The sequence below is a fragment of the Diadema antillarum genome, unplaced genomic scaffold (assembly GCF_040938485.1).
Source record: "Diadema antillarum isolate AM-2024a unplaced genomic scaffold, OU_Dant_1.0 seq00000201_RagTag, whole genome shotgun sequence".
Taxonomy (NCBI): domain Eukaryota; kingdom Metazoa; phylum Echinodermata; class Echinoidea; order Diadematoida; family Diadematidae; genus Diadema; species Diadema antillarum.
This window is the reverse complement of record NW_027271261.1, coordinates 485,913-557,121: the sequence shown is the minus strand read 5'-3', so window position 1 is coordinate 557,121 and position 71,209 is coordinate 485,913. Positions and strand designations below refer to the sequence as shown.

At 38.5% G+C, this 71,209-nt stretch overlaps 1 protein-coding gene across 1 annotated transcript; it reads left to right on the top strand.

Annotated features, from left to right (window-relative positions):
* The first annotated feature begins 18,364 nt into the window (after positions 1-18,364).
* Positions 18,365-53,987, top strand: LOC139728802 (hexokinase-2-like). The gene is made up of 9 exons (XM_071639738.1): positions 18,365-18,490; positions 23,988-24,153; positions 26,632-26,771; positions 35,899-36,019; positions 45,009-45,100; positions 46,116-46,215; positions 47,349-47,541; positions 49,680-49,835; positions 52,940-53,987. The coding sequence occupies exons 1-9, from the start codon at positions 18,467-18,469 to the stop codon at positions 53,334-53,336; spliced, it is 1,389 nt and encodes a 462-aa protein (XP_071495839.1). The 5' UTR covers positions 18,365-18,466; the 3' UTR covers positions 53,337-53,987.
* Positions 53,988-71,209: the final 17,222 nt, after the last annotated feature.

Genomic DNA, 71,209 nt, shown 5'->3' with positions numbered 1-71,209 from the left:
GGAAATAGGAAGCGATGAATCCCCATTGTTTGATATCTGCTCCATTCTAAGCACACTCAGAGCTTTCATACATGAACATTATGGTCAAACGTAGTATATTGATTTGTAAGGGGGTTGTGCATATCCTCCGTGCGTCTTCGATATTACCTACAAAGCATTCAACAGCTGCTGTCGTCATCAATCTAGTATTCTAAACAAATTATGCAAGTATGGTAAATAGGGTGGTTTGTTGGTTCTTGTTTACACAGGTATTTGTAGTTTATTCAGTGAGATTTGGCGTAACTGATTGAGGTTTGCATTGATTCAGTGTAACTGAACAAATAACACGGAGTGTGCCTCATCGGTGTTCCTAGTGTTGCATCATGTCGCAAAGTCCAAACAGAAACACTGCGGCCAAGACGTGTTTTGGGAGTGACTATGATTTTTGTTTGCCATGAATAGGTTGAGTATTGAGGTAGCAGCCATCATATTTCAGTTCATTGTTGGGGCTCGGGAACAAGGAATAAAAGATTTGCTCCTGGAGAGGAACTTATTTCAACAACCTGTCGTATCATGTAACCAGTGACCATTATGTTCTATAAAGGCCCTGTACATAGTTTGGAGGAGGAAAGGGTTTTTGGAGGACGGTGTGTTTTTATTTGTTGCATACAGATGTTTTTTACACGTACAGTCAACTCCGCGTAAATCAATTGTGTCAGGACTGAGGTAAACGTATCAACTTAAGCGACATTTGACTTCTGCAGAGGAATAGGACACGTAAGGCTAAGAATGTAAATTAGGACTTTCCTTTTTCAGCGACTTCTAGCTGATTACTCAATTTGTGCACCATTGACTTTCACAGAGTTGACTGTACTCAAAGGATCTTAACATAGCAAGGAACTGAAAGTAAGAACGCAGAGAGCCGGCACAGGCATGTTGAAGGTCTTGCTCGGTCACAGATGGTGTTAATTGGTAGTTTTGACTATTACTAATTGCCAATATTCTCATCATAGAGAATGCTGCTTGCCTAAATCTTCCTTCAGAACCTGCTTTGTCTTCTTTTGTAGAAAATGATAGAGGAGTGAAGTTTTTTTTTCAGCTCACGTCAAGCTGGTTACTTCTAACTTGGCCGTTTGCATGCTGGAGCTTTTGAAATTATATGCATTTATTGTCATCATCATCATCTTGCATGCTGCAATTATTCAACGCAAAAAAAAAAAAAGAAGAAAAAATTGAAGAAACTTTGCATGACCTCGTACCGTTACTGAATGCCGTAGCCTATTCGTTTCAAAGTAGCCGCAGACTAATCTGATGGGGAGTCAAAAGGTACAACTTGGATTTTTACTAAAATGCATAGAGTGCTTCTTCTGTAGGTGTGATTCACTCAATACACAAACTTCTCTGAAGGTGTAAATGGATTAAGCCGTAGAGGTCTTGTGCCGTTTAAAATGATTTTGTCTGGTTCGACAGTGTCATTACATCACTTGGTAGAGATTCTTTCATGTGCTATGCACACATGAAAACAACTGAAAAACAACAGTGTTTAGCCATGACATGCTCCATGAGATATATTTCAAGCTAGAATCATTCAAATGATTCATGGGAATTATCCCTGGTGGCTTGACAGATCATGCTGTCAGCCTAGGGGCTGTTACCTAGAGATAAATGAAAATTTGCTGACACTCTGGTTTGGATGTTTTCCTCTCACGCACAGGTATTTACAAAACTCCAGAGTAAGGAGCTTTTGTGGGGCTACTTTGACTCGGTAGTGTTTTGATGAGTTTTAAAGAGATGGTGGTGATAACGAGGGCTGATCAGAATTACGCCTCGTAGTTTGGTGTGATGTGACACTGCCTATGCTAGTGTGTCTAAAAAGAGAATTTACTGTGGTTTTAACTTGTGACCGCCCGCCTCAAAAGCCACAAAAAGTTGCAGATTAAGACTCTGTATTAGACCAAAAGTGTCATTTGGGGTGACCAACTCAAATTGTACAAGTTTGTCATACCTGGGAGAGTAATTTTTTTCCACCTACTGTCAACATTAGGCGGCTTAAAATGAAAATGACATCGGGACCATAGTTTTTCGGACAGGTGCTGCTTTTTGCCGCGAAATAGAATATGTTTTCATCGACATTTCTGCACAACATGCCTGAATAACCCTTCGCTGAAAATCCCCTTTTCTCCCTTTGTATGAAACTGCACCTCCTAACACTCTTATTTCAATCAATCTTTGGAATGGGTTAGAATGGTCCAGTTTCAAGTTATAGATCATTAAAAGCTTAGAGCCTACTCTGTTAAACTAGTAGAAATGTGGAAATTCTTCTTGGCCTACTTTTTGTGGGTTTTTAGCCGGGCAGTCACGTATTGTTATCGTTAAAGCTGTAGCGAAGCTCATGTACTAACCAACTCTGCCATCATCACTTGCTTTAGTCACATTTCCCGACAAACATTCAAGTATTCTCTTGGTTCTGTAGATGGGGCCCCTCAGCATCATGTTGTGTTTCAAAACTTCGCTTCCTCTGTGCATCAAACAAATGCCGAGTAACGATGCAGCCTCTTCCCTGTTAAAGGGAGACACTTGAACTTTCCTCACCAAAATATGTTGTCAGTAATGGAAGAGAAGGCATGAAGATTTTAACTGGAATCAAAAAGCAGGGATAATGATTCATGTCTCTTCATGTGTAGCAGTATCAGAATTGTGTTTCTCATTTCATTTAGTAGATTGGATTCAGACTTACATGCCACCAGGTTGATTCCCATTGCTTTTAAAGGGAGGGGTGCGTTTTTGACTTCAGAACATCAAAATTCCAATCTTGAAAGAGGTTTACAGGCATCTTGCACAAGTTGAACTTTGTGGGGAAAGAAGTGAAAGCCTTAATTGAAGCAATGTGAAACTATTGGGCAAATCTGTAACAGATCAGAGGGTACAGAGGGCTGTTCCAGTTTTGACATGATCTACTCTATAAGCTAGACCAGATGAAAATGTTCAATTTTGACACTACATGTGATGAAAATTTAATTCAGAGAAAATTAGTTTTATGCATACTTATGTCCTGCAATTGCACATCGAAATCTTGTTTGCCATTCTAATGGCCAGCCCCAACTAAAAGGAGTCAAGAGAGGAAAGAGTAAGTCGAAAGAAATCAGGATGAAAGTCAAAATAAATCATGTCGTGTCCAGTTATGTCACGGTAAGAATGATACAGTAAAATGCCAAGATCGCCGTACCTTTTCCAGCATGTCAGTGTCACTACAACACTTTGACATTGAACACCAATGTGTTTGTTTATGCATGTGTGTGTAGCAGTTGTCCAGAATATCAGTTCGTGATTGGCCCTCTAAATTTTGAACACCAGTGGTGTATGTGTAACATTCTTATTCTCAGTGGGTCCTTCTTGTGATAGGGGTTAAAGGTGAAGACCGATCCTGTAGCCAAGTCTGATATGCAGTGTTCATCAGTCTTGCAGGGCAGCCCTGCTGGTATTTTTTAAGAATCCGAACCACATGGCGTATAAGGTGTCTCACTAGATGTTTTAGTTACCATGAGCTCAGAAAGCAGAGAAAAACATCCATGGATGCTTTCTGTTGTACATTATTCTGTGATTTACTTCCAAACTTTGTAGAAAACACTACTATGAGAGAAATAAATTTAGACTGAAAACACACAGGGCCTCTGAGTAAAATGGAAAGACCCATGGTAACAATGAAAACAAAACAAAACAACTGAAGGCCACGTAAGCTAAGATTACCACCTCTGGCATAGGTGTCTCAATATGCCCTGAACAGAATATGCATGTGGCTTGAAGATCAGGACATGTTTTCTTTTCTTTTTTTCTTTTTTTTTAAAGTGGTGTGAACTTTGCAGCCTTAATACTTGGCATACAAGGTGTACAATGTACTTTTTAGAAAGGGAAAGTTAGCAGGTTTTCTTTGTCACCAGAAGATACATGTATGTTTGAGGCTTGTAACCACACGATAACAGCTGACGCAGTGTAATGAGGGCCTGGATTATTTCAGCTGAAAAAGAGGAGAGCATTTTGTCCACTCTCACAGCCAATATTGGGTCATATGTGTGTCATGACTGAAAGGGGGGTGGGGGGGGGGGGTGATTCATGAAGGACTCATTTTCTGTAATACATGTAAAATCAAACTCTCTCACGCACACACACACACACACACACGCACACACACACACTCACACACAACATTAACACAATCTTGCATGAAGGGAGGGAGGGGTTGGTGTCTCCCCACTCCTCCCCCCCCCCCCCCATCTCTGTGGTCATTAACCTCTTCTGAAAAGAAGAATGCAGATTGGTGTCATATCTTCATTTTAATCAAAATGTGATCTTGCTCATAAAAACATTTCACTCTCAATACTTAATCTTTGGTGTAGAGGGCAAGTTTTTGAATCAGAATGATGTAATCTGTGACATAAGCGTATCACTGAAAAACCAACATGTTAGCCTCTTTTTGCCAATGATCATTATTTCTGGTTCAATCCGATTGTAGGCGGTTTTTTCTTGCGATGAATGACATTTGATTGCGGAGAGTAACAAGTAATTGAAGATCGACTGGAATGATGTTGTGTAAGAAGGAATGAAGAAGAGAAAAATGGCTGTATTGCTTGTATATGTTCATTTTCCACTACATCTTTGTTGACTGCTTCTGTGTGACCGTGTGAGGGATATCTTCTGATAGCAGAGCGGTTATCATTTCTATCACGGTAAGTCTCTTTGTACAGAAAACTAGAAAAGGAGTAATAATGCAATGTGTTGTTTACTTATCATGCAGGATTCAAACCATGTCTTAATCGCTCTCATGGAAAAATAAAGCTAGAGGGACATTGGTAAGGAGTTTGATACTTTGATTTGTAGGAATATTTGTACAAATATTTGTGAAAAGAATATGAATAAAATATGGAGGAACAGTTGCCTTTTGCAGAAAATGTTTCTGGTGCTGATTCTTAGAGCGTGTTTTGTGAAAATAGAGCATGCTATTTTTCAACTTATCGAATGAGTGGGTTTGTGTGTGTGTGTGTGTGTGTGTGTGTGCATGTGTGTGTGTTTGTGTGTGCAGGGGCGAATCCAGGAATTCCGTAAAGGGGAGGCGCCTTTACAAAATTAAAGGGGGTTGCACGCCCCCTTGATTTTTCTTTTTATTTCTTTGTAAAAACAAAAAATATGGACGGGGCGCGTGCCCAGTGTACCTCCCTCTGGATTCGCCACTGGTGTGTGTGTGTGTATGTTGTAGCAGGTCATACCAAGGTCTTTCATACCTCCTCAGTCATACCGATTCCTTTGTTTTCATCCATGAGTTCTACCATTTGAAAATGATATGATAGGCCTGCAAGAGTAAAAAATTGTATGATTAAGCCCCCCTCCCCCCACACACACAAAAAAAGTCCCCACGCATTTATTACGTACAAACGTTTTGGCTCAGTCAAGTTGCTGAGTCGATGGAAAAAAAAATCCAGTCCCTTTCACATGTGATACAGAAGAATTTCATCGCCTGAGTCAAAGAAGTTGCTGAGTCTTCCTGCAAATTTCCTGCAAATCTATGGCTGGCGTCACACTGTCTCAAGTTTAGCAAAGATGGGCACACGATAAAGGAAATGTTCCAATTTGGCTCTAATTGTGTAAACATCGGGTTATTCGTGAGGGCATCTTCAAACCATCGGGTAACTGCGGGTAGAGTTTCTCAGGCTGCTAACAATAGATCGTACTTGCTTTTCGCTTTTGATCGGCTTGTAATCAAATTCGGGGCCAACTTTGCGCAAAAGTGAAAATTCCATCTTCGTATAGCCATCTTGTGTCAACTTCGGGACAGTATAATGCCAGCCTTTACTCCAGGCGTCACAATGTCCCGAAATTGAGTAAAGATGGACACACGATGATAGACCGGGGGCCCAGAAGATTTATTCAGCTGAAAAGGGTCACACTTTTTAATGGTCTCATCATATAAGGATGTGTCCAAGGGTCAATGAAATGAATTGCTGGCAAGTCACATCCTGTACCGTAAGCCTAGGGACCACAAAAAGGGACCCCGAAAAATGGATCTATTCAGCCGAAAGGGGTCACGGACAAAAGTTGGTGGATATTGTTCCTTTGGGTGTACTTATCATGAAAACAGCAATGCCAGCTATTTTATCCTGTACGGGGCCCAGACAGTAGCCCCAAAGGGCCCCACAAATATGGTGTTATTCAGCTGAAAAGGGTCACGGCTAATTTCTTTTGCAATGGAAGTAGTTCCCATCAGAGATATCCAAAACACCAAAGCCAGCTATTTTATCCTGTACGGGGCCCCAGACAGTAGCCCCAAAGGGCCCCACCCCCCATAGGCCTACGTACAAGCACACACAAACATTGATTTTATTCAGTTGAAAAGAGTTACGGCTAATTTCTTTTGCAATTGAAGTAGTTCCCATCAGAGATATAAAAAAAAAAACAACACCAGCTACTTTATCCTGTACGGGGCCCCAGACAGTAGCCCCAAAGTGCCCCCCCCCCCCCATAGGTCATACGTACAAACACACACAAACATTGATTTCATTCGTGCAGCTGAGAAGAGTCACGGCTAATTTCATTTGCAATGGAAGGAGTACCCATCAGAGATACCAAGAACACCAAAGCCAGCTATGTTATCCAGTACGGGGCCCCGGACAGTAGCCCCAAAGGAGCTCCCCCCCCCCCCCCACACACACACACATTAGTTTCATTCAGCTGAAAAGAGTCACGGCTATTCTTTTGCAATGGAAGTAGTACCCATCAGAGATATCCAAAACACCAAAGCCAGCTATTTTATCCTGCACGGGGCCCCAGTCAGTAGCCCCAAATTGCCCCCCCCCCCCACACACACACACATTGATTTTATTCAGCTGAAAAGGATCATGGCTACTTTCTTTTGCAATTGGAAGTAGTAGGCATACTCATCAGAGATATCCAAAACACTAAAGCCAGTTATTTTATCCTGTACGGGGTCCCAGACAGTAGCCCCGAAGTGCACCCCCCTCCCCCCCCCCCAAACACACACACACACACACACACACACACACACACACACACACACACACACACACACACACACACACACACACACACACACACACACACACACACACACACACACACACATTAGTTTCATTCAGCCAAAATGGGTCACGGCTAATTTCTTTTGCAATGGAAGTATACCCATCAGAGATATCCAAAGCACCAAAGCCAGTTATTTTATCCTGTACGGGGCCCCAGACAGTAGCCCCAAAGTGCCCCCCCCCCCCTCTCCACATACACACACATACACACACACACACACACACACACACACACACGCACACACACACACATTAGTTTCATTCAGCTGAAAAGGGTCACGGCTAATTTCTTTTGCAATGGGAGTAGTACCCATCAGAGATATCTAAAATACCAAAGCCAGTTATTTCATCCTGTACGGGGCCCCGCACAGTATAGCCCCAAACATGGGTAATTTCTTTTGCACTGGAAGAAGTACATGTACCTATCAGAGATATTCAACACACCAAGGCTAGTTATTTTATCCTGCACAGAGCCCCAGACAGTAGCTCCACAGTGTCCCATCCATTATACATGTACTGTGAATCAGCTGAAAATGGTCTTACAAATTCTTTTGTAGCGTTAATATCAGGGCCTACTGAACAGGGATATCACAAACACTAAAGCAAGTCATCTTATCCTGTATACGGGGTCCCATAGGTTACAGTAGCAAAACACTCAAGAAATTTGCAAAAGAAGCATACTTCTGTATAGTGCACAACTAAGATGACCATATTACGAAAACCAGTCATTTCATCTTGTACTGGGCCCAGGTTACAGTAGCCATACAGTGCCCCTCCCCCACATAATTATTATGACATCATTTAGCTGAAAAGAGTCATAGTTGTTTTTCTTTTACAATCGAAGTAGGCCTTAGTTTACATCATAGATACCCAAAACATCAAAGCCAGTTAGGTTTTCCCAGCCAATTTCGCAAATTCAAATCATGCTATTTCTTTGTTTCAGATCATTTTGACATGTCTTTCTATGTGTATTTTCGTTTCATCTATGAATTACTGTTATAAAGCAGTAAAAGTATCATATTTCTTATCTAGTATAACTGGATTTGGTTGTTCTGTAACCAGACTGGTAACGCTCCTTCTCTTTCATATACATGTCATTATAGGCCTATACGTGTACCAGTAATGCAGATTAACTTCATTTTTTTATAGTCATGGCAGCACAATAGATACAGACGGATATCTCTAGAAGACATAGAAAGAATTATTAAAAAAAAAAAAAAAAACATTTGAGGATCATAACCTTGACTTCTTGGAACTGGCCAACCGCTCGTAATAAAGCGCTCGTAACGGCCAGATAATTTGTGGCTTCTTACTTCTTTGGATTCAAAAAGCACGTTAAAAAAAATGGTGTCAAAGTCACTTAAACGAATACGAAAACATGAAATGCTATGATGCTTACAAAACAATAACTACGATGAAAGATAATAAGGAAAGAGGCCAAGCATGAACATATCTGTTTAATTGACTGCAGAACATGTTAAATTAGATGGCCAGAAATCAATTTGAATGAACGAGCGCAGCATGTAATCACGTGACTATATCATTATGAATTTATGAATGAACGGATAGTGGAATGGTACTTGTCTTATATATGGATTTCAGTTGAAAAAGTGTTATTTAGAATAAGGTTAGAGGTAATGTGAATGTTTCAAAATAAATTTGAATGGAGAGATTAATATGACATTGAACTACCATGTCATCTAGGCGAAATTTTTGCTAAATTTAATTCAACATTAAAGAATTCGATTAAAAGAGGTGCGATATTGGCCCGGATGCAGGGCCCTTGACAGGTATAGCCCCAAGGTATTCCCATCCCATGTGAATTAAGTGTTTTTAGGTGAAAAGAGTCATGTATGCCTATTTTCCTTGGCAGCTAGTGGAATTAACAGCTGAGATACGTAAAACACAAACCCATCCAGTTAAGGGGCCCCCAGCCAATAGCTGGAAAGGGCTCCCGTATTATTTTATTCTAAGTGAAAAGAATCACTGCTATAATTTCTTTTGCAATGGAAGTAGTACTCAACGAGGTATCAAAAACACCGAAACCAGTTATATAGCTGTACGGGGCCCCACGGAGTGTTCCTAAAGTGTCCCCACATGTAATTCCACTATCAAGATCTGCATCCCGATCTATTCAATCTGTCAGATCGGGAGAGAGCGGCAAAAGTGTACGGGGACCGGGAGCATCGTAACAGCAGCGTTTGGGTGATGGGGTTGGATCTGGCAATTTTACAGATCGGGAAGAAATTTTGAACTGGTTCAAAATTTCTTCCTCATCTCCCCATCAAGATTGACCTATTTTGAATCGTAGCTCAAACGGGGAGAGAGCAGTGACAGTGTAAAGCCCCCGTTACATTAGAGCGGATCGAGCCAACGAATGCCCAGCGGATCCGAAAATTTGCAGATACGCTCACATCCGTTGCTCGTCGTTCTTGACCCGCTTGACGTTCGTTGTATCCGCTGGCTGTTCGCAGAGATTCGCAAAGATCCGCCGGAGCCAAATTTTGATTTTGGATATGTCCAAAATCTTGAGCGGATGACGACCGGAATGACGATCCGCTCTGTGTTCGCTTAGCATCCGCTGATTGAAAGTTTTGGTCGCTCTGCATTCGTTTCTCATTCGTCCGCCGTTCGTCCAAATTCGCCCAGCAAATCTGCTCAGCAACACACGTTAATCAAACGTAGATAAAAAATAGATATTCATATATAGCACACATAATAATAAAAATGATAATCATAATAATAAGGAAAAAAAAGTCTTATTAGCCCAGGGTAGTCTCTTCAGTGTCGTCACTGCTCTACCAGAGGGCCCTGCCATTATTATTACCCCAGCGTTGCCAGGTACCCATTTATACACCTGGGTCGAGAAGGACATCGTGGGTAAAAAAAACAAAAAAACAAATCTTGTCCAAGGGTAAGCACTGGGCGGGATTCGAATCCGGGTCCTCGGTTTGGGTCAGTCGGATCCACTATGCCACAACCCCCCCCCCCCCACATGACATTTTATTATGCGTATTCTGACATTAAGTAATAAGAAAACTTTCTTCTAAACCACTGCTATAAAAGTCAACCTGTAGTAAATGGGAATCTCTGAATGGAAATTGGGAATTGGGAAAGTTCGACTCCAGTTGGCATTATTATTACCCCAGCGTTGCCAGGTACCCATTTATACACCTGGGTCGAGAAGGACATCGTGGGTAAAAAAATCTTGTCCAAGGATGTAAGCACTAGGCGGGATTCGAACCCGGGTCCTCGGTTCGGGAGTCGGATCCACTATGCCACAGCCCCCACATGACATTTCATTATAGATTACGTATTCTGACATTAAGTAATAAGAGAACATTGTTCTAAACCACTGCTATAAAAGTCAACCTGTAAAAATGGGAATCTCTGAATGGAAATTGGGAATTGTGAAAGTTCGACTCCAGTTGGAGGCACCAGACGCAATGGAGGATGTTGGACTACCAACATCATCGTCACGTGATCATCAGAAGGAAGTACACTTTTAGGGGAATCTTGAATGAGTGACATCAGGAGTACTTGGTGGTTACTTCGGCTTCCTTCTTTTTGGGGCCATTTTCACAGTCACAACTATCTAAAAAAAGAAGATCACTCCAAAATCTTCGAGTGATCCCTGAGGTCACTCCAAAATTAGTGAAAATGAACATTTTCACTCCAAAGTCACTCCAATTTCACTCGAAACTCACTCTTTTTTGTTATTTACTCCTTCATGAGTGAACAATTTCACTCTTCCTTTTTTAGAGAGACAACATTACTTGACACTGTCACTGCTCAAAATGATTTGGTAAAGTGTGCGTCATCCGAGATCCGTCACGTAATTGCCGCAGTATCGCTCTGCATATGTTGGGCATTCGCTGCTCATTCGCTTTGTCCGCTCAGCATCCGTTGGATGGACTGTACGCATTCGCTTTCATTTGTTACTTTATCCGCTCGTTACACGGTCAGCATATGCTCATCATTCGTCAGGCGAACGTTCGAAAACCACATTTTGCTTGCGAATTCGAGCGGATACGAGCGTATCTGGACTTTGCCAAATTTTGCCCATCCGCTAGGCATTCGCTGATTTATACGCTGTAGTGTGACGGGGCCTTTGGTTCTCTACTCTGGTATAAAATCAAGGCCTGTTCCTACGACGCTTCATTCCTGCTTCGATAACGCTGTTGGCCGCTTTAGCTACGCTGTTCCTACGCTTTCCCAGACTTAATTATGCATGCAATTATGCGATACGCTGGAAAATGTTTGCCAGAACAGCAAAACTGATGATGATCAGGAGGACGCGTTGTCGTTGTCGCGAATATGAAGACGAAGGAGCGCATATTTAAGAAGAAGAAGAGATGCAAACAATAAAGAGAATAAAGCAAAACACTTTGGAGTTACTGTCTGGGGCCCCGTGCAGGATAAAATATCTGACTTTGGTATTTTGATATCCGATGGATACTACTTCCATTGCGAAAGAAATTAGCCGTGACCCTTTTCGGCTGAATGAAACCAATATATATGTGTGTGTGTGTGTGTGTGTGTGTGTGTGTGTGTGTGTGTGTGTGTGTGTAGGCCTATGGGGGGTGGGGCCCTTTGGGGCTACTGTCTGGGGCCCCGTACAGGATAAAATAGCTGGCTTTGGTGTTTTGGATATCTCTGATGGGAACTACTTCCATTGCAAAAGAAATTAGCCGTGACCCTTTTCAGCTGAATAACACCATATATGTGGGGCCCTTTGGGGCTACTGTCTGGGGCCCCGTACAGGATAAAATAGCTGGCATTGCTGTTTTCATGATAGTACACCCAAAGGAACAATATCCACCAACGTTTGTCCGTGACCCCCTTCGGCTGAATAAATCCATTTTTCGGGGTCCCTTTTTGTGGCCCCTAGGCTTACGGTACAGGATGTGACTTGCCAGCAATTCATTTTATTGATCCTTGGCCACATCCTTACATGATGAGACCATCAAAAAGTGTGACCCTTTTCAGCTGAATAAATGCTCTGGGCCCCCGGTCTATGAAGGAAATTTCCAAATTCGACTCTGATCATATACTAGTAACTTCCTATAAATCGTGAGTGCACCTTAATCCATCGTGAGATTCTCAGGCTCCGGCAGCTAGTTCATGATCGGCGGAAAAATCTTAGCAAGACAACGACGACGACAACAACTACAACTACAACTACAACTACAACTACAACTACAACTACAACTACAACTACAACTACAACTACAACTACAACTACAACTACAACTACAACTACAACTACAACTACAACTACAACTACAACTACAACTACAACAGCAACAGCAGCAGCAATAACAACAACCACCCAAAGATCTTGCAAAGGTTCATTTTATACCCGGGATTTACAGGCCGGCCTAATGAAGAATTAGATCTTCATGCAGCCTTCTAGTGTGGTTTGGGTGCCATCGTCTGACCTTCTGTAGGAATCGTATTTGCTTCGTCTCTTGATTAACTGTAACCATGTCCGGGACAAACTTCGTGTGAAATTGAAAATTCCATATTCGTATGACCATCATGTGTCAATTTCGGGACAGTGTGACCAGTGGTGACGCCAGCTCAACAACGCAACGCGCAGGAAATGGAGCGCCGCAGACACAAATAACACTCAGATGCGCTCTCTTTCGTTTTCTGCACGTGCACATCAGTCCCGACGGCAGCTAAAGGAGTTTTAATGTGATGTGTGTCGTGTGCCTCGATGTAAATAAATGATGCTTATAGAATGAATCCATAACATAACTGGTGAATCTGTGTTTCTTTGCACGGTGTCTGCATGTGTCATTCTCTGATTATAATCATGAAAACGACGAACTCGTTGATGGTGGCTGCATTGTGGGTTATGAATACTGGAAACCTCTTTGGGTCCTAAGGCCCACGGTCGAAACTAGCAGCACAGCAATGATTGATTGTCTTATATTTTCATCCTAACATCACCAGTCCCTGCATTTTGTGTGAAATGATTTTCTTGAAAGACAGGGCCCCATGGAACACCAGGGCCATGTTGCATAAAACCTTATCAGAAGTTTTGTTTTGTTTTGTTTTTGTTTTTGTTTTGTTTTTTGTTTTTCAAGAGAAATGACAATCATTGCCACTACTGACAATAAGCTTCCCTCCGTTTTATATATTTTTCATGAGCTTTATGTTATGTAAAACAGTCATTGTATGGAATATGTTGATGTTTTACAGCGGAAATGAAACAAAATGAGAACAAACGTACGCGCGCAGATGAAGGTACATCTGCGTTAGCTGGTATTTGTATAGTGGGCCTATGTTAGTTCACTACATGTCGTAGTTTATTTCTGTCTAACGACCAATCAATGTAACCTTGTGGGAAGTATAAACAATTTCAGAACAAAATCGATATTCAATTTACATCAACAAGAACATATGAAACATGCCCAAACAGCCGTTGACGCCTACATTGCTTGCTAGTGAGTCCGGTGCGAATAAGTCAGAAAAAAGTACAAGAGTGTATAAAAAAAAACTAGAAATGTCGCTATGGTGACTGCTATGCCTCCGCCATGATGCATGATTCTCCTAATAGGTTTATAGCACTTGTGGAGAATGTCTGATGACAGTTTCACATAACTGGCAAAATATTAAAATGACATGTTTGTCACAAATGTGTTAAATGTACCCCTTCCTTGACCTACAATGTAGGTTTAATTGGATGAATGAGAGAGCATGTATTTGAGGATTTGAGGACATCTACTTGACTTTGACCCTTTTATAAGTTTATGCATAGAGTAATTTTCAAGGTATGGAGAAGAAGTGCAAGTTCTATATTGAATAGTAAATTGTTACTATTTTCACATGGCCCTTGACCCTTGACCTTTGACCATAAGACCCTAAAATTCATAAGAGAGTCACTGTCAGGCAGAATATGCATAAAGATGTACTAAGTTGCAAGACAACTTGAGCTACTTCCGAGATATCGAGGAAGAAGAAAAGTTCAGCACCTTCACTTGATCTTTGACCTTTGACCTTTTTGGCAAAAAGACTTCCCAGAGAAGCTCTATTAGGTAATACATGATACAACAATTTAAAAAAATCCTGCAGGTATTGCATGAATATGAGGGGAAAAGTCAAAGTTGGAAGAGTTGATCTTAATCTTGACCTTTGACCCCCTGATCTTTGACCTAATGACCCCCAAATTCCCTATATAATCACTGCCAGTCAGTTCGTGCATGTACATTATGTTCCATGAAGATACCTTGAACAATTTCCAAGATATGGAGAAAAAAAGTAAAATTTCAACATTTTCACTTGACCTTTCACCTTCGACCTTTGACCTCGTGACCTGAAACTCTCACCGGAGAATCTTAATTGGGTAGTACATACATGTATATAAACTAAGTTTCAATGAAATATCTTCAGGCATTGCACAGATACGGGGGAAATGGTGAAACTTTGAGCATTTGACCTTGACCTTTGACCTTTGACCTTGAGCATGTAAACCCAAAAGTTGATGGGCACAACTTCACTCCATTATACACATGCATGCCAAGTTTCATTAGGATACCTCAGAAGGTTTTTTAGTTACTCTGTCCACAAAATTGATTACGGACGGACGGATACCCCCAAAACAATGCCTCCGGCACCACTACGTGGCGGAGGCATAAAAATGGAACATATCACTGCGCTTTAGATTCTCGCGAGGGAGGGGGGGGGGGGGGGTGTATCGCTTGAGTCGAAGAACTTTCCCACAGTCCCAGGGCTCCTATTCTTGCGGAGTTTACTGTATATCAGTAAAACCAAGGGAGGCGCAACCGGCGCACGCCCCCTTTATTTATCATTAAAAACAAAAGAAATAAAAAGAAAAAATGAAGTGAGACCAGGAAGTGGCACCAGAAATATTGGTTGCGCCCCCCCCCCTTTACAGAATTCCTGGTTCCGCCCCTCTCATTGGTGCAGGAGCATACACTTTTGATATTTCCAATCTGTGTCAGGGATATAGGAAAATCTACACACCAAGACAGTCTTAAGAAGATAGAGCTGGCTTATACAGATTGAAGACTCAAACGACAACACAAGTCATCAACGATAGATTTCAGAGGTTCGGCGCAACACCATTACCTTCAAGTGTTTGCAATGACGTCTTTCTAAACGCACTAATCAATCTAAAAAAAAAAAAAGGAAGATATCATTCTCAGAATTTTCAACCGAGCGTTAATGGAAAACTATTATAACGATGATCTGAAAAATAAAATGTAGCCTTCGGTATTGGTGAGGGGGAAATGCCTAACTTTCCGAGATGTTGTCATACCGCATGATATGCTAAAATTCTGATCACTCTTATCATTACTATCAGTCAGGCCTGTACTAGTCCTTTCTTAACCAAGGAGGTACACCTCCTTGTCTTAACTAAGAAAAAATTCTTACACAAATCTATATACACACCAATCTGAAAGTTGTGAGCTGATGATATTGTAATTGTTATCACAATATCACTGTTTCAATAAAACAAGTTTCTTTCTAGACATGGCAACTGATTTTAGTTAAATCTTACCAATCTATATTTACTGAATAAATGATACGCTGTAAGTCAACGTGGGGACTTGGTGGAGTTTCCCTTTAAAAATATCTCCGCACTCTCAGAAGTCGCTATGGGTATCTACGGGTATGATCTTACGGCAGGGAGGGCGACTGAGCATTCTGCAACTTGGTATATAATATGCAAGGGATGTTCTATTTGCGTATTTGGTGTAAGTGATCACACCGACGTTTTGTATTCGACATTGATAACATTGGCAGTGAGTATTTAGTGTGCAGGGAAATAGAGGACAATCATACCCTGATAACGTAAAATAAAAACTTGACAAGCTTATATTTATGAATCAGAACTTTGAACCTTGGACAAGACATGTCATTTTCCATGCATATAGTTATGAATTAAACAAGATAGACGATGTTCAGAATGACCACGTATAGTGTAGAAGTTTTTTTTTTTTTTTTTAATGTCAGACCTATCGGACAATTAATCACTTAGGCGATTAAGGAATTTTCATCTCATTTCTCCATCATAAAAATGAAGTCCATATGACAAATCAATAACAACATTTTCATCAAAATATAGATGAGAGTGCTAAAGGGAATTCAATTACCTGTGTACAAGAACATAGACTGTAAACTATACTCTAAGGTACTACATTAATAAGCAGGTTTTTTTTAACAACCTCGAGCGATATTACTTACATGACTTGTATCTTGCAATTCATTTTTTTAATAAACTGAAGGAACAAGACACACACACACACACACACACACACACACATACACACACACACACACACACACACACACACACACACACACACACACACACATACGCACAAAGGAATAGCTTCCACCTCGAGTACATACCATAATGCATGGCATCGAGCCAACGAGGATAACTCACTTACATGTTATGAGAGGAGGGGCACTTATTGGCGTACATGAGAGTCAACATTCTTGCGGCACGGAACATTTTTATAGCCACGCGTTTGCTGACGTTTATCGAGAAGGTATCTCTCCTCGTGTTGATGGAGTTTCCTCATCCGCTATTTTGGCACATCACGTTGGGATGAAATTGGAACGGAGTTACGGTTTAGGATGAGCTCTCAAACCTTTGAATGAATTCACATAGAGACGGAGAGGGAGAGAATGAAACAAAGAAACAGAGAGAGGGAGAAAAGTACATGTATCTTTTCGGGATTTGGATCTGGATGGTTTTGTCACTAAAACGAGCTCAAGAGACACATCTACGCTACTATTTACAAACACAACGAAAAAATGTTGAATTGACGCCAGGTGACATTCATTGTTTACACTGTCGTAGTACACCATTACACAAAATAAATCCCGACGCGGGAAGACAATGTTGTAAACATACATTACTCTAATTTATCGTGGCAAAATGTTGAATGCTCTGCCATGTACCATTCCAGGGGGGTGTTTCATAAAGCTGTTCGTAAAGTTACGAACGACTTACAAGCGACTGGTAATCAGTTCTTATGCTGAATCATGGAAATTCTGATAAGTATAGCACATCAGAACTGATCACCAGTCGCTCGTAAGTTGTTCGTAACTTTACGAACAGCTTTATGAAACGGGGCCCAGGCTAAACACACTTCGATGTTTGCGTTGCGCTCGTACAATTCTTTTTTCAATTTCTACACCACGTGTTACGCTTCGCCGCACACCCTCTTTTCTCTGTTAATTGCCGGCTTGTGATTGGACAAAAGTTTACGGAGGAGTCGGTCTTCACGCGCGTTCCGCGAGCTGGAAACCTGACGAGCCCACCGACCCGCCCTTAGCTGCTCCCTATCATTGCCCGTTTCCACCTGTCCACGAATTAATCAATGATCGTTAACCACTGAACGTTGACAAATTGTCCAACATCGACGTAAATAAGCTCTGAATGGATAGTGTTTTAGTATAGTAGCCACGACAGAAGAAGAACAATTCGACAAAAGAATTCCGTTAGTTTGAATAAGCACGAATGTGATCTTGCGTGGAAAATCCGGGATTTATAGTGCTTGGATTATCAACTTGATGCGTGCTCTTTGTTTTTTCGTTTGTTTCTGTACATACACAACAAAGGGGTACAGAGGAGGAAATGAGATGGAGGGTATGTGTGTGTGTGCATGGACAAAAATAACAATGCCAATAGTAATAATTGATTTTCTTCGTAATAACAGTTATTCCTACATGATCTCTCCCTTGTCGTTTTACTACATCATAATTTCTTCATCTTTACTTTTTTTTTTTTTCGCTTCAAAAGAACGAAACTTGATCAGCTCAAAATAGATGGTGGAATGAACGAGTAGGCTCCCCACTGTAAGACTAACCCTTTCACACCTGGGAATTGGGGTATATGTCATGAAGTCATCACACAAAATTTCAGAGTGGCCAAAGTCGCCCTATATGCAGCTATAAAGAGAGACTTTCAAAGAGAAATAAAATCAATTTTATAAAGTTTCTTACAAATGTGTCTTATGAGCGAAAAGTCTCTTTTAGACTTTCATGAAACCAGCGAGTTTACCTCCCAGATGAAACTGACCCCAGATATAGGCTACAGTAAAGCTTTGAGGGCTCAAACACTCGCCTATCAGAAACGCCCCTCATGTCCCTCTCTGCTGCCTACACGAACTATTGACAGTCGCGATCAAGTAGTGATCAAGATAACCGGAGCTGGAATCGGAGTTCGAGCGGAGCTAGGCTGAGGTGGGTGGCATCTTGAGCACCAATGCGCAACGGGCTGGAGTTCCATTCATTGTTTCCCTGCCGTGATCGCGTGATAAACACCTCACTGGAGCTCCCTCGGCCGACTCTGTTTTGCATACTGTGTGACCGGTAGTATTCTTATCTGCCTGCCTAGAAATCTGCACATCATGCCTGGCGAGTGTTTTTCAAAGGTAAGGATAACTGGTTTTAAAGTTCACTCAAGACCAAAAAGAACCGCAAATCTCGTTTCTGTATTCTGACTTTGAACAGTGTTGATGTGCCATTTGCATTGCACTGTCCAGCGCGGTGTGTACGTGTTCAATCAGTATTGTACAATTCATGCTGTTTCTTCTTTCCTTTTAGGACTTTGGACGCAACCTTGTTTACACTCGCCCCTCGGTGTAAATTATGCACACGTGGTCGTTCCCTACAGCTGGACAGAATGTCAGATTGATTTACCCAGCTATGATTTTCTTCTGTCTTGTTCTCTATAGAATCTCTTCAGAATTAGCTAAAGAAAAACATCTCTAAAGTCTTCTAGTGACTTAGTGTGATGTTGCTTTTCCTCTTGTTTGAATTAAACCAGCTTTCTGTGAGTCCTGTTTTTTATTTCCTTACTAGTTTTGTTTTCAACCCTAACAATCACGAGTATACATGGATGGGCTTTTTTTTTCTTACGGTACTAGGTCTAGTATTCATTTATTTATTTTCTTTAGCCAGCCTCATAACGGTGAATTCTCTAATAAATACCTGTGGTACATCATCACTTTTTTCCTGGTCATTGGAATCAAAACATCCACACAGTCAAATTCAAGGCACATTTTCCATGTCTTGGAGAGTAAATTTGGCATGATATTTGTGTGCCTATTTTTACAACCTTGCTTTATAATTTTCAGAAATGTCAACACATTTAGTTAATGCTATGTGTATGCTGTTGATCTAGTTATTTTATTTTATGATTGATTGATCGTATTATCAAAAGATTTGTGTAAGGGAGGGTTGATCCATACAATTATGAAAAACTGCATGTGGCACAATTACAAATTTTCATGCAACACACACAAGACACTGGTGTTTTAACATCAATCAGATCAGCTCTTTTGAATATGCAGAAGCTGTAAATAAATGAACAACTTTGTGCCCCACTGATGTTTGATTATTGCAGTACCTGTTTTAAAAGGTCTTTAGTACTCCCCTTTCCTCTGACGTGTTTTCCCGTATGAGGTCGACTCTGTGTATAGGCCTATTTGAAGAAATTCACAAGACTCATACTACAATACATATATTTTGCAATCAGATTCTGATTACCTAACCCCAAAGCATTTGATGTTGAGCAAAGTGAGTGAGCTTTCCATTTTTTTCCCCTCTGTAAAGTGAGGGGGGGGGGGGGGGGGGGGAAGACTAATGCCCAAGGGTATCTTTGACAACTATAGCTCATAACTCATTCAAACGAGGTTTGGCTAGGCCTGCTCACAATTATGCTCTTCATATTGCCTCTTGCTGAAGTGGGATATTATTTGCAAATGTTAATGTTTGTAGTGAGGTGCTGACGCATGAATTCAGAGCAATCAAGCATGCGAAAATTTTTTGTTATTGTTTGTCTATTTGTGTTATTTTGGTGGGGGGGGGGGGGGGGCTTGGGGCTGGGATGGGAAGGGCATATTGTGCTTGTGTTTAGTAGTGTTTTCTTTCATGATGCTACATACCGTTGAACATTACACAAGGTAGGATTTCTTTCATACTATGTGCCAACTTGGCTAGGGCTACAAAATGTCAATCAACATCAGGGAATTAGATAAGGGCACACTTGCCCTGGCTGGCATTTGATATTCATACCATGGTCTACTAGGCTCACTTTAGCAATGAGCAAGGAAAATTGAACTCATTTGATTTATTCAGAAATCACCTACGGGAATCACTGCTGCATGCAGTAGAATTTGAATAGATATCACATATATATTGAGAAGTATTGAGACTTTTGATAGGAATGACTGTGTGTTTAATCTCTCAATAAAGACATAAAATTGCACTGTCCTTCACACGATCAGAATTTGCTATGAACCTTTACATTTCTAGTAGAACCTTGATCACTTGCAGGGGCTTTTAGATCAATTAATATTGTGTGTAAAACTTCTTTTATTCAATTTTCTTTTTTTTGTCACAGTTCATATAAAATTTTTTTCTAGAGCTTGAAGGAATACAGTAACTGCCATTCACTGATTTGTTCAGAAGATTTCTAGTATGTAAACCACCTCTTTGTGAGTGTGTGTGTGTGTGTGTGTGTGTGTTTGTGTGTACTGGTTCTTGTTTTAAGTGAGTAGACATTTAAAGTGAAGTTGATGTCATTTACTACAAGTGGAATCCTTGAATATGTGTAACACACACAAGTGAAGGTTTTAATCAGATGATCTCTTCAAAAGTTAAATGGATGGTATAGTTTTGGTCGAGATGGGGCTTCAGGTTTTCTATTTTTTGTGAGATAATATGAGAAACGTTTAATGAAATTTATAGGAAGAGCTTGTAATTCTAAGAGGTATCCAAAGTTTATTCGATGAAAAGTGGTTTTGAAATGTCTGAGATGTCCAAACCAAAAGGGTCCTGATAAAAGATGGGACCCATCTTTCAGTAGGATTGCTTAGAATGCTTTCCTTTGTTTATGGATATCTCAGCTACATGTCATAAACTAATTTTTACCCCATAAACTTTGAATAGCTCATAGAATTGTGAGCTCTGTAACATTCCATAAGTGGTTTCTTAGTGTCTCGCAAAACTAATACTCATCTCAACGAATACTATATCATCCCTTTAAACTTATATTTATTTTTTGCCAAAAAGAATGTATCATTCGAATTGTTACTTACATGATGTTATGTATGATATCATTTCCCCTGCCTTGTGAAAGAGTAAGTCAATGCTTATTTATTGCTCTGCAAAATGGAAATATGTTGAATCATCTTCATATTTCTCTTTGTATGTTATGAATATCTACCCTACTGTAACATCCTGATTTTTTTGTTTTGTTTTAGTGTTCTTTAATATCCAGTGATGATGGCACATGGGGTGTCAACCTAAACTTTCAAAATTCATAACTTTTGGATGGAATGTTAAATTTCCTCAAAGCTTCACTATTGTGTGCTATGCTCTGAATATTTCGATCATATTCACGGAATCCACATATATTTGGGGATAATCAGACTAAGGAGCAATCCTGAATGAGCATTTCCACTGAGTGGTGACAGCCATGACTCAGAGGAAACATAGCTCAGAAACAGACAGAGATAAATGTTTGTTTGTTATGCAAATACATGTACTGTAAAAGTAATTTTTACAGTGTTGAAATTTCAGAAACTTGTGCAAAAATAAAAGCATGTGTAATGATAATAATTGATAGCATGTATTGACAGTGATATGTCACACTAGAATGTTTTGACAGTGCAGAAACAAAAACATGTGAAAATCATCATACCCTGCCGAGCGTGAAAAATTACATGCAAATAACGACTTTTACAGTAGTATCATGATTTGAATCTCAAAGTGATAAATGAATTTAAAGACATGCTCAGGACAGCTGATCATTTAGCTTGTTTTTAAACTCAGTATGTGAGTAATTAAGTAACAACAACATGCATAATGAAGGCACTAAATATAGAGTGATTACTTGGCGAATAATTTTATAAGACACAGTGCTCTACATATTACACAATTGTATTCTGATTCCATTATCAAAACCAGATTTTCCAGAGCAGGGAAACTTGATTTCTGTGCATTCTTGCTTATCAGCTTTTAGCCAAGGCGGCTTATATTAATTATTAACTACTCTGGTCGGATTAGTTATATAAGACCAAAATCCCAGTACCGGTGTAGTTCAGTGCCAAGAAAGATTTCAAACTCTGTTGGCCCTTTCACACCTGAAAAAAATGTCAGTGGGTATGGTACATCATGTCTTTGGTCTGAAAGGTCTCTTTCTAGATTAAAGGAAACCAAAACCCAAAGAGAAATGTTGATTGAGTGAAAGCAGAAACATAACACATCAGTGAAAGTTTCAGGAAAATCGGACAATCGATGCAAAAGTTATGAATTTTTAAAGTTTTGGTGTTGGATCTGCTGGATGAGGAGACTACCTGAGGTTATGATTTACGCATGGATATTAATCCATATAAAGAAAATATAAAGGGATTCCACAAAAATTAATCTTTCATGAGAATTACACATTCCATCAACTTGATATAAAGGACATATGGATAAGAGTAGCAATTATTCCCCCTACTTTCTGAAAGTGGTTAGTCAAGTGCTCTTTCATTATGCTAGAAAAGTAAATTTTTTATGGAATGTTTAATTTATTTTTTTCTTTATATAATCAAAGTGAGATTGCAAAACCAAGTCAATCCAAAACTTCAGAGATTGTGGAACTTTGAAATCTTCCATTAGCCTTGTACTCTGAAGGAGTGCATCTCATTCATTAAATGTCTGCTGTATGCTTATAAATCTTCTTTTTGATTTGTTCTTTAATCTTACAAATGAAGATAAATTCCTCCCACTTTATATTACCATCAACCTGTATTGTGCTTTGTTTTATTAAAATCTTCTCATTGATTTGCTCTTCACAAATGAAGATAAATTCCTCCCATTTTATATTACCATCAACCTGTATTGTGCTTTGTTTTATTGGCATAAATATCCTGAAATTAATTGTACATGAACAGAGATTACCATACTACCCTAATCCTTATGGTGTAAACATGGCATTCATGTTGGAATTAGGCATGTTGACTACACGTGAGTAGGCTGGCTTACTTGACAACTGAATGAAGTTCGGATAGATTACTGAGTGATGATTAAAAGCTTGGCAAGATTCTGTAAGCTTCGTTGTAAGTGCCTTGGCATATAAAGAGTTAAGACATCTACCGCTATGTTTTAAATGGAACCAAAACCACAATTTAAATGTGGCTTGAGTAAAAATGGCAATATCATTAGAATACATCAGTGAAAGTTTGAGGAAAATCAGATAATCTATTCAAAAGATACAAACCTTTCTGTTTCGGTGTAGTCATTGCTGGATGTGGATATTACTACAGTTCATGATGTCATCATTGACTACAATAAAATATCTAAGGAAAATTCCACATAATTTCATTATTCATGAAAAGAATATTTTTCATTGACTTGTTACTGATATAAGATGTTAAGGATGATGTTTCGTCTTCTTCCTGAAAAGAAAGTAAGTGCTCTTTTATTGTGCTAAAATAATAAAAATATGTTGGATTTCCATGATTTTTCTTCATATTGTTATCTTTAATGATGTCATATGAACTGTAGTAGTCTCCTTTTCCACTGATGACGGCACCAAAACTTTGAAAATTCATAACTTTTGAGGTGATTGTCTGATTTTCTACAAACTTTCACTGATGCCTTCTGCCACTATCAATATTGCTGCTGTCAATCAATTCACATTTGTATAAGGGTCTTGATTCCTTCAAAAAGTTCAGGCACTCCTATTGACAAGCCTGTTTTCAGGCAGGGTACGATATGGCCAACCCTTCATAAAGTTTGCTGACGAGAGAATTCTCACATGGATGTTTAACTCTTTCACTCCAGTTAGCAGCAGGTTGATATACCTAGTCAGTGGGGTTTCATTCTGGTGGTCCTGAACGGCTTAATGTGGGTATCATCATCACATTTCACAATCAGGAGGTCGAGTCTCTCTTGAGGAGGTTCCACTTGAGTCGAGAGCTTCAGTATGACCTGATGCAGAGGTTGGAAGGGGAGATGAACAAGGGTCTGAAGAGGAGCACAAACGAAGAAGCCAAGATCAAGATGCTGCCGACGTACGTCACCTCCTTGCCAGATGGCACCGGTTAGTTTCTCTCCATCTCCTCCATCTTTCCCCCTCCCCTTCTGATTGATTTTAAAGTGACATAGCTTTAATAGAGTTGATATTAGTTATGTTATTCAGACGGTGATCTGTAACTTCAAGGATAAGGTCTATGGGGCGCCAAGTGTCACATATTTGATTTCATGTATGGAATGTCCATTTCTTCAAAAAAAGCTGTCATTTCACTGACGAAATGATCAATTCATTGACAAAATTTCGTCAACGAAATTATTGATTTCAAATTGATCATTTCATTGACAAAATGAGGGATTTTGTAATGAAATTGACCATGCTACACTTGCCGCCCCATAGAACTTATCTTCAAGGTAAGCTATGCTTCAGATTAAGGATCGCTGTCTTAACTATTGTGACGGGTCTAGGGCAATTACCCCCTGGGCAATATCCCTGGACCCTCCCCGTGGCCCTAATCCTAATCCTGAACCTATTCATAACCTTAACCCAAACTCCTAACCCTAAACCTAACCCTAACCCTAATCTTTACTTTAACCTGACGATTAACCAGTATTTAGCTAGGGGTGTTATTGCCATTGGGGGATAATTGCGCAGATACGATTGTGTCACAGTCTTTCAATTCTTCATGGTGCGAGCGCAGGAAAGAAGAACTCATGTTATGATTCACATTAAATGACAAAGTCTACAGAAATAAATTTTATGAGAGATCCATTGGTTAATGGCATATCTTATCTCATGTTTATTAACAATAAATTACAGTGCTGTAGGGGGCTATGATAGCAATTTTATCTCCCTGATCACCTAATATCATGGTTGATTGATTTTTTTTTCCTTAGCTCATCCTAGCCAAAGACTGAAAAGAAACCATTGTGAGCCATTCTTTAAATGATACATGGGCGGCAATAATCCCAATCTCTGTAAATTGCTGATATTATTTTTTTTCTCTGGAATTTTGATGTTGTGCAGATGAAGATTTAATTATGTTGTTTACAGTGACAGTGGCATGTGAGACCAAAATTGCACACCTGAATTGATGACAAGATTGGATTGGGCTCAATAATTATGACTGTACCCCCAGGGGGCAAGAGCAATGAAAACATTACACATCTTCTCAAGATCTGGAAGTAGTAAAGCCACATCATTTTGTATGAATTAATTTTCATATATTCTGGTTCCTAAAGAGATAGAGAATGCAAGTTGTTTTCTAGAGTGGGACGTGAAGGTAAGGAAAATAGCAGGGTCATGATATTAAGGAATAGATAAGAAAATACATTTCTTTATAGATTTCTCTTTCTCTTTTTGTTTGCCTCAACTTTTCTGAACTGAAGCCTTGCGTATCTGTAGAGAGATGTAATGATAGATACATTTATTTGAATTAATGAATTGAATGAGATATATGTAAGATGTACTATGAATGTAGCGGTTGTTATTTCTATTTTCATGTTATCTGTAATCTGTGATGCATAATATGTTGTTCATTGAACAATTGTTATCTGTTTGGATCTCTTGTAGGTAACGCTGGTGGAAGGCGCATTTCCACATTCGCATTGTGGACAATAAAACAATCAATTCAATTCACTATACTTTGAATGAAGATTTAAAATAATTTGTGAACCCTGTCAAGAAGAAAATGAATAACCTTTGCCATTTTTGTTTTGATGCATCTCCCTAAACTTGCTTTGAATGACATCGTGACATTTGAGAAATCAGTACAGGCAAACAGCAGACAGTCTGGTAATTTGTTGACTTAAAGAGATATTCCCCTTCAGAGCTTACTGGGCACCCGCAGACACTGGGGTTGCTGATTCGAATTGGATGAAAGGTATGGAGGTCTGCACAAGATGTAAATCTGCAGATGACTGTACAACTCACGTCCTTGTGGAGCTGAAAGTCACTTGATACAAAATCAGCAGGCTACATTTTGCTTGCCATAGAGTACCAAAGTGTGATGTCATAACCATTCATCGCCATGGAAACCAGTTTAAAATGACCTCCCCTAGCCCGGTCTGTGAATACCAAAGTTGCTTCATGCTCACACGTGGTTCTTAAGCAGCCTATAACAAAAGACTGTAATATCATCACTTTGGCACTCTATGATTGCTGTAGCGCCCTGGGACTCCTTTTTACTTCAATCTCAGCTTGTAGAAGGGAGTCGACGATTTCACATAATTTTCTGAGGGTTGAGACAAATTGATTATGTTTCCATGGAGATTCAAAATTGCAGAGTAGGCTGTAATGAAAATGATATGAGCCAGTCAAAGAAACATGATGTACACGAGTTTTCACACACTGGACCCCAGCACACATACTCACACACTCTCACAGTGTGTACATATTGAACTGTGGATGTGGGTAGTTCAGGGGATGTATCATGGTTAAAGGGAAATTCTAAAACCCATTTCTTTTCATTTTCCTTGTATACTGCTACCTGCTGTACAGTTATTGATATTTTCTGTTCTTGTGTGTTGACAAAATCATTGCTTTCAGAAAATGGGAACTTCCTTGCCTTAGACCTTGGGGGCTCAAACTTCAGAGTTCTCTTGGTCACAATAAACAACGGGAAAAGCGAAACGTGCATGGATGTCTATACTATACCAAACGAAGTCATGACCGGACCTGGAGATCAGGTAAACTCAGAGTTCACCCTTCCAGCTCATTGGTGTCATTTTTTTCTTTTTTTTATTTGGTCAAAGTCCACTGATAATTGCATTTAATTCTGCATGCTCCAAAGCTAACTGTGTTGTGTGTCATAGATTAGCGAGTGTGTTATTAAGCAAATAATCAACGTTGGTTAAGGTGATGGGACAAACTACCAGTGTAAAACATGATATATTCGTGGCATGAATTTTTCGCGAATTGGAGCCGACGGCCTTTTTTGCGGCATGAAATTTTCGTGAACTGCCACTGGCATTCAATGCATATAGTGCAGTCAAGAACTTTCGCGTGCATTTTAATTTCACGAATCTTGGCACTCGCGAAATTCGCGAAATTAAAGTGCACGCAAAAATTCCTTGTTTTACAGTATTACTTCCCAGGCCATCTGGATGTAGCTATCTTTCCGAAGCGCAGCTGAGGAAAGATAGCATACACATTCAGATCGCCGAGGAAGTGATAGTTTGTCTCATTGCCTGAAACTAAAAGTTGATTATTGCTTTATATTCCACATCTAGGGTCCTAGATATTCCCATTTTATTCCACATCTGAAACTGTTTTAGCTGTCTTAGGGTATCCTCAGGGCTTAGGTTACGTAGTTTACTTTAAACGTATGCGCATAAATGACAAAACAACGAATTTGCTCTCTGCCCCGCACGTGGCACCGAAATAAAAGTGCGTTGCACTGTGGTCTATCCCTTGACCCAGGTCAAATGATAGACCACAGTGCAACGCACTTTTATATCGCGCGTACTCAAAATTGTAAGTTTATATCACACATTAGGACTGTGTGGACTAAGAGATCAGAGAAACAAAATGACTATCATCATAGAGTGTAACGAACTTTTCTTCTCGGGTGAGGTGATAGGCAAAACTACGCTTTATCACGTGATCAGCTCTTGACCAATCCTATAGCAAGATTCTTAGTATATGGAATTTAACAAGGAATATAGCATTAGTAACATAGCATAACGTTACATAACATAACATAACATAACCTAACATAACATAACATGTAACATAACACTGTACCTATAAGCACACAACACAGCACCATGCCACAAGATACCACCGCAATTCACCACACCCAATGCCATCCATACCACATCCCACCCCACCACACCCCACACCACATCCCACCCAACCTCATCACCCCGCACCACACTACACAGCACTCCACACCACACTCCACACCACATCCTACCCAACCACACCACACTACACAACACTCCATACCACATCCCACCCCACCACGCCACATCCCACCCAACCACATCACCCCAACCACATCACCCCACACCACACTACACAGCACCCCGTACCACCCCACGCCATATCCCACTCCACCACACCACACCACCCCATACCACACTATACAATATCCCATCCCACACCACACTCCACATCACCAAACACAACACATATCTCACACCACTTCCTGCACCCCACCACACATCACACCACTCCTCACCAAACCACACAACTAAATACAGCATGACGTGAGCAGCCTTGTCATCTTTTTCGTCATTATTATCAAATGCTTGAATGTGCCAAGGGCTGATGTTTACTCAAGACTTTACAGATCTGTTACCATTGTTACACTGATGTCATTCATTCTAACTCACCCTTTGGGGTAAAAGCTCATGAACTATATTCAGGTACATGAAAATGAAAATTTAGTCCCTGCCTTTTCTCATAGGTATTCGCTGTGTCGAGGAGCAATATTTGTGCATAATTTCTTCTGCAAACCTTTGCCTATTTGCTCACAACTGCATTACTCAATATTGGTTGGAATGAATTTGCACTGATGTGTACGCTGCTGGTCAATACTTTGACATTTATTCAATCTCCGGCAAACCTAATGCTGAGGACATGCATACTTCACAAGGCAGTCAGGCAGGAACACACACACACACACACACACACACACACACACACACACACACACACACACACACACATATACTCACAAGAAAATTTTGTTTTCACCAAAATATATGTGACGGTGCATCACAAAACGAAGAAAAAGTCGCACCACTGATTTTGTGTGAGGATTGAAAAGAGGTGAAATGGATCCACCCAGCCAATATTGAGATTTTTATATTTTCTGAAAGAGCAAGTCTTCTTCTACATCACACTTAAGTTTGGGATCATAATGTGACAAGGAAATTGTTTTTTTTTTAGCAGTTTTTTCTCGAACAATTTTTGGTAGAATATAGTGCGATGAGTTGTCTCTTTAGAATCCCCTTTTCATTTCTTAAAAACCATGTCCATACTCTTCACTTTCAACTCTACTAACTTTGGAAAGGATGATGCTACTGCTTTGAAAGTTGGCACTTAGCATCTACAGAATGTGTTGAGAAAGCATGTTCAATTTCAGCTTAATCTGATAATCCCTTCATTTTTGTTGCTACAGTGGCTTACATCCTGTTTTCTGTTCCATTCATCGCACAGCTACCACAGCTTGGTGAAAATTAAGCGCTTGAATATAAATCTGGACTTCAAAGCCTCTTTTCTCAGTTCACACTTTTTTCCGGCATGTGTGCTTTCTTTCCAACATTAGGATAGGTTAGGGGAGTCCATTTGAATTGAGTTATACATCATTTTGAAGCTTAAAGTCTGCTCTTCCAGAATCTGCTCTTAACTGAAAATCCATGTCTGATGACTTTTTATTGGTTTTGTGATGCAGGGTCACATATAGTATCAAAGTCAGATTGTGCATGTAATGAAACAGATATACTCCTTACATTATAGCCTTTCTTTCTCCTTTTCTAAAAGATGTTGAGTATCAAATGTCTATGAGCTAGATGAGTGGGTCACTTATTGTGCTGGTACCTGTGAATTTGTGCACTTGTAACTTTGCAATTTTACACTGGTTTGCAATATTTCCTTCGATTAAAAACAGAAGACGATCAGTGTGGACGGGTCTGACACACCTACCTACCATGTTCTACTAAGAGCTGTTTCCACTTATTAAAAAAGTGAACAGTCATTATGGAATTTTCTTTCAATATCTAAATAGCCCTGAATAAAACAAATCAAAGTCAAATGAACATGAAAAATGCAATATCAATTATTTCATTAATAATTTATTTCTTAATGTTATCATAATTAGTCCATCTATTTTGCACTAATGTTTGTGGCCTGTATCATGGCATCTCTCTAGTGAGTCCAGAATTCCACAACTTTCATTTATTCTATCCAGGCAGCATTTCTGAATAAATTGGACATTCATCTTTTTTCTTTTTAATTTGACTTGAACAGTATTTCGTATCAGGCAGTTTGAACAGAATTTTGTCACATCACTTGTTTGTTTGTTTGTTTGTTTTTTTCTGTGAGAGTTTTTACTCAGTATTGTACGTATGCAGAAAGTATTGTACAGGTTGATAATGCCGCCTTCTTTTTCTTTTGTCATTTGTAATTTTACCATGGGCTTTGAGAGACTATAGTGCAGAACAATTTGCAAATTTTAATGATGTCAGTCATTTCCTAACATAACTAACACCAATTTAGCAGTAACAACTTGATTTCAGCATAGAATGGGAAACATGTGATGCATTTTGGTTGTTGTGTTTACTTTTAATATTGATTTATGGATTTTTTTTCTTGCTTTACAACTCCCAGCCCCAATGAAAAAAAAATGAAAGTCATGGTTTTATTTCAACACATTTGAGTGTTTCATGCAGATGCTATTGAATATCATTTTATGGATTACAGCATACTCCCATGTATGATAATGCAAATCTCAATGATGGAAAAAAAAAGAAAAAAATAATGTAGAAGGGTCATTTTACATTCAAAGTGTGGGGGAAATCATATTGTTGTGCAAAGAGTCATCTTGTTTGCACCTCTTAAAACTGTGACGACCAGATAAAGTTCAGTCAGGGTTTATTCAGTGGGTTCAGTCTCCCAGCCATTGTAGAGTCACCAGACGGACCAGTTCACTGGCCTGATCGAAGGAGAAGGCTAGAGGCAAAGTTCACATTTAACACTGAGTGCGGGAGGCCTCTCAAATCTATGATTCTAAGTCTGCCTTTGTTCTTCATTTTACGACATGCCACTCTGTTGGCCCGCAACATGCAAAGGCTGAAAATTTTACATTCATTCTTCCGTTGATGCCTTTTGATAATGTGTGCAAGTGTTTGTCCATTATAAATCATGTCCAACGTAACTATTCAAAGATATTTGTTTGATACGAGTATTCTGAATTGATGGAGTAAACATTGTGTTGGCATCATGCGCATAATTCATTTCCTGTTTGTGTTTGAGTGAAAGTTGGCTGATGCATCAATGATCTTTTAAATTGAGCTAGCTAAAATGCAATCTTGAGGTATGTGTAGTGTGTTTTGTCAAACTGTTGATACATCATCTGATTGCAAATATATGAATCCACTAATTGATGAATTCATTTCATGAAAAAAATTTTTAATCAATAAAACATCACTCAAAATCAGAGTGCATTGAAGGATATACACCAATGAAATGTAGCTTTTAGTAAATGCCGCAGGTCACATATGCAGTGAATAGGTAATTCCTTATTTTGCATGATTTATACTGGAGTGCGTGGACAGAATCAGTTTGCACTAAACTTTACATTTAATCATAACAAATCAGTATAAAATACTGTATTTTGGCTAACTTTTGACATGATTCACAAATTCACTGTGGATCGACTGGCAGAGTAAAGTAAATACCAATATGCTTCTGTGCTTTGACGATGACTGGGGTTAACGTGTAGGGGCCAAAATGATACCAGTCCTGCGTGGTTGGTATGAGTGATTGTGGCATGGACCTGGCACGCACGGTCAAATTCCAGGCGTGATCTTGGTATGCTTATTTGCACAGCTAGGCAGCCCGTCAGGGTATTAACCCCATATCATATTTGGCATTATCGTAGAAATGCTGATATTTTGGGGGCTATCTCCATTTCATCTGTTAGCATATTGATTATTAAAAGTCGGGTGAATCTCCACCTGACCCACCCTGTCTGGTTTCTCTGTTAAAAATTATCAGAAGTGAAGTCAATGTCCTGATGTTCCAGATTCTCTGTCAAAAATTATCTGAAGTAAAGTCAGTGTCCTGGTGTTCCAGATTCCACTGTCTGAGCTTTAAAGGAAACAATCATGCGGGAGTATGTGACAAAGGAATCTGATCTTAATGCTGTGTTCATATACACTGGTCATACACTATATAGCCAAAGAATGTTGGAATTTTGCTGCACAGTCATAATCATTTCTAGTTTGTTTGTTTTCTTTTATACATGACATGTTTAACCGTTTTGATAATTTATTGACAATGACCAGAAGAATCTGCATCATGATTGTACATTTGTCGTGTAATATGCAACCTCACATTACATTCTGAGCACAGATAGTATCAGAACAAACAAAGTCACTCATACTTGTAAAAATTCAAGTGAACTGAATGTTAATGTTTAAACTTTAAATTTGCTTCCCCAAAATCTGTTGAAGGAAGGGGAGGTAATTTTGTGACAATTTCCAAGTTTGTGAAGGGTTACCAGAAATGCCCATGGCTTTACTATGCCATACACAGTGTCAAAAGAGAAATAAGATGTGGTATATGAGCCTCCAAACGTAGTGTCGACAAAGTTGGCTCACTGCTGGTACAAACCTGTATCCCTTGATATACCAGGTTCATTGCTTGAGCTGATGATAAGAGTGAAGAGTTGGCCTGTTTGGCTACATTGTCCTGGCAAACTGACGGCATCTCCTGTTCTGGAAACATATTTTGATGACTTGGGCAAGCACACCTCCTTGAGGAGTTGCCCTTTACACCTACAGAGCACATGTGGGAACCGATTTTCCTTGTTTGATTGTCATCCAAAACCAGTGGAAACACTTCTGATTATCTTCATGCTATAGTGATGATTCAGAGGCAGCCATAATGGCTGCAGCAAGGGCACAGGATTCTGTCTTTTGGAGGAGTCCTGTAGACCTCATCCTCTGCAGTTGACCTCGGCCAGTAACCCAGTACAAATCCCTCACCCAAATGATACCCCTGACCTTAAATGAGGGGAGGAAAGGAGAACAATCCCGAAACTTTTCCAGGCACTTTGAATTCTAGGAGTTACTGCTGCCACCTCGTCTACTCTGGCAGCTAGCATATGTCTCCAATAGAGTAAAATTCACTCACAGTTTCATATTTTTTACCATGGGGATCCAGGCCTGTTACATTCCTCTCTAATGTGAGATTATGTATTAGGATCTCTTGCAGATGAAAAATATCCATGCTGTCAGAGATGACTATACATGTACATACATCTGCAATTGGCCCAGTTCAGGCAGTTGTTGCATCAGGACCCCATTTCATATGGAAAGTCGATATGATCGCAACTCGCTTGCTGGAATGGCAATTGTCATGGTAATGACAAGAATCCCAGCTTCCTGATTGGCTGTTGCTATGGGAAGTTACCATTCCAGCAAGAGTTGCTGTCCTAACATCTTTTATGAAATGGGGCCCAGATCATCGAGGGAGTTAGGGCCTGCTGCCACTCTTCCAACTTATAAAACAACAACAAATAAACATGAATTTCAGGAGGTTGGGTATCATTAACCTTGACCCTCACCCTGAAAAATGTACCACGGCCCCTTCTGGTGGAGTGTCGGTTTGCTCCTTCACCTGTGTAACAAACTCCACAGGGGTATTCTCCTTCTTTATCTATCTCACTTGCACCTGTGCAAGATGCTTTAGTCTTGGACGCTTCAGCATTCACTTTCAATCCATTTCCCTCTATTGCTGCTTGGGCATCTTGATCATCAGTTCTTACCCTCTCTCTGCCATCAGTGACAGGTCATCTGCATGGAGAGGTTCCAATGGAAGGCCCTCCCTAATCTCCGTAGAGATGACACCCATTACGATGGTGAAGAGGAGAGGACTGAGAATTGAGCCTCGGTGAACTCCAGCTTTGACACTGTAGCTGTAGCTCTCTCTCTCTCTCGATTCTGTCTTGATTGTGTGTCTCTGCTCCTGCAAATAGTGCCATGACTGCACGAATTAGCCACTCCTCAACGCCTTCCATTGTCAGCTTGTGCCCATTTGACAGTCTCCTCTGGTACATCATCACAGGCCTTGTCTTGGTCAACAGGATAAGCAAATTGGCAGCTTGTTTTTTGCAACAACTCTGTGGGGGTAGCTAGCTTTCATCTTGCACACAGTAAATATATGGCATTGATAGTTATTGTTCCTGGCATGTAGCCAAAGTGCATTTCACCAATTGCAACCTGTTCTCTGATCCTCTTGTCAAGAGTTCCCTGGGAAACCTTCATGGCATGCTCCAGGAGATTGATGGCACCATGGGATGCAACCAGTCAGTCTCCTTTTCCTTTATAGAATGAAACCACTGCAGTCAGATCTCTAGGTCCTATAAAGGAAGTGACCTCCATCTAGAATGCCATTGCTGAGACATGCCGGCCATTGTGAACCATGCTTCCCGGACACCTGCATTAATCAAGTATAACCACACCTTTGACATAGGGACCTGCTGCCTTATCGTGGTTGGAACATGAAAGGGTGCCGACATCTTCATCTTATGAGACGAGGCATCTTGGACCCTCCTTTGCCTCACATTGAATCATCCTTTCCAATGAGTTTTCAAAGTGTACTTGAAGACTTTCCATGTAGCCTCTCCAGACTCCTTTAATTGAGGTGATCATGTTTAATACAAGCCTCATGTTTCACGCACATTTGGACCCATCACATCCAAGGTTTGCATGTGCCATTTGCTTCACTATCTGTACCTTTTCGTTATCTGCAAATTACTCAAAATCTTGGGAAACTTGGACAAAGGTGATGTGAAAGTGGTGACCATTTGTTAGAAATTCACTCAAAGGTAGATACGTCCCTTCCAGCATCCCCCTCCTCCTAGCCTGCTGTGTCACCTGTACGTATGGGTGTATGGTTCCTCATAGGAGTTCTGTTGTGGCTCAGTGGATATAACCAGAACTCTTAATCGGCAGGTCCCTGGTTCAAATCCCCAGGAAGCAGCAGCTGTGCTCCTGGGCAAGGCACTTTATCATTATTACCTAGTTCTTTGGTGGGAACCTTAGATAAAGTCATTGGTAGGCCTACATGACACCTGCCTTGGTTGCTTGCCTACGAGCATCAATTGCTTCCTTACCAGCCTTGTTAAACAGACCATAATTCATATTCAAATATTTAATTGTGCAGAGAAAGGCCTTTAGAATATGATTTTTGTTACATGTGTGTTTATTTTTTTTCCACTCATGAGTTTTTAATCTAATAAAAAGGATATAGAAGAATGTAGTTTTTACATTAATAATGGCATTATGGATGTGTTAGAGGAGAAGTTTTTGTGGATTTTTTTAGTGCAGGATGCTCTCTGTGGACAGAAAAAAAAATGAAAATCTCTTCAAATGTTGCTAGCTTTTCAAGTTTTGTCTAATTCCATATTAGCCATCCTCCCAAGAATGGAATTCTTAAACAGTCGGTGATGTCACTTTAGGACAATGAATGCACAGAAATAAATAACAGTTTCATAAAAATTAATTTTGTAAGACATAAGAAGAGCACTGACCCATCCCCTCCAGAAACATGGTGAATAGTACAGGCAACTCCTAAAGAAGTCCTTAGGACTGTCAGTTTTCTTTCATTATATCAAAATTTTGTTTTAACCAAACAATAAAGTAATTCAAAATACGTAGAGATGTATTTTTGGACCTGAATTTCTACTCTGCTGTAACAAAGTTTTTATTTAATTGTGTTTGTATGTGTGTATATTGGGAGTGCACTTTTTATACTTTACTTTACTACAGTAACAGCTTGAGGGAGTTTGCACTTTTTCAAGTTTTCATATACTGTACGAGCTGAAATTTTCGCGTACAGATATTTTCGCGAATTGCTACTTGGAGGACATTTTGGCATGTTGTTAATTTTCATGGTTGCGAGGGTCTAACTGAACTTACGTATTCGTGCATTGTTATTTTCGCGGTTCAAAGGCAATTCGCGAAAATAAAATCACCGCAAAAATTTCAGCTCGTACAGTACTATCTAGTATATGAAATGAAAATATGAGATAACAAAGTGTCTGAGCTGAGTTTGCACATTTTTGCCACTGTCTTTCAGCTGTTTGACTACATTGCGGAGCACTTGGGCAAGTTCACTCGAAGTCACAACTTGTCGGACATGCAGATCCCTCTCGGCTTTACGTTCTCCTTTCCTTGCTTCCATAATGGCCTGGCATCAGGTAAGAGATCAATTCATGAAAATTACAAGAAATTTTCTGTTTCTGTTCTCTTGTGGCTGAAATTGATACAAACTTGATCCCAATGCACAAAAGTAGTTCGTGGATCATGCAAAATTTGACGGCATAAATGTGCTTGACAGATCTATCGGGTGTATGCCAATTACAGACATCTGTACTTAACGTACGCTGATATGCGCGTACTTGCGAAAGGTATGCCTATTTTGTGCTTGTATCAGTCCATGGACTAAGTGTAACCATGGATTTGATTTGCACTGCAATTGTAAATTTGGACCAAGTGCTTTACCATTAGCTTTTCTTTGTTAGAATTTTTTACACTGGCTTTAATGTTTAATGTTATTTAGACAGACTCTATAGTAAAATATCCTTTGTCATAGCCTTCAGTTGCATATCCTGAAATCTGTATTGAAAGCAAGTTTGTCAGTTGTGGCACCGAACTTACTATGTAAGTACTTTGTGTGTATTGTACTTCTCAATGTGCATCATCATTTTGCTATGAATTCGAATTTCACTACTTTTTTTTTAGATTGTCAAGTTTCATATGTAAAAATAACCTATATTTTAATAATTTCTCACTCTGATGACAAAAAAAGTTCTCGTACAAATTAAAAAAAAAGAAATCCTTCGGATATCTTTGATGCATGTAGTTGCTCCAACAACTCGATGTGCCAGAAACCTACTCTGTTATTGCTTATTACTTCTGTTTTTCCTCTGCACCTATTTAATTGTGCTATGAAGTAAGATCCACAAGGTCTTTTTCATGTCTTGCCTTTAAGATGGTAACTAAATATGGGAAGCGGTCATAAGCAACTTGTCCATTTCCTTTTTTCGTGTGCATTTCATGCATGAAAGTCCTTCACTCCATGCTCACATGTTTTTGACTATTTCTCTCCATCATATCCTTGTGTTACCTCACTCTTTTCTGGAAGAAAGAAAGTTGTACCATGTGCCTATAAATGCACATGAAATTATGCACTGAGAGAAAGACAGATCATATAGTGGGACTAACCCCCAGTGCATGGGAAGTGGTAAAGAAAAAAAAAATGGCAAAGGAGGAGGACAATGAAAAATTGAGAGGAGAAAGACAACGAGACAAATGCAGATACCGGTACATGATACAGTCAAACCTGTCTATAGCGGCCACCCAAGGGATACGGAAAAAGTGGCCGTTATAGACAAGTGGCCGCTATAGACAGGTAATATAACTTTGTGTACATTGCCTACATGTACATGTATCATCGTTGTATACATCTATAAACACTTACATGTATATGTATGTGTGTGCGTATGCACACATGTGTATCATGCATAAAACAATGCCGGTGTTTATGAAATTGTTGCACAGTACCGTAGCATGTGCACAGTCATGAAGAAAACTTAACACTAGTGCATTATTGGGACTGAATAAGTGATCAATGCAACGGTGACGACCACTGAACGTTGCCCAGGAATGACCGGCACGGCTAAAAAGCAGAAAAACACGCTGAATTATCAGTTCGGCTTCGGCTCCATCAGGTCTTTGGCCGCTATAGACAGGTTAAAATCTACCACGGGAAACAAAATTTGTGGCCGCTGGCCGCGTTGGACAGGTGGCCGCTATACACAGGGTCTTTAACATGGCTTTTCTCTTGGGGGGATTTTTCAGTGGCCGCTATAGACAGGTGGCCGCTATAGAGAGGTGGCCGCTAAGGCAGGTTTGACTGTACTTTATATATATTCCACAAAAAGATCCAGTTATCATTCTCTGCTGCGTAAGCTTTTAGTTTTCTCCCTCCCTCATGTGTGAGGTTATTGGTACTATCCACAGTCCATGGGCACGTTGGTCCTGTGTGCTTTACCATGGAGTAAAGCTGTTTGCAGAGAATATCAACTTGTCAGAAATGTAAATCCTCTATAAATAGAAAAAACTGATAGCTCTCAAACATTTGGCACAGTCCACACTACACTTTAAAGAATAAGACTATTAGTCACCTCGCTGATAAACACACTTCAAGACACATTAACCTTGCCCCTTCAGTAACAGCGATAAACAAAGATGCTGATGGAGTAGAATTAATCTCTCAACTAAATAACTACCAGGATACAATACTGTATGTAGAATGTTAGAGATACTATATATTGTGTTTTAAAGAAAGAAGAGAGAGAAAAAAATTGGGGCCCTATACAACAAATAATTTGCCCCAGACAATGTTAACATAAAACAAACATAACGAGATATGAAACTCGTCACGCTGACGAGTTAGGTGATACGCTTGGGGTCATCAGGTGTCGGTCATCTGTGATTGACAAAGAAAAGAATGTGATATAGGCACCTTGAAGTTATATTGAGCGTGCATGCAAAACCGTTTCTCTAACCAATCGGCCACGGGACATCCCCGGAAATGGTAAGGCAAAAAAGAAATGTATGGATATTACAGGGGGAAAAAGTCAATGCCCACTCAACAATCGTGGCCGCGTGAACATGTATTGCATTGCTAGACGGAAATGCGGCCTTGTAACGACTGATGTCGCTATGCCATTTCTGGCAACTTGGGAAAAATACGCGCCGTAGACATAAAGCCTATAATCGGCTGGTTTTGATACCTTGCCTTTAATCACAATTTTCAGTGTGATGACGTCATCAAAGTACAAAACAATAACATGGTCTTGAAAGACAAATGTTCAAAGTACAACACCTCAGTCGTCGTCATTACATACTATGATCGGTTTGACAAAGTCAACCTGCAAAATGTTGCTGCAGTCGAAGCAATGTGGTCTCCAACACACAAAAAAGAGGGATATGGCGTGTGTCTGTGTGTCTGTGTGTGTGTATAGGTGCGTTTATATACGAACGTGATTTCTACATGGACGAATATGTAATACAAAATTGAAGAAAAAAAGTAAAATAGCTAAGTATTTTGTTTCGTGATCTTGTGGGGTTCGAACCCGCAACCTCACGTCTCTGAGACGTCGCCTTTAACCACTCGGCCATACGTCTCGGCGAGAAAATATGAGGAACGTAAACTTATGTATGTGAAAGCTGAATCGGGAATCGTTTTGTCCACATTCCATTCTCATTTTCAGTTTTAAACTGCAAAATTGTCAACCTGATGATGAGATTTCAAAAAATGAAATGCATGATTACTGAAGCTTATTGTCTCAGCTACAACATACTTAAGTTTCAGAGGAAATGAAGCAAAATCAGCTGAGATAAAGGTGCTTAAACGTTGTGAAGTCAATGCATGGTTTAAAAAAAAATCACCTCCCATAGACATAACACGTAAACTTGTCCGATTTTGCATCTTTACCTTTAATCACAATTTAAGGTATGATGACGTCATCAAATTTCAAAACCATGACTTGGACTTAAAAGGCAAATGTTCAAAGTACAACATATCTGAATTTGGGATAATATTGAGCTTAAACAACAGAGATACGAGCAAATGAATGTCAGAAACAGTACCTCAAAAAAATTAATTCCACTTTTTTGATTTCAGATGATGATATGATGACGTCATAATATATTTAGGGAAATATTGATACTTGAAACGTTATTTTCAATTCATATGCTTTTGTAATATGCAATAAAAACATAGGGTCACCTGACGTTTTAAAGAGCTATGGCGAAATAAACAAAGACATGTTTTTCGCTATATTTCCACATAGACGCGAACACGAAATTTCAACTTTGACGCCAACGCATTCCTTTGTTATAGGTCAAAATTGATCGGAAATCAATGGATATTGTTACTTAATGTATCAGGAATCCAAATCTGTCAAAAAATGTGCATTTTCAGTTTGCTTACGCGCACTACGCGCGAAAATGTGCGGACGGACGCGAACGCGCGAAACGCTTAAAATTGTCTGAAACTTCGAGATTTCCCATTGGTAAGTTGTTTTGAGCCTTTTAAAAGTTTGACGCGCGCGTACGCGCGCGTAATAATGTCTTAGGTAATTAGCATTAAAATGTATGATAGAGCGTGACCTGAACTTAATGTCCGCCGAAAATGATACAGACATGACCTTTAGATATGAAGTTATGATCGATCATGTAACATGGTCCGAAAATCACAAAATGGCGCCTAGATGACGTCATAGATATGTTACTGTCATGAAAACCTTATTGTGGCTAGATTTTGTCATGAGACATGTTCCCTGAAAATGTCATGTTATTCCGTAATGTCATTCTTGAGATATTGATGACACAAAATTGTCCAGAAAGAAAGAAGAATAACGAGACATGAAAACTCGTCACATTGAGGACGAGTTAGGTGATACGCTTGTGGTCATCAGATGACAGTCATCTGTGATCGACAAAGAAAAGAATGTGATATAGGCACCTTGAAGTTATATTGAGCGTGCATGCGAAACCGTTTCTGTAACCACTCGGCCACGGGTCATCCACGGAAATGGTAAGACAAAAAAAAAAAAAAAACAATGTATAGATATAACAGGGGGAAAGTCAATGCCCACTCAACTAACGTGGCCGTGTGAACATCTATTGCATTGCTAGACGGAAAAGCGGCCTTGTAACGACTGAGGTCGCTATGCCATTTCTGGCAACTTGGGAAAAATACGTCCCGCAGACATAAAACCTATAATCGGCTGGTTTTGATACCTTGCCTTTAATCACAATTTTCAGTGTAATGACGTCATCAAATTACAAAACAATGACATCGTCTTGAAAGACAATTGTTCAAAGTACAACACCTCAGTCGTCGTCATTACATACTATGATCGGTTTGACAAAGTCAACCTGCAAAATGTTGCTGCAGTCGAAGCAATGTGGTCTCCAACACACAAAAAAGAGGGATATGGCGTGTGTGTGTGTCTGTGTGTGTGTATAGGTGCGTTTATATACGAACGTGATTTCTACATGGACGAATATATAATACAAATTGAAGAAAAAAAAGTAAAATAAAAAAAAATTGTTTCGTGATCTTGTGGGGTTCGAACCCGCAACCTCACGTCTCTGAGACGGCGCCTTTAACCACTCGGCCATACGTCTCGACGAGAAAATATGGGGAACGTAAACTTATGTATATGAAAGATACATGAGGAATCGTTTTGTCCACATTCCATTTTCATTTTCAGTTTTAAACTGCAAAATTGTCAATCTGATGAGGAGATTTCAAAGAATAAAATGCATGATTACTGCAGCTTATTGTCTCAGCTACAACATACTAAAGTTTCAGAGGAAATGATGCAAAATCAGCTGAGATAAAGGTGCTTAAACGTTGTTAAGTCAATGCATGCTTTTAAAAAAAATCACCTCCCATAGACATAACACGTAAACTTGTCCGATTTTGCATCTTTACTTTTAATCACAATTTAAAGTATGATGACGTCATCAAATTTCAAAACCATGACATGGACTTGAAAGGCAAATGTTTAAAGGACAACATATGTGAATTTGGGATAATATTGAGCTTAAACAACAGAGATACGAGCAAATGAATGTCAGAAACAGTACCTCAAAAAAATCAATTCCACTTTTTTTATTCAAAATGACGATATGATCACTTCATCGCGTTTTCCTGGCAATATTGATACTAGGAATGTTATTTACAATTCATATGCTTTTGTAATATGCAATAGAAATATCGGGTCAACGGACGATTTAAAGAGCTATGGCGAAATAAACAAAGACATGTTTTTTCACTATATTTGCAGAAAGACGCGCGCCCGGAATTTCAACTTTGACGCCAGTGCATTCCTTTGTTATAGGTCAACATCGATCGGAAATCAGTGGATATTGTTACTCAAAGTATCAGGAATCCAAATCAGTCAAAAAAATTGCATTTTCATGTTGGTTACGCCCTCTGCGCGTGAAATTGCGCGGACGGACGCGCACGCGAGAAAATGTTTGAAACGCTTAAAATTGTCTGAAACTTCGAGATTTCCCATTGGGAAGTCGTTTTGAGCCTTTTAAAATTTTGACGCGCGCGTAGGCGTGCGTAATGAAGACCTGGGTAACTAGCGTTAAAAAGTAAGATAGAGCGTGACCTGAACTTTATGTCCACCGAAAATGATGCAGAAATGACATCTAGTTATGAAGTTATGATCGATCATGTGACAAGGTCCGAAAATCACAAAATGGCGCCTAGATGACGTCATAGATATGTTACTGTCATGAAAACCTTATTGTGGCTAGATATTGTTATGAGACATGTTGACTGAAAATTTCATGTCATTCCGTAATGTCATTGTTGAGATATTGACGACACAAAATTGTCCAGAAAGAAAGAAGAATAAAAAAAAATAAAGAGAGATTTTGACAATCACAATAGGTGATACGCTGATAGCGTATCACCTAATAAATCTTAGAGATATTAAACAAGAATATCAAATATACCATGATGTCTCCATGAGGGAGCTCATAATGGATGTCTCTGCAAAGGAGCTCATAATGCCTCCATGAGGAAGATCATAATAGAAAAATACAAAGTTCTATTAGATATTAGTTATCAGAGTAATATTATCCAATCCCAAAAATGCTAATGATAGTGTGTTATAGTGTGCATACATGAATTGCATGATACAAATTATTGTAATCTTAAATGTACATTGCCAACCTGTTGGTTGCTTCCCCCCCCCCCTCCATGTCCTGTGCCTGTTAAAGTTGACAAGTTAAATGGAGAGAAAGCTTCAAATCCTCTACTTGCTCTGTCATAGGGAAGACCTTCTTTCTTTTTTTTAAGAACAATGAGAATAGTTTGCTTTTTTATGCATTTACAGAATCAAGACTTTCTATCTGATGTGCTTCACATAACATCCCACATAGGTACATGTAATATACATCAGAAAAAAGGATAAGTTTTTAAAGATTTATCAAATTACTTTGATTGTATGTCTCGGCTCTAAGTCCGTATGGCACTATATTCCACAAATTTAAAGCGCTGCAACAGAAAAAGAATAAATAAATCTCCATATGAACAGGTGGATGAAACTGGTACAGTTAGTAAATGCTTATCAGAAGAGAACAGATTTCTAGTAGGTGTGTATGGAATAATTTTAGTATCTAAATAAAACAGAGATTTGTCGGTTTTTCTCTATCACTCCTTGCCTACGGAACTCCCTCCTATCAGGGAGGGCACCTCTCTGCTCCTATCTTTTCCCTGTGAAATTGACAAACGGGATCACTTCCAAGCCTCACTCAAGACTCACATATTTCACCAGGCATTCAATTGCTAACTCTCTTGAACGAGTCTGCGCCTTTGAATGTTTCTACAACAGATATCATGGCGATATACAATTGCTGTGGATCATCGTCTTCATCATCTTCAAAATAGACACATGATACAGTTTACTCTTTGGCGCATGATGCAATACTCTGGTACACACTGTCACACAGCATCCAAAGAGGGCAGCATCTCTTTTGCCGTGCCATAAGATCCAGCCATTAGGCCTATCTGTCGGAGACTTTGAACCCCGAGACGAGTGTCATGTTTAGACATCCAATACTACCGGGATGTGACGGGCGTCATCACTGGGAATCGGTACCTTCTTGTGATCTCATAAAATTCCTTCATACTCTGTGTCTCTCTTTGAATTCCTCTAGTACTTTAAATGAGAGCTGATTGTTCCGGATGTTATGTTCTGTGTTGATCTATCTTTATGCCCCCCCCCCCCCCCCCCCCAGGAAAAAAACAACAACAATCAAACGAAAAACAAAAAGACCAGCCCCGAAAATTCATGATGTTCATTGGCTGCAGGCCAAGCTGCATGATTTCAGACATAAATTTGACTTTCAATATAAGCCATTTAAAATTGATCAATATCGGGGATGTTGACATTGACTCCGGTATCTTATTTGGCAAGGGGGAGTGGCAGAGGTGGGGAATGTGCCGTGTGTTCCCTTTGCCATCGTGGCCATGGTTAATCATTACCCCCTCAGAGAGTTGAATGACGGGTCAATGGTGAGCCAGCAGTAGTGAGCGGTCTCGGTCTCGTAGGAAGCTGATGTAACTCTACTTTAACCCTATTTAGCCCGCTGCCATAAAAATGCTACTCGTACTACCACTTGCAGTCCAATTGACAGTACTTAGCAATGTTGAGGAGATGAGGAGAAAGTTATATAGAGCTTGATACTTTGTACCATTATGATGTGACTCTTGTTGAAATGGTGTCATTTATCAATAAAAGTGATGGTGTTTTCAATAATGCAACTGCACCGTAAAATCTTCCTTGTTGAAATGGCAATTTGCCGTGTGATGTTAGGTCAGTGGCAATGATAGTTGATATGATTGATAAGAAAGCACCTAACCTGACCAGGCAGACATGAAAAAGTAAGAAGCAGTTGTAATGTGATGATGTAGATAATGCTTTAACCAGGCTTAAAATAGGAAAGGGGGGCACATCTATTGTTATACAATGTCTGATCTGCACATCATTGAATACCCAGTAGATTATATTATTTGTGTAGCTTGTTTCACTTCTGTTATATGATTCATTAAGTATATCCACTTAAAGTATTTTCTTTTTTTAAGAACATATGTAGCATCTTTAATAAAGGGATGATATATCGTATTGGTTGAGGTGAGAATCCAGCTTGTAACTTTTTGCAGGATACTTAGAAACCACTTTATGAAATGTTAAAAAAGCATGCAATTCTCTGAAGAATTCATTGTTTATTTAATAAAAATCAGTTTTGAAATGGCTGAGATATCCATAAACAAGGAAAAAAAAAGTGATCCTAATAAAAGATGGGTCTCACCTTTCATTAGGATCACTTTGCTTTGGATATAATCTCAGCCATTTCAATACCAATTTTGAAATCCTCATAGAATTTTATACTCTTTCATATTTCATAAGAGGTTTCTCATTATCTCAAAAAAATCATCATCAAAAGACATCAGAAACTCCAAGCCCCATCTCAAACCAACTGTATCATCCCTTTAAGAATATAATCAATATGATTCTCCTTGATTTGAAGAAGTGTGGTGATTTATGCAAGATGTGTATCGTTCATCATTCAATGTTTATCCATCAGCCACCCTGGTGACGTGGACCAAAGGTTACGATGCTGCTGGTGTGGAAGGGAAGGATGTTGTTCCTATGCTCCAGGAGGCCTGTAAAAGGAAAGTAAGTCAACAGATTCCATAACACTTGCTCCTGCGACAATTTCTCCCATGAAATATCTGTAAGCTAAGCCAAACATATATTCTACTCACAAACATTACATATTATAACCCTAACTCTAGGCCAAAGAACAGCAGAATCTCAGGAAATTGAGTAATTGGAATCTAGTGTATAACAGATGGATGAGACATTCTGTGTACATGAAGTATCAGCAATTTTTTAATGCCATTATTTGTATCTGACATCCATGTACTGGTAATATCCAACCATATCGTTCATGTTAATAGTCTATTGGTTGGTTTATGGTTTCATCAGTGTAGTGCATGGAAATGGTTCAGATGTTTAAAGATAATATAAAGTTTTGGTACCTCAAAAGTTTCCCTGAGTTTCCTTGTCTTAGTTTGTGTTTCAGGTTAAAGTGACTTTCATATAACTAACACTGTGAGACTTACTCGCCCCAAAGTGCTCTCATGTCTTAGTAATCATGCAAAAATGGTTTCATACAATACGTGTATATTGATTGTCGTGGTACCACGTCGAGTCAAACTAACGGCTCGTTCGAATTTTTCAGAGCCCGCTCTGCTCTGGTACGAAACCATTATTGCATGATTACTAAGACATGAGAGCACTTTGGGGCGAGTAAGACTCACAGTGTTAGTTATATGAAAGGTACTTTAACCTGAAACACAAACTAAGACAAGGAAACTCAGGGAAACTTTTGAGGTACCAAAACTTTATATTATCTTTAAAGTATATTTTGTAAGTGGGAGAAAAAACATTTAATGTAACATGCATAGAGATTCAATTTTCTTCAATCTTGTGTGTAATTATATACATTGTAGTTTGAAAAATCATAGTAGATACTACTTTAATTCTTAATTTCTTGACAGTGTAGTAATAATTCTTGAACACTTGAGATATATTGCTTCCATCTGTCTGAGGAGCTGTCAAATGCAAAGCAAAGCCATGAATTTAGAAAACATAATACACATGCTGCCCTGTATCACTGTGCCTGCAGAATGTGCGAGTTGATATCGTTGCCCTGATGAATGACACTGTGGCAACCCAGATGGCGGGAGCTTTCAAGGACCACAACTGTCTCGTGGGTCTCATCATGGGTGAGTCTGTTGCTCCAAAAAGCCTTGTAGGTTTGATTCCCATATTGACAAGTCAACCAGCACTTGCTGACAATTTAACTCTGGCTCCCTTGATTTTTAGTCAAATTTTATGTGTGTGTGTTTTGTGTATTTATCTTTGACCAACCCCTTGAATATGATGTACTTAAGTCCAAAGTCATATGTGTGCTTGGTTGAAATGCCAAGTCTAAAATGATTGTAGATGTGTAGTCCCAGCGACTGGTATCAGGGCTGTGATGGAAAGATGACCTTTTAAAAAAAGTTGTAAACCCATAGGTGTAGTGGTTTATTTTGCAACTCTCACCAGATAAGCCTGTGACTTTATATTTCTAAGAGGAGTACACAAAATTTAGTTGTCCTTGAAATGTTCAATATGAAGTCTAATGCAGAAAATGTCAACAAAACTGGCTTTGAAAACACAAAAGGGATGTGTATGTAACATGAAAGATGTATGCCACATATTTTTTAGTATTATATGATATTTTATGAATTGAGACTTTGTCTGTTTAGACTTTTGAGACTTTGTGAATTGAGAAAGTCAACGTTTCTGAGGAGTTGAATTCGCAATCATGAACCACACTGACAGAATGAGAAAGAAGTTTTAGCCCCTTTCAAGACAAAAGTGAGTATTATCCTACATTTGAGATGAAGAACATTGCATTTGTGTTACAGGAGGCTATATTCTTGTGAGTTGTTGGTTTCATGAATATTGCACAAGTCCCAAAAAGAATGCAAAATGTACCATTTTCATAAAAATGGTGAGATTTCCCTGTCTCAATGATGATATTCAATGCACCTGCAGGTACTGGTATGAACTCATCCTACCTTGGGGGCACCTAGAAGGTGGAGATGCTTGAGGGAAAGAGGGATTTGAATCATAAAATCAAGCAATAAAAGTGTGGCCCCTTCTTGATGAGATATCCCTAATCTGATGATGATTTGCATGGCTCTTGAATGTGTGGGTATGAATGCATCCCATCATCAAAAGCACCAAGCAGGTGGAGATATTTGAGGGAGAGAGGGTTTTGAATTATAAAAGTAAACAGTACAAATGTGACCCCTTCTTGATGAGATTTTCCCAGACCCCAACGATGATTTGCCCTATATACCTGCAGGTACTGGTATGAATGCATCCTACCTCGAGTGCACCGAGAAGGTGGAGATGTTTGAGGGAGAGAGGGGCCCCGACAACTTTGTCATCATTGACTGCGAGTGGGGGGCTTTTGGTGACAACGGCTGTCTGGAAGACGTGCGGACTGACTTCGACAGGGACATCGACAGGAGAACGTTTAACCATGGAAAGCAATTGTGAGTGCGATGTGCTGTTCACCCTCAAACCCCTCTAGGTGGCAACAAAATGTGGTGATGGGTTTTTAAAGGTTGACAGTCCTTGTCTTAAAGGCATCACTGAGGCCAGAACAGTGACCATTTATAAATAAGTTTTTGCTCAACTTCTGTGTGTAATGCAATGTCACTCCACAATTTGTGGTCATTGGCCTCTAGATCCTATCATCACTTCAGTATAGACAACAGCTTGTTTAGGTTATCTTTGTCCACTTTCCCTTGTGCGCTGTGCGTCATCGATGTTCGAAAATTTTTCACCTTCCTGCAAACCTCAAATCCCTCAGGGCAGAGTTTAACCAAACTCACTGAAATAATGCCAGTGGCAAATAGAAGGAAATGAGGGTAATCAAGTTTGCTATTGTAAACTGCAATACCCATGCTACTTGTAGAAATTAAATTTAACTATGGTAAAAAACAAACAAACGAACAAAAACAAAAACAAAAACAAAACACCACACCACTGTTTCAAAATTTTATGACTGAATTCTTATTCTGCAAATATGAATTGAGACTATCATCGTAGGATTTTCCTTATCACCTTCAAGTGTTACTTTCAAGGCCAGGCCAAGATGCATTTATAAAGTAATCAAGTATATTTTCCCCCACCAAAAGACTGCAAGGATTTTGACCATCTATCATAATTGCACTTCTAATAATGTGATGTGTTCTTCCAAGACTGCCATATGAAAATCAAATGAGCAATAATTTCTACCTCACCCTTCTCTCCCTCTCCCTGCAGAAAAAAAAAGTGGGTATAAAGGGTCTTCACAATCCGTTTTCCTTCTGCCCAGCTGACTATGCTGTGTTGAAACAAAAGCAGAGTGTGTAAATGGGTTCTAGGACATAGTCTACACTCTGGACAATCACCCCAGACCCTTCCTCTGACTCTAACCATTATCCTAACCCTTAACCTAATTGTAACCCTAGCCAAAATTCAAACCCTAAACCTATCCCTAACCCTTATCTGTACTCAAACCCTGTCACTGACTGGTATTTAGCCAGGAAGGGGTGGGGGTGGGGGGTCTTTGTCCTCGATAGGGAAAGCCATATATTTATATGATTTTTTTTTTTCCACACATGTGTGGGTGTAGTCACAGATGTGTAGAATTGATATTCAATTCATTCTTTGTTTGCAGACAAATGTTTGGTGAGCTGTCTGTGCATTGGCATATTTACATTTCATGGCGCTCCATCCGACTTTAGAGGGAGAAGAGATAAATTGAATGTCTGACCTCAGGAGTACTATGACTGCTTATCATAATGTCTTTGTCCCATTTGGTCTCGAGCAATTCCTGGGCCCTGTTTCATAAAGCTGTTTGTAAAGTTTACAAAAGACTTTACGAATGACTGGAGTATGGCAAGCCAAGTGGGTTTCTTAATTATTGTTAATTTCAATAGATAAAGTTGAAATTTGCAGATGATGGTGATTATTCTTGCATTTTAACACATTTTTAGTTGAAAGTGTATTTCTGCCCCAATGAAGATGAAATTTTGACATACAGTTGTACTTTGTTAAAATGTAAGGAAAAAAAGATGGGCACACGTATTGGCACTTCATATGCCAGACGTTCGTAAAGTCATGCGTAACTTTATGAACAGCTTTATGAAACAGGACTCAGATGGATGATTAATTTTGAACACCCTGGAAACAAAACTGTCACCAAGCAAGGACAATTTGATATCTTTCAGCAGTCAAATGGTGTTGTATTTTAAATTTCATCTTTATATTATGGAGATCACTATGCTAAACATAAGGCTTGTGTCCAAGAGCTGAAGTAGTAGAATCAAAGTTGCACATAAAGTTTTACTTTAAATTGTAGACTGAGCTAATAGAGGTGCATACCTGTGGGTTCATATATTGCCATTTTAGCAATGAGCCAGCACCCATTGAGTGTGAAGTGTTCACTCAGTAACCTCTGATATTTACTTGGGGCAAACCTCACTATTAAATACAACACTTGAGTCTCTTGCAATCCTGCCCATTTCTGACCAGCATTTAAGCTGTTATCAATTCTTGGCAGTTTGTAATCATGTCCGTCTGGCCTGAGAGCTGCCATACCCTCATAAACTTTTCGAACTATTGTTCTGAAATCTCTTTGCAGCTATGAGAAAATGATAGCAGGCATGTACCTTGGAGAAATCCTGCGCCTCGCCATGATCCACCTCGCCGACCAAAAGGCTCTGTTTGGAGGTGAAGTCTCGGACGCACTGAGGAAAGAGTGGGGCTTCAAGACGAAGAATCTGACATTCATGGAAAAGTGAGAATCAGATCATGCAATAATGGCTATAAATTACACACACACACACACACACACACTTTCTTTTTCCTTGATGTTTATTGATTTCATTCCAATCTTTCATGAATTAACCCATTCTGGATGTAATATGAACAAAAACAATACAAATACAATTCAAAACACAAACAAATCCATTTTCTCTTTATGCTGCAAGTAATCTCTCTTCAACATAAATAACTCAATTATGAATCAATCCCGCTGATAATTTCTTCACGAGAAAACATTGACATATATTATACCAAACATGTAGCCCTTGAAATATTGAATCATATAACTCATTCTCACTTACAAGAGCATGTAAAAAGAGATACATTATACAAATTTAGAATGAAATCATTCATAAAAACCCAGCCAGCCCTTCCCTTTCCAATCAAAACAAATCTTCATCTGTCCTAAATATTCAATCCTACCAATATCTTTCGTACAATTTATAACTATCCTTCTTCAAATCCCAATCCCACCCCCCCCCCATTCACCAAAACCAAGAAACACACCCACACACACACCCCGTATTCACCAAAACCACACACACACACAGATATACACACAAATTGTTTACTTTTTATCAACCATTATTTATTCATTCATGTAATGAGTGAGTAAGATATTCTTGAGAGGTGAGCAGGGTAGCAACATGACGGAATGAAGTCAACCTCAAATTTGGCTCAGTGTTTGTGGCAATTAATTGATTGAGATATCAATCTATAAAGTTGCCATTTGGGTTAGACTACATCAGAGGATTGTTTGATTGCGAGACCCAGACCCTCTTCCGGCCCATTACGAGGAGAGTCTCATGTCTGTGGGAAATGAGCTGCTGGAACTGTGCCAAGAATGACTGGAATGTGACGTAGAGGGAAGTGGGCTTCAGTGGTATTCACCTCATTAGAGTCACATTGAACGTGATTGGTGGCTGCTTGGTTTGACAGGATAGAGTCCTCGTCACAGTGTTATTATCAGGTACTACACGACATTTGGTTTGTGTCCAATGTAATCTCGTGAGTGACTTGTTTTAGAGGTTGTTGGAGGAGAATAGGTCATGGGCATGACATAGTTAACTCTTTATGTGCCATGGTTTAAACCCACTGTGTGCCACATTCTTCTGAGACTGCAACATGTAGTTATGATTTGGGAAAACATTCTGTTGTTTAAATCTATGTAGCTTTTATAGATTTTTGTTGCCCTGGATATGTAAGGTGCAACGCTGGAGTGGAAATGCCACACTTTGTTATTGGTGTAAATTGTAAGACAAATCTGTGATTGCTTTTTTGACCAGGAGCTACATTATTGTAAAGGCATGATTTTTGCACACATAACACTTGTAGAAACTAAGAATTTACTTGCAAATCCAGTAGGGAACACCCATTGATAGTCAATCGCCACACAAAATATAAGCCACATTTGACGGGAATGGAATCGCGAGAAACGCGTTCATTGTACTGCTTCATTTGGCGATTTATTGATCGGTTTGGGCGGGTTTGGGCGGGTTTGTGCGTTTGAGCAGAATATGCGAAGTCGGCACGCCGTCGACTGAGTCGGGGTGTGCGAATGTGGCATGTGGCACATAAAGAGTTAAAGAGAGTTTTCTCACAAGTTCTTCAGCAGTCATTCCAGAATTCCAGAGAGTTTTACCAGCAGGATTTCCGAAAGCCTGGTCCATGCTTAAACTCGCCGTCTGCTGTGGCTCAAACAGAAGAAAACAGACTTTTTCGTAAGGTCCTTTTTACAGCCATGTAAGTAATGAGAGGAAAGAGGGAAAATACCGAACCAAGGAGTTCATCTGAGACAATCGACCGAGGCATACCTGCGAGTCCGGGCAGTCACATTATAGACTAATCAAATCAAATAGTGTCAAGTTCATTGGCATTGTAAAGCATGATAAGAGATAGTATGATATCGTACAGTGAAACACAGACTCCAGAGGGCTAAAGGTACTTATTGCTCAGTGGTTCAACGTCCAATGACCGACCTACTTCATTATTGCAGGAACAAAGACACCAGGTGTCTATGACTGTGAGTGAAAGAGTAGAATTCATTTATACCTGTAAGGCATCAATCTGAAATATAAGAAAAGTTATTGGATAAAATAAGTATTGACAGTGTTTTGCAGGGACAAAAGTTTTATGTATTATGTTTCTCTGTTACAAATATATGAATGACAAATATAAATGGCTTATACGGAAACATGAAACTTAAGAATCAAAATGGAAAATCTAGAATAATGTTTTGCAGAGACATTGCACATACTGACTTTAGTAAAACACTGAAATGTTGCTGACTTCAAAGGTGCGTAAAGAGAAAAAGAACTATGAATACACTTGAACAAAGGGAAATGTAAATGTGTCAAGATTATTTGATAAAGTTGTAAGAGGCAATTTTTTCTGAGAGTTTAGTTTATGCATCATCTTTTGCATCGTCATTACATTCAGGGCAACATGATCACTAGCGAATCCAGAGGGGGACGCATCAGGCGCGTGCCCCCTCTTTATTTGTTGTTAAAACAAAAGAAATAACAAGAAAAAAATGAGATGAAACCGGGAAGTAGCACTAAAAATATTGTTTGCCCCCCCCCCCCCCTTTACGGAATTCCTGGATTTGCCCCTGATAATTATGAAGATCTATAGCTACAGTAGGAACCATAAATTTGCTTAGTCATCGATGAAGGAAGGCTGTCACCTGCTTTTTATCGACATAAAGTACTGTAAAAGTGGAAAGTTTTACGCATTTCCCGCCACCAGAAACTAGCGCAAAAATAAAAGCATGCAAATATTTTTGCTTGCCGTATGTTCCAGTAGGTGATGTCTTGATTCCACAGAATTAAAAGCACACAAATCTGATCCTATCCGGCTGAGCGGAAAAAATTACTCAAGCGAAAATATCCACTTTCACAGTAAAATTATTTTAGTTGCAGCTTTTTCACTGCCAAGACTACCTTTTTTTTCTCTGATTGCCCATTCATATGTAGAAATATATTGCAAATCACTGATTATTTTGAGAGTACATGTAAGTATTGCTGTGTAGAAGGTTCTGTAATCTTTGCATTTTTGTATCTCCATCATCCCCTCCAGTGACACGTCAGAAAACTTGGATACCGTTAGAGAGATACTGGAGAAGTTTGACCTATCTCCCACCCAGGAGGACCTCAGAATAGTCCATGCCCTGAGCCGCGCTGTCTGGAGGAGAGGGGCCAAGCTGGCCGCAGCGGGGCTATCCCAGATGGCCCGGCGCATCAACAAGCCCCGCTTCACTGTCTCAGTGGACGGATCCCTCTACCAGCATTTCGCCCAGTACCGGGAGCTGATGATGAGCGACATCAAGGAGCTGGTTCCCCAGCATCAGGTGGACTTCCTGCACGCTCTGGACGGCAGCGGTATTGGCGGCGCCGTCACCGCGGCGGTAGCGGTGCGGCTCAACAGGGCGAAAAAGACCTCGACGTCAGGACCCACTCTGAATGGCGACTGTTAGAAAGCTTGATGGACTCTCCAGTTCTAGCATGTTTATCATCGGATAATCATATTTCACACATAAACATGTTTTTGTTGAGGTACCCTTTTGAACTGTGTATGAAGGGGCTGCTCCGCAAAATCTTGCGTTCGGGCATTTTTGCGCTTACAATTCCCCCTCGCAGAATACCCTTTTTGGCTCTTAATTGTGTATCTGAGTACAAGCAAGGTAACATTACTTTCTTCTACCTCACCGACTTAATCATCGATTGTTATGCTGGGTACACAATCCACTGAGGGATGCCATACTTTAGACAGCTAGCCGTTGGTTTGTTTTAGACCTACTTTGTCTTGCATTGAATACCCAATGTTCATTTTCGATTGATAAATTGCTTTCACAGGTGCACTTTTGTTCTAATGTTGTGTCTCATTGGCTTTTTGATGGGAGGTCGCCGAGATATTGTTGGATGTTATGATTCTATTGGAGCAAGCTCCTTGGGTCAAAGCATCGACTTGAGATCCCACAAGTGGAGAGACGTTATCAATGCCCAGAAAAGCAGTCCATATCTATGTACTGCAACCCTAACTTCCCCATGCATAGGTAATTTGTGAATGACATCCATAAATTGATTTATTTGATAACCTGATTATTGCAGTACCGTTATACCTCACATATCCCATACTTGAGAAATGTAACATGAGGGTATAATTGGTCTATATGTGTTCATTTAACTTAAGTATTATTGGGTCATGGAAGATTAAGCGTTTGTGCGTTACTAGCGGCTTCACATGTATTATATTTGCCATGAATTGATAGTCATTTATATGTTACATGTAGCCCTTTTCTCTTATTTCATTTTGTGATAAGAGTAGATGTTATCATTGAAGAGATGTAGGTAGCAGAACTTCATATGAGTTGACTCAAATTTTTGACTGTTTCGAAGGTATCTTGGAAATGTTGATGTAACAGTCAAGTAGATGACTTGATTTATACCTGTACAGTATTTGCATTTAGTGATGGTATGTACAAAAATGTGCTATTTGTGTCACGCTGAACATGCATCCTTATTTGACGTAGTAAGCATCACTCAGGGTTGTGATATGTATGAGTTTCAGAAGTGTCAGTTTTTAGCCAAAAAGGCTGCAGTAACTGTTAAGTCATGTAGTCTAACTGAAACTAGGGGCTCTCATGTTTAAGTGGCTGGTACTGGCCCATGCAAATTATTACACATCAAGCCCAGTTTGTGGGCATCACACTAAAAGCCATGCCTATTTTTCTCGTAGATATCCATGGCAAAACAGCAATACAATTGACACAGCAATCTCATATTTTGGGTATACTGTAAAACGAGGAATGTTTGCATGCATTTTAATTTCGCAAATTTTGCGAGCACCAAGATTCGCGAAATTAAAATGCACGCGAAAGTCCTTGTCTACACTATATGCACTGAATGCCAGTGGCTGTTCGCGAAAATTTCATGCCGCAAAAAAGGCCGTCGGCTCCGATTCGCGAAAAATTCATGCCGCGAATATATCATGTTTTACAGTATGCATCACTGGAACAAACCATCATTCATTTGTGGTGCGTCATTACGTTGCCTGTATGAAGTTGGAGAGAATAAAAAGAAGAAAAATGCATGTAAAGCCCACTTTGTCAATATACCGGTAACCTATATATTTTTTTTCAACTTTTCATTCTTTTAAAAAATATTTCATTTTATTTTAGCAGGGCAAGTTATATATCAATTTTCAATCAAACTTCTGTCTGTTACACACACACACACACACACACACACACACACACACACGTTCACACATACATGTGCACTATCTGTACAGTACATTCTCGTTATGAAGAACACGTGTATAACAAAGTTCTGGTCACAACAGTGAAGAATTCGGGCCACAACATTATCTGCTCTACATTTTTTGTTGTTTATTTGTTTGGTTGTAACAAAATTTCGATATAACGAAAGAAAATTGCCGGTCCCGAGGACTTTATGACGGGAGTCCACTTTATAGAAACACGCAAAGGGAAAATGTGACATACTGTATGTGGGGATGGTGACTGTCCGTACTTGCTCGGAAGTGTGTGTGTAAGTAGAAGATGATGGTGCTCATTATGACCACCAATATGATGTCCTGCTGCCAAATGGCAAATGTTTAGACTGTGCAATTAGCAGAAGTCATCAAAGATTGGTTAGAAAATAACCATTCTGAAAAGGAGGTGAAATTCCTGAGATTACTTTTTGTTGATTGAGTTGTAATCATTTGTAGAAATTAATGCAGGACAGTGGAAATGTTTCATTGCCAAAATATTAAAACTAATTTATGAAAGAATAGTTTGTTCAGATCAAAATGATGAAAATATCACATCGAAAGTTTGTTTCATTGATCTTCCTTGAACTTAATCGATGTTCTTGCTAGAATGGTTCCCCAATCATTGGATGAGTGCTGTACCAGCATTCAAATGTATTTGAAGCCAAAGTAGGTAGCTTCTTAACTGACTGTACATACCACTGTATTATATCAAGATACTGCTTGTATTCCTTGTATCTTCTTCATGTTATAGGCAGGGGAAAGGACTGTGCAAATTCTGCTATGGGTAGCAGAGTTGATGTCTGTTCTGTCATATTTCTGTTCCACAGTAACAACCTCGGTCCCATAATGCTTGTCTGTATAGATAGCTGTGTGTCAAGGATGTGTGGGTACAAGTGGTACTTACAAATGTGTGCTACAGGGAAGGCCTGTGTCATTGGAAGGATGAATACCAGTAGTAAATTTGTCTTAGCTTGCTTCCTGTAGATGCCTAGTCCATCGTCAATCACTTTGTTTCGCCTGAAGTGTATGTTTTGAATTATAATTTGCTCGTATGACCAACTGCCAAATAATCAAAGCATTTGGTACTACAGAGATTTAAATCTTGCATGGCACATGTACTGTAGCACAAAATGCAGCGGGAATCTTTTTTCCAGGTACAGTACATGTAAAAGCTGATGTCGTAAGAAAAGTTATTTTGCATACATGTGTGAGTTGTCATTAGAATTTCAGACTCCTCTGTTTCATCAAGGCATCATTGTCTCACACAGCTAATCATACAATTCTCTCTTCAAAAGAAAGCATTGTAAATTGCTTTTTTTCCCCCAAGATAAGATATTCTTTTAACCTCAATTTGCATATATATGGCTAATTGCTGAATGCGAGTGCATTGATTTGTAAAATAGGGTTAGGGTTAGCGTTTTGTGATGTTGAGAAGACCAGAGATTTTGTGCCTTGAGATGGCTAGCTAGTGTGCCACTTTTGTAGGGCTGCATAGCTGGTCATAGATCATCAAAGTTTTAGGTTAGTTTTTGTAGTTCTTTTCTTCTTCCAACATATCATCTCTATGGATGTTCATTGGTCATCTGTCTTATTGTGAATTTCACAATGATGAATTATGTGTCAGCAAATTTCCACCAGTCAAATTTGTAGAAGAATCTATATCCAAAAGATAGGGTTCATGTTGATGAAAGCAATAAAATGAAAGCAGGTATTCAGTGAAAGTTGAAGGTGAAATGAAACAGATGTAGAGGCGGTTGAAACCCTGTGAGTATTGGAAAGTCATTGAGAATGTCCTGTTCAGTATTGTAGAATGCCGTTGAAGTCATGTAATTGTGATGGTGCATTTGACATGCCCAGGGTACTTTTGTTAGTTTTACCCACAAACCAGCTCTAATTCCAACCCCCCTTTCTCTCCCATCCCTCACCAAAATGAACAAAGACGAAAGAAAATAATCAACCTTTTCCCAAACTCTGGCAAATATGTATTAACCCACTAAAGGACAAGCTGATTTTGTTTTCCATTGACACCTGCCCAAGTATACTAGGGACTGGTCTTCAACAGGTTAGCGTATAATGTTTATCACCATCATTCAAGGTAGAGGAAGTCAATTCATTCTAGCAAGTTCAAGAAAAAGCACAATTTTGTGTACTTGTGTAACCTGGATGTTTGTAACTGTGCAAGACACATCAAAATTCTTATTACATTTTGCTACTACACACATTTCCCATAGACACCTGCCCGAGTATACAAAAGTACTTGGTACTCGTCCTCAATGGGTTAACCAAGTGGACCAGCCGGACTGCTGTTTTTAGATAGTATATTGTACGCTGATGTTTCAAGGAGAATCATGATCTCTAATCTGTATTACACTTAGATGCCTGCTACATTTATACATTGGCTTTCTCCTGGAACAACTTTTTTCCCCCCCTCTAGTTTAAATCTTTTGTTTATTTCCACGTAGTGAGGACTCAACATGTTTACTGCACAATTCAGCCTGTCTTTATGAATGTTGTACTTTCCCAATATAGTTTCTTGTCAGATCACAGAAATATCATATTAATGGGTAGGGTAGTAGTTGTCATGTGCATGTAAATAGGAATCCATAATACAGGGAAACCCAGTTATTATGAGGTTTTCATGACTGCTGAGTTTACGATGTTATAATCGGAACCTCATTGTTAAAGCACACTGTAAAAGTGGACATTTTTGCAGTGCTAATGTTTTCACGCATTTCGCACAACCAGAAACTAGTGCAAAGATGAAAGCATGCGAGTATTTTTGCTTGCTAGTCTTGTGTTCCCGCAGTTGATGTCTTGATGCTACAAATTAAAATCATGTGAAACTTGTCTCACCCTGCCGAACATGTAAAATTACTCGAAATATCCACCTTTACAGTACCTGAAAAGACTCTAGCTAAATATTGCAATGGAAATTTGGCACTTCCAAGTTCGCCACATTAAAAGCAGGATCTTGTAAGCGACATCATCATAACAGGGTTTCCCCAGTCATTTCTTTTTTTGCACAAGATGCCTGTTTATTGTAAATAACAGAAAGTAAAGATGTGGGCATTCTGGTACTATCATTCTAAATCTCTTCTTCAAGTTATAGATTGCTGGCATGTACTGTATACGCTGTTATTTTCGCGAATGAGGAGGTCATAGACATTTTTGCAAGATGTTTTCGTGAACTGACACCGACGCTAAAGTAAGTGCGCTATTACCCTAGCGCATGGAGACATTTTCGCGTGTTGTTAAATTCGCGAATCAACTGAGATTCGCGAAATTCACGAAAATTAAACCCTCGCAAAAATAACAGCTTATACAGTAGTTGTGATAATGCTACTTTTTAACCAATAGCATTAGCTTTTAGATGGGATCTTTACAGCTTGATGTCACTTTTTATCTAACACTCTCTCAGGGCTACTTATCTATCAAGATTCCTGCCGGGGACCTTCATGCGGGATTACCAGTGCTTACATCTTATTTGCCTTTGTTTGTAAATTCCTTGTGTCTTTATTCTCCAATATCACAATGCTGTGTGTTCTGAAATTATACAGTGCCAAAGTAATTCATGATGATAACTTATCAAGATACTACAGTGCATAATGTTTTCCGAGTTGATTCTGTACGTCATTGATGTGTGATTCTTGCCAAAATATATGCTGTACACTTTATGATTATGATCATATAAAAAATGTGATAAAAGAGATGTTTTCTTAAAAATTGATATCATGTTTATAATTGAGAGTGAACTTTTGATGAAACTAACAATATGCAAAATATAATTTGTGATGAAAATGCAGGTGTTGGGCATGTCAAAAATTCTTGCTGTACATTTACACTGAATTATTTGGATAATAAACAAAATGGCTCTCTTTATTGTGTTTTTGTTCAGTGTTCTAAGTATGTCTCCTTGTCACCAACCATTTCAACTTCTTCTTGATGTTACGATCAGGAGACCAGAAGAATGTTTCATTCGTGTACATGGACAGCATTGAAGTGCATATTCCTTGTATATGTCATTGCTTATGCTATATATTTTGCTATAGACCAGCTTAATGACAAATAAAGCCTTAGAGTGTTAATGGATAGATATTTGACAGGGTGGATATTTCATGTGTTTCATGTGAGTGGAGAATACTACATGTATACATACATGTATTAGATATGTATGTATGTATGTATATATATATATATATATATATATATATATATATATATAGAAGAAAGAGTCTCAAGTATGCCATGGATCCAACGATTAAAATTTTTTTTATATTTTTTTTATATAATTTTCGGTCTGCCTCTGACGAAGGTCTGAGGCAGACCGAAAATTTTGTAATAAAAATTTTTGTAATCGTTGGATCCATGGCGTACTTGAGACTCTTTCTTCTAATAATTACAACATTCGAAGTCCAACACGTGGAAAATTCATATAATTATATATATAACCACACATCAGGGTCCCCACACCACAGGCATAGCGGGGGGGGGGGGGGGGGGGGGGACTTCAAAGATCAAAGACATTAAAGGGGATGGCTAGTAACTGATCAGTGGGAATCAGTGGGAATGCTGGGGGATGATTGTTCCAATTCTTGTGAGATTCATTTAGGAGTACATTATATATCTATTGTTGTGTGAAAATTATTTGCTTCAGAACGGTCTCGTATTCAAGTAATGTGCAGTTTAATTCCCCGTCACTGTACAGGCATGCTAACCTGGAAAGATTAAATTGCACATCACTTGAATATGAGACCATTCTGAAGCGAATAATTTTCACACAACAATAAGATATACAGTATGTCCCCCCCAAAAAAAAATTACAACGCGGCCTTCCGCAATGATATCTTTGAAAATAGTGAATCAATCTTAATAAAAATTCAGGATATGAGACTATAACTCATTGCCCACATCTTACAGAAAACCCCATTCGATTTGCTCCAGTGGTCAAAGAGAAATACGGAATTTTGTAGAGGATATCGGGAATCTCTTCTGTCCAAGTTCTGTCTATTGTTCACACACAAGATCATCGAAATGCTAAACTCGGAAGAATCCGATTCATGACATGCTTTACAACAATCCACATATCTCTGTGACCGCTTAACCAAATTGAATGGGGTTTTCTGCAAAATAGAGCTAAGATGTTATACCTTAAGACTCTGAAGTAGCACGTACACAGGTTGATCATAATAGGTGTTATCAATTCGAAAGTCTGATTGTAATTTTTGGGGCGACTTTCTGCAGTATGTCCCCCAAAAAATTACAATACGATTTTCGCATTGATAATGCCCAATATGATTAAATTTTTCAAATGCTACTTCAGGGTCTTGCAATATAACATTTTAGCTCTATTTCGCAGAAATCCCCATTCGATTTGGTTAAGCGGTCACAGAGAAATGTGGATTGTTGTAAAGCATGTCATTCTGAATCAGATTCTTCCGAGTTTAGCATTTCGATGATCTTGTGTGTGAACAATAGACAGAACTTGGACAGAAGAGATTCCCGACATCCTCTACAAAATTCCGTATTTCTCTTTGACCACTGAAGCAAATCGAATGGGGTTTTCTGTAAGATGTGGGCAATGAGTTATAGTTTCATACCCTGAATTTGTAATTAGATTGATTCACTATTTTTAAAGATATCATTGCGGAGGGCCCCGTTGTAATTTGTTTGGGGACATACTGTATAATGTACTGTTAAATGAATCCCACAAGGACTGGAACAATCATCCCCCAGCATTCCCACTGATTTTCACTGATCAGTTACTAGCCATCCCCTTTAAAGAGATCATAGGTTTATTGTTACAACTTAAGTCATGTTTTTTTATTGTGTTAAATTTGTCCTTTGTTCTTACTGTTACATGGATGAGCACTTACGCATGAATGATATCTTGCTCATTTTTGCATTTTTTTTTCGCTTTTGTGCCTTTGAAGAGAAAAAAGGGGTGTTCACTAGTGCGTAAAGTTTCCCTTTTATTGACCTATCGAGTATGGGTGTGTGTGTCTGTGTGTGTGCGTGTGTGTGTATGTGTAATGTTTATGCATCTATATTTAACCTTCTGTCTACCTATTTAGCCAAATCTAGCCGTCAATCCACCCATCTATCTATCTATCCAGTGAAAGAGAGATGGAGAGGGGGAGAGATAAATTAATCAGTGCTTAATATCAATCTGAATTTAATGAGGGCATTCAGTCCAAAAATAAGTTAGTCTGAAAAAAGTAAAATCTTACAAGTTACATGGTAAAAATTTGACTGAAATCGGATGAAAAATAAAAAGTTATGACATTTTGAAGTTTTGCTAATTTCTTCAAAACAGTTCTTGTACAGTTGACATGAATATGCAAATGAGTGATCTAACCATGTCATAACCTCACAATTTTCCATTGATCGTGTACAAAAAAAAATGACGAAAATTAAATATTTTTGTTATTGAAGTCTGAAACATGATGTTATTCCTGGTTGAATAGCTTCAGAGTAGCGATCAGTTAGATATACCAGGATTCGAACCTCGGGCATAATTGCTTTCAAAAGAAAAACTGGAAATTTCAAAATTTTATGTACAAACTATGTGGCAAGTTGTGGGAGATGACATGCTCATTTTACCCTTTTGCATATTTATATTGACCAGTTCAAAAACTGTTGCCTTAAAAAATAGCGGAACTTCAAAATGTCATAACTTCCTTATTTTTCATCCGATATCAATCAAATTTATACCGTTGAACTCGTAATGTTTTACTCTTCCTTATCAGACTAACTTATATTTGGACTGGATTTTCCCCTTTAAAAATCACCTTTCAAGTAGGCAGTTTATCAATAAATCGGTAGTATATTATACAACGACTGAAATTCCAACATGGGACAAATTACACTTCTAAAAAGCTGTCTTTACCGAATTTAGCATGTATTATACTTTAGATTTGCAAGGTTGCACACTTTGCGTTTGACATTTTATTTTTGTTGTTTGCTTTTAAGACTAATTCTATGTAACAATCAGCGTGCAGTTTAAACTTGAACAAGGACGATGGGAGATATCTTATCACAGTGCACAGACTGAGCCTCGTGGCCCTGTGAATAGAGAACAATAGCTGTGTATAAATAATAGCATCCGAGGGTCCAGACATGTTGTTATGTAACATTCTATAGATTGTATCTTTTTATTTGAGAGGATTATCGTTACTAATTTCTTGTCATACACTCACATAGATTCCTCAGAAACGAGACGTTTGTTTGGTCGTTGGTTTTTGTTTTTCTTGAAATGTTGGTACCCATTTAATGGACACCGGCGGATCTTTAATCGGGCAATTTAGGTCCAAAAGTCAGTCTAAACGTCATAAATATTCAATTTGAAATTTTTGTGATGCATTAAGTGCGTTGATAAAATACTAATTGTTGCGAGAACAAAAACAAACGGTCTTTGTCTAATTTACCAAAACTGCTGCTGGAGACTTGTGATAAAGGGTCTGCATATATGTTTTGTTTTGTTTTACCCAAACATGTGTTTGTTTGTTTGTTTGTTTTTCTACATATTTTTTACCTCACTGGGATATTTATTATTCTCTTTCATCTGTACACGTATTACATCATATTTCAAATAACATCATACTTTTTTCGAATTCAATACAATATAATATACATCAAGAAAAAAAGGTGTCTAAAGAGACACCATTTTTTCTGAAACACTTGCAACTTATGATTATTTCTTGCAATAAATTTCTCTTTATCATAATTTTCCCTTATATTATATTTACATAAATCAAAACGAGGTATTATTTTTCTTATTTTACAAACATAAATTTCATATCTCACAAGCATGGTAATACAATTCAATGCCGAATTGTTAATACCCCCCAAACCAAATAATTCATTTTCCATCGTAAATGTTATTTCTAACCCCGTGTTAACATTAATCCATTCTCTTACTTCAACCCACAATCTATCAACATATTGACACTCACTCAAAAAATGTATTAAAGTCTCAACATACACATTACAAAATGAACATTCTTTTCTTTCAACCAATCCAATTCTATTCAACATCTTATTTGTATATAACATTTTGTTAACTATTTTAAACTGAAACCATCGTGAATTAACATCTTCCGTGCTCTTGAACGGGGCCAACGAAAAAGATTGCCATTTCTTTTCTTCAAGTTGTATCAGTTGTCGCCATTTAAAAAATCCTTTACATTGATATACATAATTTCTATTCTTTAACAAACCAGCATAAATATGTGAACATCCTTTACGATGTTTTATAACCAATATTAAAATGTCAGGTATAATTGGTTGACAAAACTTTTCCATATTATTCATACTTCCATCACAAATTGCTTTTTTAACTGCATGACGTATTCCAAAATAATCTAAAAAATTAACGTCAACATCATATTTCCTCTTAAAGGCAGTAAATGATAATACATTTCCTTCTTCGTCTAACAAATCATTAACAAAACGAATTCCTTTCTGATACCACTTTCGTTTGAAAACCGACACATTCCCTATAGTAATTTTATTATTTTTCCATAAAGGTTGACACTGAAAATTATTACAATAAACCGAAAGTAAATCGCCGTAAGCTGTGAATACTTCTTTCCAAAAGGGATTACACGTATATGTGAGGCTTGTTCAAAGAAAAAATCATTTCCGAGACTCATATCTAATTGATGGGTCTGGGGTAAAAATATACTCAATAATTTTTCTGACCATTTATCCGTTGTAAATAACAATCGCCTAATCCATGATATTTTCAATGCTGTAACCTGTGTGTAAATATTTATCATTTTCACTCCACCTTGTGCATGTGTCTGAGACATTTGAATTCTGTTTATTTTATCCGGTTTCCTTTCCCATATAAAACTATAAAACATATCATTTATCCAATTCTTCTATTTGCAAAGGGCCTTCTAAAGACAATCTAAGTGTTTCGTTTAACCTTGGAATATCTTGACCTAAAATTTCTTGTAAATCCATATCTTCAACATTTTGCTTCTTATATAAAAAATTATAAAAAATTTGCTAATCCTCTAATTTTCATGTTGCTGATTTAATATCTTTCCATTTTCATCCACCAATTGTAAAATTTGCTTATCTATAACATTACCCTTTTCCAAATATGTTGAAGGCTTTTCACCAAATTCCATCCACTTAATTTTCGATCTAATACATATACTGTTCACTTTTTCCTGTCTAATTTTATCCAAACATTCTCTCTTTTCTTTTAATTCCTCTAATATAAATACTTCATCTTGTTGTATTAACAACAATCCTTCCAACTCAATTATATCTTTTTCTAATTGCTTTTCCTTATTCTTTTCCAATTTTTTCTTATAACTCATATAACTTATTGTTTCACCTCTTATCAACATTAATAATGTATCAAAAATAATTGATCATGAATAACAAATTGACAATCTCTACAATCATAAGAAATATCATTTATCGCATAAAATTTAACTGTTCGTGTAATCAATTCTTTTATCTTTTCAATACACACATCATCTTTCAATAATGTATTATTAAATTTCCAATAACTCGGCCCCCCTACAATATCCTAAATTCAAACTTAATGTAATCAAAGAATGATCCGTCCTAAAACCTGACATTATGTCTACCTTATCAACCAATGTTAATGCTTTCTTAGATATCAAATAAAAATCTAATCTAGTTAATTTCAAAGGATTATTTGACGCCATGTAAACTGTTTCTCTGTAGAATGTTGTATTCTCCACGGGTCTACCGACTCCAAATCGCATCTCATTTCATCCACTTTCTTCTTTGCTCTAGGGTTATTTAACCGTACATAATTATATGTGTCCAAATCAAAATTTTGTACCAAATTCCAATCTCCACAAAGTGCAACTAATAAGTTTTCTCTTTTAAGTATAAGCTTCTGAATATTTTCATAAAACCCCGGGGAGTCTGTATTTGGTCCCTAAATATTAACTAAAGAGAATGAATTTTCACATAGCTTCATATCTAAAATCAACCAATTACCTTTATCATCTGTTTCATATCCTTTTATATCTATAGTGATATCTTCACGAAATAATATCGCTACGCCCCTTGAATTTGATGTGCCAAAACTAAAAAAAACAATCACTGCCCCCACTTTCTTCTTAAATTTTCTTCTTCTAAGGCATTGAAATGAGTATCCTGTAAACAACATATATGAAATTTACTAGCTTTCAAAAAATCAAAATCCTCGTTCCTTTTTTTCTATATATTGATGAATGAAATAATATTTTCCGAAAATAAAATGAAAACAGAATCTTTGATGTGAAAGGTGAATTTCGGTCAATCAATCGATCAAAGCATGATTTATGGTACGGAGCCATAATCTTTATCGCATTCAAGGGCAGCCTTATAATTGAAATAATAAACATTAAAAATGTTTTTTTTTCTTTCGTCTGTGCAGTTACGCTCGCACTCGGTTTGGTCTTTTAGTCATTTACGCTTTACAGTTTTGGCTTGCTCGGTTGAGTAAATTTGATTTGTGAAAACATAGACACATAGTCCTACACGTGAATGTTGGCCTCGTTAAAAAAGATAATTCGCTAGAAACGATTATACAGAGATACGAAAGGGATTTCAAGACAAAGAAGGCAAACAACAGTTTCAGAGGGCAAGGACAGGTGCGCGGAGAAAGACCTTTATCTAATTCGTTGGTTTGGGTTTTCTTTTTTGTCTGTTAGAATTGTTGTTGTTATTGTTATGGTTGTTGTAATTGTTATTGTTATTGTTGTTGCTGTTGTTGTTGTTGTCATTGCAGTTGTTATTGTTGTTGATGTTGTTGATGTTGTTATTGTTGTTATTATTGTTGTTATTGTTGTTGTTGTTGGTGGTGGTGGTGTTTTTTCAATCGACAGAATCCCTCGCGTCAGGCATGTCAGTACACCAGGTTGGCCTTAGAGATGATTTTTTTTTTACTTCGTTCCACTCAAATATTGGGCAACTCTTGTTCGACAGACTTCAAAGCATTAATTTACAACCTTGGATATTCTGACCACCTCCATCTATGTTTTCTTTTTTTTTTCTTTTTCTTCACAAAAGACTGGCAAATGTTAAATTATGCTTGGATTCGAATTCAATAGCAAAAATATGCTTTTGGAAAAACAATTTCATTTGAATTGACTTGAACTGGATTGAAAAGTTGCCAATATTCATTGACTCAAAAGAATCACCTTACATATAATAAGTAAATTTTTTTCAGCATTTTCCTGAAATGCGTTTACATCAATGAAACTGAGAATAAGCAACCTTAAGTTTTGGAGAAAAAAAAGAGTGAAATAGAATATAGTGCTAGTGGGAGAGAGGTTTGTGAAAACACCAGGTGTGTGTGGTCATTGAAAGGACTGTTGATTGGTCAGAGAAGAGAGGACAGTCAATTTCACCAGCTTTTTGGTTCTTCTTGGTCTCTATAAACATTAGAAAATGTGCTGAATGTCAACATTTTGCTGACCAGTTTGAACAGATTAAGCCACTGCCCCCCCCCCCTTCCCAGCACGCTATTAAACGACAAGTGAGATAAGGGAATTTTTATCAATATTGTGAAGACAGGTAAGACCAAAGAACAACGTGATGGGTGACTGGGTGTATACGTCTACACGTGACCCCTGAACGTGACTTTGAAGGTCATATTTGCGGATCTGAGAAGTAGCATACGATGAGTTATGTTCACTTATCTCTTCTATCTGCAAAATATATTTCATTTGATCAAACATCAGTGAATGCACTCCTAAGGCTGTTGTACTGTTATTATGTCCAGAGATGGTTCAATCGAGGGCGGGACTGACTTTCGTGTCATTTTTGTATTTTTTTAAACATAATACTATTATTGATCTTCTTTTTAAAAAGGTATAAGATCAAATTTCTGCATTATATGCCTAATTTGCAGGTATTTTTTTACAATTGGACGCAATATACAATCAGACACCACGCCCTCCCCCCCCCCAAATTTGACATGGATGTTCTTGCATAGGTAATAATCTGCAAGAATGCGTGAAAGATTGATTTGCGACACTCAATTAGTAAGCAGAGAACCCCCTCCGTCGATTGTTATTTTTGTGATGTATGGTGTCACAATTTTACTTCACTATTGTCCACATGACGCATTTTGATGTATCGTGGAGTCATTAATAGTCTACTGCATGCCCTAAGCGTATGCCTCCTCTGCATTCGCCACAATAATAGGCACCGTAACTATATAGTTTCTTGATCACAAGATTATTATAAGCTAAGAGTTCTTTATGATTTTCTTTGTTAATTATCTGCATTATGTATCCTTGTTTACATTGTTTCTAAGCAATGCATATACTTTATCTTTCTTTTCTTTATGCCTTCGCCCCGAAGGGATATACTGGAGGCGTCACCGATATCTTATATTTTCGTGAACATGACAGTGGTGAAAAATTAAGGTCATTATCAAGCGCTATCGTGCTATTCTGTCATGACTGTTGTACTGGTTTGAAATTATATACGTAAGTTATAATTTAGATTAAGATTGGTAATATTTGGTTAGAAGAATAGCAGTGAATCCAAAATGATTTGCAAGAAGTGACAGGGGTGGAAGGTCAGAAGTAAAGGTCAAAGGTCAACAAAATGTAAGTATAATGTTATTTTCTGGCCACTCAGAAATTCTGCAAGATATATTATGAGATGTAATAAGTACAGTGATCTTGTCAATCTTGCGTCATGCATTAATAATTATAATCTATTTCAATTCAGTTCAATTCATTTATTTTCATATACTTCTAATTTATGAACATTATATACAACAGAAATAATGATACATTTTTTTTCCTTGTAAACAATGTGCAGAAAACAAACAATATACACGGTGATAACACAGTAAAATATACATGTAATGATAACTGGTCAAAATCGAAATGGGATTGATCAAAGAGAAGTATGATGGGACCTACATGAAAGCTAGCATGTTTGGCTGTAAGCCCCGAGTAATTAGTGCTTGTGAAAAAGGAACGGAGAATGGATAGGACCAGGTGATAAGCGGCGAGGTATGCCTATGGGATAAAAATAGAAGAAGAAGAAAAAAAAATATACTAAAATGTGAACAATTACTATATGACCGAGCTATCATTGGTTTCCGGAGTAGATGATTTGCATATAAAGCCTACTTTGGTATGTACACTATATAAACTGTTGTTGCATTAAAACTATATCGCAAGGATGTGATCAGTATATAAGACACAAAAAGTAACATGTACAGTTGGTGCCTGCCGTCAAGCTCTGGATAGAAAGTGAGAGAGAGGTAGAGGGAAAGAGGATTTCACATTGAGAGGGTCAAAGGTCAACTCTCTGTTGGTGGTCAAGACCAATGAACTTCATCAAATTGTTGATGAAGGACAATGTTCTGACTGACATGCTATGTATTAAAACATTGCTTGTGAAGCGGAATCACTCTAGAATCGATCTACTTAGTATTAAGATTATGCATGTCTTTGTTTACTCGTTCACTGATATTATTACCTTTACCTATCTATCTCTCCATCTTTCATGATTATGTACAAGACATTAGTGACAAGAATTTGTGCTATTACTTTTGATGCAATATTTATACATGCGAGAAGTGTGAAATAAATTGAAATTGAAATTGAAAGGTCTACTCAATATCTGCCTATTTATCAATCTATTTATTCATCTGTGTCATTTGCTCATATATGGCGACATCTACCTCCCCAGATTTCACCTAAATTCTTCAAACATGCACAATTATTAACGGTGCATGATAACGGTTTCCCCCACCTGTATACACTTAAAGATCAGTGTAATGAAATTCATGTATTACAATCACATGATAATGTTAAATCTTGATTATATTTTCATGACTTGTGAAAAATATGTTTGGTATTGTTATACTTATTAGCTCTTATTTTCTGTTACGTGCAAGTGGAGAAATAAAACTTCCTGAAACAGAAACTGAAACGGTTGAGGTTTGTCTGAATAAAATGTGTACTTGAATGGACTTCAACTATGGATAACTCATTATAAACACTACGATGATCCAAATTATTTCCCACACTGTCGAGTCATCTCTTTAAATTCCACCTACATGGCCACCCATATCATCATTCTTATATCTATTAATCTTTGGGGCGCTGTGGTTTTGTGGATAGCACGGACGGCAGGGGCGGATCCAGGAATTTCGTAAAGAGGGGGCGCGTTTACAAAATTAAAGGGGGGCGCACGCACCCCTCCCCCATTTTTTTCTTTTTATTTCTTTTGTTTCAACAAAAAAATAAAGGTGGGGGCGTGCGCCGGTTGCGGTCCTCCCTGGATCCGCCCCTGGACGGGGACTCCAGTGAATATGACTCCCGACTCCCAAACGGAGGACCCAAGTTCGATTCCCACCCAGTGTACTTTACGTCCATAAACAAGATGTTTTTCCCCACCACGTCCCCCTCGACCCAGGTGTATCAATGGGTACCTGGCAACGCTGTAGGGTAAAAGTAAAGGCAGGGCCCTCTGGTAGAACAGTGGAAACACTGAAGATGCATGCTACCTTGGATATCATCATTATTTATTATTGCCCGAAAATGCAGTACAGTGTATATGGTTTGGATTAGAGTGCATTCCTTTCCTCGAGCCGTCTATATATTCCTTCTCCGTTTCACGTTCCCTAGTATAATTATATTTCTCGATTTATGAAGGTCGACTTTTCTGTTGCATTTTCTTGTCTGTTCTGCTGTCTTGTTGTCTTGTATAGTCTTCTCTCATTTTGTCCTTATCAATCTTAAGTCTACTCTCACCAAGTCTTTTTATCGTACCTGTCGTTTGTCCCACATCGCTGTTGTTTTAAATGTTACTCTGTCTTTGAAGTGGGATTCTAAACTTGTTTTTGTGTTGAGTATTAAATCTTCTGTGTTTCTTCTCCTCCACAGAGGGAGCCCACTTACTGTAACTAAAAGCATTGTCGTGTCAATGGGTCCCAATTTTATTTTTTCATTACACGCTGTTCTCTTCGTTTTGATTATTTAATACTACAAGGTTTCATTGTAATTCAATGTTTCACTATTTTATACTCTATTCACTTCCACAATTTATTGTTAACATTCAATTCGATAGATAGATAGATAGATAGATATATAATAGGTCGATAGATATATACATACATACATACATACATAGGCTGCACACATACATACTTACATACATACATGCATACATACATACATAGGCTACACACATACATACTTACATACATACATGCATACATACATTCATACATGTACATACTTACATAGATTATGCAAATGTGCCTCATTTTTTCGTGAGTGGCAGTTCTCGTGCAAAAATTCAACAGGATCACTAGTGGCGAAAACATCTATCTACCTATCTATCCATCTATCAATCAAATTATCTGTCTATATATCTATTTATCTACCTGCAGTATACTAGTATATCTATCTATCTTTCAACCTATCAATATTATATATTCATCTATCTATCTATCTATCTATCAACCTATCTATCTATCTATCTATCTATCTATCATCTATCTATCTCTATATCTATCTTTCTATCTATACCCATCTATCTATCTTTATATCTGTCAGCTGTCTGTCTATCTATATCTATCTATCTATCTATCTATCTATCTATCTATCTGTCTATCTACATCTCTGTTGATGATTTACCTGTATCTCTTTTACGATGTTATTCTGTTCATCACATTTTGGTACAGATTTCCTGACATCTGTATATACGAGTATTTCATTGTATTTATAATTATTTGTTTGTTGGAAATGAAATAAATCAACTTGAAACTTGAAATACTTACAGTGTCTATCTATTTTTCTATCCGTCTATCTATATCTATTCATCTACCTACTGCTATCTACCTATCTACTTACCTATCTATCTATCTATCTATCTATCTATCTATCTATCTATCTATCTATCTATCTATCTATCTATCTATTCATCTATCTGTCTGTCTGTCTGTCTGTCTATCAGTTGGAGCAATGTTTTGAGCAATGGTAAAAACGGCGCCTTATAGACCTCTCCTGCACAACATCACTTTCCGCGGCGCCTTCATTACGTGCACAGCGAGACGTTTAT

Coding starts and splice junctions, on each gene's coding strand:
- LOC139728802 (XM_071639738.1), top strand. CDS start 18,467: ATGCCTGGCGAGTGTTTTTCAAAG. Junction 24,154..26,631: donor CTCCTTGCCAGATGGCACCG/GTTAGTTTCTCT, acceptor CATTGCTTTCAG/AAAATGGGAACTTCCTTGCC. Junction 45,101..46,115: donor AGGAGGCCTGTAAAAGGAAA/GTAAGTCAACAG, acceptor CTGTGCCTGCAG/AATGTGCGAGTTGATATCGT.